The sequence below is a fragment of the Nicotiana tabacum genome, chromosome 17 (genome assembly GCF_000715075.1).
Source record: "Nicotiana tabacum cultivar K326 chromosome 17, ASM71507v2, whole genome shotgun sequence".
NCBI classification, from domain to species: domain Eukaryota; kingdom Viridiplantae; phylum Streptophyta; class Magnoliopsida; order Solanales; family Solanaceae; genus Nicotiana; species Nicotiana tabacum.
In genome coordinates, this window is record NC_134096.1 from 10,507,021 (window position 1) to 10,579,109 (window position 72,089).

General features: G+C 39.5%; 1 long non-coding RNA gene across 1 annotated transcript; it reads left to right on the forward strand.

Annotated features, from left to right (window-relative positions):
- The first annotated feature begins 41,087 nt into the window (after window positions 1-41,087).
- Window positions 41,088-53,422, forward strand: LOC142171515 (uncharacterized). The gene is made up of 4 exons (XR_012701054.1): window positions 41,088-41,374; window positions 42,013-42,073; window positions 52,215-52,282; window positions 53,241-53,422. It is a non-coding gene; the product is annotated as an uncharacterized LOC142171515 (long non-coding RNA).
- Window positions 53,423-72,089: the final 18,667 nt, after the last annotated feature.

Genomic DNA, 72,089 nt, shown 5'->3' on the forward strand with positions numbered 1-72,089 from the left:
GGATATCTATTTTTTAGTTTTGTAATAGTTTATACTGAAAATGCATAACTTAGTTTATCTTTTTCTTTAATGCTTAGTCATGTAATTAATACGTAGTACTTATTAGCTATACTAATTTTAACACGACTTATATAGTACTTTAGATTATGTTCATTTTTATTATGGCTTATTAATTAGCAATATTTATTTTATGCGATTTTATTATTTTTGTTATTGAATATTTTAGTATAGTGCTATGACTCATCTCATATTATTGTGTTATTTTCGTGAAAAATATATTATTTAATTATATCCTACTAGGATTGAATAAATATTGGGAGCACAAGTTACATATTTTGTGCTATGAATATTTTATCGAAAAAATCCAAAAATCCGAAAATTAAAAAATTCAATCAATCCGAATTATGTACACTCCTAATTATAATTATGAATTTGAATCTAATACGCGATAAGATTTTAATAGATTTTTATATATAAGTTGTTCAAAAGTTATCTTTTCAATTGAACGGCGAACCCGTATCGAAAGGCTACATCCGCCCCTGCACGGTCGGAGAAGATCTGCGCCCAATTATTTCTCTGAAAGTTAACCTATTGTTTACCCCAAATGTTTGGGTAAATTGGAAAATGGTAAATCAAAGAATATAGTAAGATGGGTGTTTTTTCGTGCGCGCATTTATTAATCAACTAAACAAAATATTTTGTTTAAATTTTATATTTTCGACTGATGCAGTCAATTTTTTGGTCTAATATTTTTTTTGACTTTTCACTTTCCGACTGAATCGGTCACAAATGTAAAAGCGAAAAATTTCGACATTGTTTTTCTATTGCTTTAGTCAGAATAGCAATCGATATTATTTTAGAAAAATAAGTAATAAAATTACAATCATTTTCCGACTACTTCAATCGCAAGTTTAGTCACATTAGTGACTGCGTAATATTGAGTCGAAAATTTTGGGTCAGAAATTAACATTTTTCTTGTTGGTAAAATACAAGTATATTAAGACAACACATGGAGATATATATATATGTTCAGGTCAATTTCTTGTGGAATATATGTAGGCTCAAATATAGGCATCAAGTGCTATCCTTTTCAACAGAAGATCTTTGGATTAGATTGTGATTCTATCTCTCTCCATATGCTTGTATAGCAGAAAATGATGGGTTGAATAGACGGTTTTCCAATTTTTTAATTCTATGGACTAAATAAAAGGTATAGCTATTTGAGCTTAATTTTCATACTATTAAAGCAGTTTAAAGTGTGATAGTAGGTTGGTTACAATTTTTATCATGTTATCAATTTATGCTTATTATATATGATAGAAATTTATTTGTAATTATCTTATAATTGACTCATTTGTAAATATTGTTTTATATTGTCAGTACATTAAATTTAAACTATTTATAATTAACTATATGGTAAAATTACTACTACTGCAAAACAGTAATCAGAAGTATTCCTAGTACTTATATTGCTAACTATTTTTAGTACTATAGTACCTATTTATGGAAAAGGAGAGTAACTTTTTGCAGAATGACATCGCTGGGAAGTTGTTGAAGTTTGTTGCTGTGTTGGGTAATTCTTGAAGCTACTAGGAAAATGTCTGCAGGAGAATCTGAGACCCAGACATGGTAAAACATAGGAAAATGACTGACGGTGTAAATAATTTAACTAACATTACTACGATTTTTTTTACATTAATAATGTATTTTAAAATTTAGAGCAGATAACTTCCGTTGTTTCCAGATTATTAATCTCAGTTTTGTAGATCATTATCTGTTGTTATTTTTTGAATTATTTGAAATCACAAATAGTTCTTCTATACTATCAGTGCATGTAATAGAAGTTAAACGGATAAAATAATCACAAATATATCTGTACGATAAACATTAATTCTTAATAGACTTAAGTTATTACACTAACAGTATAAAAAAGTTTTACACTAGTATTAAAATATAATCAGCTATATCAGGTTATTACTTTATTGTTCAAGTTAGCTTATTAAACTTGTTATAGAAAGTTATCTATTGTTATATGTCAACTTAACTGGACGACGTAAAATATCTATACACGGTTAGTTCACATAAATTAAAATCATATGTTATATGATAAAGATCATAATTAACTTGCTATCACTGATTAAAAATTTCAAGTTTTATGTATGACGAGCGCAAAACACAACACGAAATTGATGCTCGCTAGCCAAATATAGTATGGTATAATTATCATCTCCACAGGGATATGATTTAAATAATGTTCGAGTAATTTCTAGTTTAATACTATTCAGGATGATCAACATTTGATTTGAGTGATTTTGAACTAAAATTAACTACTAAAATTAAAGGAAATAACAATTGATCAAGGAAAGACAAGGTTTGAGCAACACTGAAATAACTAATGGGAGAAATAAGGGTCGTAACAGGATAGGTAATAGCTATTCGGGATCTAACTCTAGTTCAGTTCACTCTAATATTCTAATGATTCTCACGAATTCACTTGATGATTAGTTCAAACATGTAGCCAAGACTCCTCTCTCGATTAATAGAAGGGTTGTACTAAAGTGCAACGATAATAGACTAAGTTGAAGGCATAGGAGTAATGAAAGCAATTAGGAAAAAGGAACATAAACTTCACCTAACTAGCATGGTAAAAGGCCTAGATGTAGATATAACAAATAATTATAAAAAGGGAAAGCATGATCTTTATAACCTAACAAGTAGAGGCATGAATGACTAACATGGTCGAAGGCTTGTACTAAATTGCAACAAAATAGAAACGACATGGATGTAGATATAACAACAGGAGGGGAGGCATGGTATTTGCAAGTTAATCAAATAGAAAGTATGGATAACACAACAACAATCAAGATAGAGGACAAAGACAGAACAACAACGACAAGTCACGTAGATAACATAGGTTCAACAGTAATAACTCCAGGTAAAGGCATGGATGTACACACAAGGAAAATGTGAGGACAGAGCCGGTCGTCTTGAGAGTTATAGCCCCGATCCCCTATTAACTATTTTTTCCCGTATCCTTTTCTGCTATTGTGACTTGTCGGGAGGTTTCGTTTTAGTTTTTGGAGTGTTTTGGGATACTTAGTCCCTAAATGGAGGCTTAAGTCTTAGAATTTGGATTGTAGTCGGAACCGTGTGAAAACGACTCCGGATTGGAGTTCCGTTAGCTCCGTTAGGTGACTTTGGACTTAGGGGCGTGTCCGGATAGTATTTTGGAGGTTTGTAGCTCATTTAGGCTTGAAATGGCGAAAGTCAAAGTTTTGCAGATTTGGACCGGTAGTGGAATTTTGATACCGGGGTCAGATTCCGATTCCGAAAGTTAGAATTGATCCGTAGGGTTGAATATGACCCGTGTGCAAAATTTGGGGTCAATCGGACGTGGTTTGTTTAGTTTCGGCATCGGTTGTCGAATTTGGAAGTTTCAAGTTCTTTAAGTTTGAATTGGAGGGCAATTCGTGATTTTAGCATTGTTTGATGTGGTTTTAGGGCTCGACTAAGTTCGTATGGTATTTTAGGATTGGTTGGTATATTTGGTTGAGATCCCGGGGGCCTTGGATTGATTTCGGATGATTAAAGGATCATTTTGCACTTGTGGAAGATAGCAAATTTTTCTGGTGTTTTGTTGTAAACTTTTTCTTCATCGCGTTCGCGAAAGAGGTCTCGCGATCGCATAAGGCATTTGAGAGTCCAGCTGAAGTTGTTCATCGCGTTCACGAATATGGTGACGTGATCGCGTAGGTTGGTCAGGTTGTGCATCGCGAAAGAGTGGGCTAGGCCGCGTTCGCGAAGAGGAAGTAAAGCAGCAGTGGAATTCAAGTGTTGTGCTTCGCGAACACGTGGGGTTGTTCGCGATCGCGTATGTATGAGAGCTAGTGAATCGCATTCGCGTTGAGTATTCCGCGTTCACGTAGGGTTAATTCTGGGACAGCGAAGTTGTGCTTCACGATCGCGAGGCTATTTCCGCGATCGCGATTAAAGAATCACTGGGCAGTATTAAACATTTCAAAAACGAGGGTTTGGCCATTTTTATCAAAACTTGAGTTTGAGAGCTCAGATTGGGACGAGATTTTGGAGGATATTCAGAGACATCGATTGGGTAATGATTCTACACTCTATTTTGGTTATATCCCACTAATCTATCATTAATTTCATCTTTAATTTCGGATTTTGGTGTTGAAATTTGGGGAAAATTGGGAGAAATTCTTCAACTAAGATTTCGAGTTTTGAAAAGGGATTCGTGATCGGATTAGAGTAATTTTTATATGGTTGGACTCGTGAGTAAATGGGTGTTCATATTTTGTGACTTTTACTCGATTCTGAGACGTGGGCCCGGGGAGGCTTTTTGGGGCGATTTCCTAATTTCTCGCTTTAGCTTAGATTTCATTGACTAGATTAGTTTCTTATAGCTATATTTATAGTATGTAATTGATTTTGGCTAGATTTGGGCCATTCAGAGCCGGATATTCGTGGGAAGAGCATTGCTACCGACTGATTTAGCTTGGTTCGAGATAAGTGGCTTGCCTAACCTTGTGTGGGAGAAATCCCCTTAGGATTTGGTACTTATTTTACTATGTGAGCGCCGTGTACGCGAGGTGACGAGTGCGTACACAGGCTATTTGTTGAAAAACTTGATTTTTATGGAGAAATTCCTTGTTTCTACCTTAATTGATTATACTAGCATGCATAATTACCCTATTAGCTTAGAATAACATGTCTACGTGCCTTATTTGCTTAAATGAACTCTTTGTAGCATGCTTATTAAATTTCTGCTTCTTTTCCGACTTGTACTTAGTCTAGAATGTAGATTCTCTTGTTATACTTGTCGTTTGTAATTGATTGCGCTCTGTATTTACTTTGAGACTACAGGACGGTATCCCAGGAGATCCCCCTGCATATTTACTTTTGGGATTACGGGACGGTATCCCGGGAGATCCCCCTGCACATTTACTTTGAGACTATGAAGCGGTACCTCGGGAGTTCTCCCTCCATCTTTACTTTTGGGACTACGAGACGGTATCTCGGGAGATCCCCTGTCGCTTAATTCCGTGCACTATTATGTTATTTCACTATGCTTTCCTTTGTTGAACTTTAGTCTCTTATTATACTGCTTATTTCCCTGTTTTTATTATTATATATCAGCGGGCCTGACCTGACCCCATCACTACTCGATTGAGGTTAGGCTCGACACTTACTGGGTACCGATGTGGTGTACTCACGCCCTTTCCTGCACATATTTTTTGTGTGCAGATCCAGGTTCGTTTTACCAGCCTCGTCTTTAGCTGCAGTCGTTGCTATTTCGGAGATTACTCGGAGTCCCCCTCTATCCCCCTATGTTGATTCTTCTCTTATTTCTATAGACACCGATGTATAGGAACAGTTAGAACTTCGTAGAAACTTAGGACTTACGGTGTTCCGGGTCTTGGAGTGTCATGTATATTTCGAGAGTTGATTATTGTATATGCCGAGCGACATTTCAATTGCTTATTAAAATATATGTTACTGTTAGTTGTTAATTTTCATGTTTTTCATCTCATTTACACAAGTGTAAGGCTTACCTAGTCGTAGAGACTAGGTGTCGTCACGACGATTCAGAAAGGGAGAATTTGGGTCGTGACAAGTTGGTATAAGAGCTCTAGGTTCATAGGTGTCGTGAGTCACATGTCGGTTTATTTGACTCTCGCGGATCGGTACGGAGACATGTGTACTTATATTCGAGAGGCTACGGAACTATTAGGAACAATCATACTATTTTTTTGGATTCCTTGTCGTGCGAGTTATTGGCATCAAATTCTAAAAATTCTCTATTCTATTCTTTCTCACAGATGGTGAGGACCCGTACCGGAGAATCTGATGACCAGGCACTCACGCCCCCTGCTAGAGCCGCTAGAGGCCGGGACCAGGGTAGAGTACGGCCACGCGGTGCAGCCTGAGCACCCGCGCGAGCTGCGACAGAGGAGCCCCCAGCAGTTCCAGCTGGAGGGCAGGCACCGGAGATTCATATTGCTACACCAGCCCTCCAGGAGACTCTAGCCTAGTTCATGAGCATGTTCAGCACCTTAGTTCAGGCTGGATTGATTTCGTTAGCTCTCGCCACATCTTAGGCCAGGGGAGGGGCACAGACTCCCGTAGCCCGTACTCCTGAGCAGAGGGTCCAGGTTGATCAGGGACCAGAGTTCATTCCTATGTCGCCGGTAGCTCCAGTTCAGCACGAGACTAGGACACCCGCTTTTGAGGCGGAGCAGCTCAGACTTGAGAGGTACAAGAAGTACCACCCACCTACCTTCAGCGGATTGGCTACAGATAATACTCAGGGTTTTCTGGAGAAGTGTCATCATATTCTCCGTACTATGGGAATAGCAGAGACGAGTTGGGTTTCTTTTACCACTTTCCAACTTAGAGGAGCAGCCTATCAGTGGTAGGGTGCTTATGAGTTGAGTAGTCCGGATGAGGCAGCTTCACTTACATGGACTCAGTTCTCGGACATGTTTTTGAGAGAGTATGTCCCTCAGAGCCTTAGGGACTCATGGCGCGCGAAGTTTGAGCAGCTGCGCCAGGGTGCTATGACTGTGTCAGAGTATGCAGTCCGCTTCAGTGATTTGGCCCGACATGCACCGGCCTTGGTTTCCACAGTTTGAGAGAGGGTTCGACAGTTTATTGAGGGACTCCACCCCAGTATCCGGAGTAGTATGGCCAGGGAGTTGAGATGGATATCCCTTATCAGCAGGTTTTGAGTATTTCCAGGAGATTGGAGGGAATGCTTGCTCGGGATCGAGAGGAGAGAGAGGCCAAGAGGTCTCGAGAGACTAGTTCTTATTCTGGAGATCGTGCCCCAGCAGCTCGCCATGGTAGAGGTTATGTGAGTCGCCCCATTCATTCAGCTCTTCCAGCTGCCAGTGGTGTTCCAGCCCCTTCTAGGCCCCAGGAGCCTTATTATGCACCGCTAGTCTCTAGTATGCCTCCTGCTCGGGGTGCTTTTAGCGGCCAGTCCAGCATACCTGGCATGAGTCAGTCGCATCATCCACGCCCTCCGAGGGTTTGCTTTGAGTGTGACGACACCCGCCATATGGTGAGGAATTGCCCCAGACTTAGGAGGGTTGCACCTCCACAGACTTCTCAGCCACCGTGTGCTCCACCGGGTCCTCAGGCTATGATTCCAATACCAGCTACCACCCCACCTGCTCAGCCAACTCGAGATGGAGGTCGGGGAGGTCCAGGTCGCCCTAAAGAGGGAGGCCAGACCAAGTATTATGCTTTTCTGACCCACATAGAGGCAGTTGCTTCCGAGTCTTTCATTACAGGTATTGTTCCCGTCTTTCATAGAGATGTGTCGGTATTATTTGACCCAGGCTCTATGTATTCCTACGTGTTCTCTTATTTTGCCCCACATTTGGGTGTATCTCGGGATTCTATGAGTTCCCATGTTTATGTGTCTACTCCTGTGAAAGATTCTCTTGTTGTGGACCGCGTGTATCAGTCGTGTTTGATTGATCTTAGTGGTTTTGACACCAGAGCCGACTTATTATTGCTCAGCATGGTAGATTTTGATGTTATCTTGCGCATGGACTGGTTGTTGCCCCATTATTCTATTCTTGATTGTCACTCTAAGACCGTGACGCTGGCTATGCCAGGCTTACCATGATTAGAGTGGAAAGGTACCTTAGAGTATACTCCACGCATAGTTATTTCATTTCTTAAGGCTCAATGAATGGTTGAGAAGGGATGCGACGCGTATTTAGCTTATGTGAGAGATGTCAGTATTGATACCCCTATAGTTGAGTCAGTTCCAATAGTGAGGGATTTCCCAGATGTGTTTCCAGCTGATCTTCCGGGCATGTCGCCCGACAAAGATATTTATTTCAGCATTGATTTGTTGCCGGGCACTCAGCCCATCTCTATTCCTCCACGTATGGCTCCCCCTGAGTTGAAGGAGTTGAAGGATCAGTTGCAGGAGTTTCTTGATAAGGGTTTCATTCGGCCCAGTGTGTCACCTTGGGATACTCTAGTCTTGTTTGTAAAGAAGAAGGGTGGTTCTATGCGTATGTGTATTTATTATCGCCAGCTGAACAAAGTTACAGTGAAGAATAGGTATCCATTGCCTTATATTGATGACTTATTTGATTAGTTACATGGTGTTAGAGTGTTCTCCAAGATTGACATACATTCAGGCTATCATCAGTTAAATATTCGGGAGCTAGATATCCCGAAGACTGCTTTCACGACCCGATATGGTCACTATGAGTTTCTTGTTATGTCTTTTGGGCTAACCAATGCCCCAGCAACCTTTATGCATTTGATACACAGTGTATTCCGGCCTTATCTTGACTCATTCGTCATTGTGTTTATTGACGACATTCTAGTGTACTCTCAGACTCGGGAGGATCACTAGCAGCACCTGAGGACTGTGCTTCAGACTTTGAGAGAAAAGAAGTTATATGCAAAATTTTCTAAGAGTGAGTTTTGGCTAGACTAAGTGGCATTCTTGGGCCATGTAGTATCGAGTGATGGGATCAAGGTGGATTCGAAGAAGGTGGAAGTAGTGCAGAGTTGGCCTAGACCGTCATCGGCTACGGGGATCCATAGTTTTATTGGTTTGGCAGGTTATTATCGTCGCTTTGTAGAGGGATTCTCATCTATTGCAGCGCCTATGACCCGGCTGACCCAGAAAGGTGCTCCGTTCAGGTGGACAGAGGAGTGTGAGGAGAGCTTTTAGAAGCTCAAGACAGCTTTGACTACAGCCCCAATTTTAGTATTGCCTACAGGTTCGGGGTCCTACACTGTATATTGTGATACGTTGCGGATTGGTCTTGGCGCGGTGTTAATGCAGGGCGGTAGGGTGATTGCCTATGCGTCTAGACAGCTGAAGGTGCATGAGAAGAATTATCTTGTCCATGACCTTTAGTTAGCAACTATTGTTCATGCCATGAAGATTTGGCGCCACTATTTGTACAGTGTTCCTTGTAAGATTTACACTGATCATCGGAGTTTGCAGCATCTGTTCAAGCAAAAGAATCTTAATTTGCATCAACGGAGGTGGTTGGAGATACTTAAGGATTATGATATCACCATTTTGTATCACCCGGGGAAGGCTAATGTGGTGGCCGATGCTTTGAGTCATCGGGCGTAGAGTTTGGGGAGTTTAGCATATCTTCCAGCAGCAGGCAGACCCTTAGCATTGGATGTTCAGGCCTTATCCAGCCAGTTTGTAAGATTGGATATTTATGAGCCGAGTCGAGTGTTGGCTTGTGTAGTCTCTCGGTCTTATCTTTATGATCGTATCAGGGATCGTCAGTATGATGACCCCCACCTGCTTGTCCTTAAGGACATAGTTCAGCATAGTGATGCTAAAGAGTTCACTATTGGGGATGATGGCGCATTGAGGATGCAGGGCAGGCTATGTGTGCCTAATGTAGATGGTTTGCGTGAGTTGATTCTTTAGGAGGCTCATAGCTCGCGGTACTCCATTCATCCGGGTGCCGTGAAGATGTATCAGGACTTGAGGCAGCATTACTGGTGGAGGAGAATGAAGAAGGACAGAGTGGAGTATGTGGCTCGGTGCCTAAATTTCCAGCAGGTGAAGTATGAGCATCAGCGACCGGGTAGATTGCTTCAGAAGCTAGAGATTCCGTAGTGGAAATGGGAGTGGATCACTATGGATTTTGTTGTTGGGCTCCCACGGACTCACAAGAGGTTTGATGCGGTTTGAGTGATTATGGATAGGCTGACCAAGTCAGCTCATTTCATTCCTATGATGACTACATATTCTTCCGAGCAGCTGGCTCAAATCTACATCCGTGAGATCATCAGGATTCATGGCGTACCGGTATCTATCATCTCTGACCAGGGTACGCAGTTTACATCACGATTCTAGAGGACCGTACCACATGAGTTGGGTACTCGAGTGGAGCTGAGCACAACATTTCACCCTCAGACGGACAGACAGTTCGAGCGCACTATTCAGATATTAGAGGATATGCTATGTGCTTGTGTAATGGGGTTTGGAGGGTCGTGGGATCAGTTCTTACCACTTGCGGAGTTTGCCTACAACAACAATTATCAGTCAAGCATCCAGATGGCACTGTATGAGGCTCTGTATGGTAGGCGGTATCGGTCCTCAGTGAGTTGGTTCGAGCCGGGTAAGGCCAGATTATTGGGTACAGACTTGGTTCAGGATGCCCTGGATAAGGTAAAGGTGATTCAGGATCGACTTCGCACAGCCCAGTCCAGACAGAAGAGTTATGCGGACCGGAGGGTTCGCGATGTAGCATTCATGGTTGGAGAGCGGGACTTGCTTCGGGTATCGCCTATGAAGGGCATTATGAGGTTCGGAAAGAAGGGCAAGCTGAGCCCAAGGTACATTGGTCCTTTTGAGGTGTTGAGGCGTGCTGGGGATATTGCTTATGAGATTGCCTTACCTACCAGCCTAGCAGGAGTCCATCCGGTATTTCACGTTTCTATGCTCTGGAAGTATCACGGTGATCTGGCTCATGTATTAGATTTCATCTCAGTCTAGTTGGACAAGGATCTATCTTATGTTGAGGAGCCAGTGGCTATTTTGGATAGGAAGGTCAGAAAGCTAAGGTCAAAGAACATTGCTTCAGTGAAGGTGCAGTGGAGGGGTCAGTCGGTCGAGGAGGCGACTTGGGAGACCGAGCAGGATATGCGCAGCCGTTATCCTCATATTTTCAGAGCTTCAAGTATGTATCTATACTCGTTCGAGGACGAACGATTGTTTTAAGAGGGGGAGGATGTGACGACCTGGCCGGTCATCTTAAGAGTTATAGCCCCGATCCCCTATTAATTGTTTTCCCTATATCCTTTTCTGCTATTGTGACTTGCTGAGAGGTTTTGTTTTGGTTTTTGGAGTGTTTTGGGATATTTAGTCCCTAAATGGAGGCTTAAGTCTTAAGATTTGGACCGTAGTCAGAATTGTGTGAAAACGACTCCAGAATGGAGTTCTGTCGGTTGCGTTAGCTCCGTTAGGTGATTTTGGACTTAGGGGCTTGTCTGGATAGTGTTTTGGAGGTTTGTAACTCATTTAGGCTTGAAATGGCGAAAGTCGAAGTTTTGAAGATTTGGACCGGTAGTGGAATTTTGATACCGGGGTCGGATTCCGATTCCGGAAGTTGGAATTGGTCCGTAAGGTTGAATATGACCCGTGTGCAAAATTTGGGGCCAATCGGACGTGGTTTCGTTAGTTTCGGTATCGGTTGTCGAATTTGGAAGTTTCAAGTTCTTTAAGTTTGAATTGGAGGGCAATTCGTGATTTTAGCGTTGTTTGATGTGGTTTTAGGACTCGACTAAGTTTGTATGATATTTTAGGATTGGTTGGTATGTTTGGTTGAGGTGCCGGGGGCCTCGGGTTGATTTCGGATGATTAACGGATCATTTTGGACTTGTGGAAGATAACAGATTTTTCTGGTGTTTTGTTGCAGACTTTTTCTTCATCGCGATCGCGTAAGGCATTTGAGAGGCCATCTGAAGTTGTTCTTCGCATTCCGAATATGGGTATGAAATCGCGTAGGTTGTTCAGGCTATGCATCGCAAACGCATAGGCTAGGCCGCGTTCGCGAAGAGGAAGTAAAGAAGCAGTGGAATTCAAGTGTTGTGCTTCGCGAACGCGTGGGGTTGTTCGCGATTGCGTAAGCATGAGAGCCAATGAATCGCGTTCGCGTTGAGTTTTCCGCGTTCGCGTAGGGTTAAATTCTGGGGCAGCGAAGTTGTGCTTCGCTATCGCAAGGCTATTTCCGCGATCGCGATTAAGGAATCACTGCGCAGTATTAAACTTTTCAAAAACGAGGGTTTGGCCATTTTTATCAAAACTTGAGTTTGGGAGCTCGGATTTGGACGAGCTATTGGAGGATTTTCAGAGACATCGATTGGATAATCATTCTACACTCTATTTTGGTTATATCCCACTAATCTATCATTAATTTCATCTTTAATTTCGGATTTTTGGGTTGAAATTCGGGAAAAATTGGGAGAAGTTCTTTAACTTCGATTTCGAGTTTTGAAAGGGGATTCGTGGTCAGATTAGAGTAATTTTTATATGGTTGGACTCGTGAGTGAATGGATGTTCATATTTTGTGACTTTTACCCGATTCTGAGACTTAGGCCGGGGGAGGCTTTTTGGGCCGATTTCCTAATTTCTCATTTTAGAGTTAGATTTCATTGACTAGCTTAGTTTCTTATAGCTATATTTATCGTATGTAATTGATTTTGGCTAGATTTGGGCCATTCAGAGCCGAATATTCGTGGGAAGAGCATTGCTACCAACTGATTTAGCTTGGTTCAAGGTAAGTGGCATGCCTAACCTTGTGTGGGGGAAATCCCCTTAGGATTTGGTACTGATTTTACTATGTGAGCGCCGTGTACGCGAGGTGACGAGTGCGTACACGGGCTATTTGTTGAAAATATGATTTTTACTAAGAAATTCCTTGTTTCTACCTTAATTGAATATATTAGCATGCATAGTTACCATGTTAGCTTAGAGTAACATGTCTACATGCCTTATGTGCTTAATTGAACTCTTTCCAGCATGCCTATTGAATTTCTGCTTCTTTCCCGACTTGTACTTAGTCTAGAATGTAGATTCTCTTGTTGTACTTTTCGTTTGTAATTAATTGCGCTCTGTATTTACTTTGGAACTATGGGACGGTATCCCGGAAAATCCCCCTGCATATTTATTTTTTGGACTATGGGACGGTATCCCGGGAGATCCCCCTACACATTTACTTTAAGACTACGAGACAGTACCTCGGGAGTTCTCCCTGCATCTTTACTTTTGGGACTACGAGACGGTATCTCGGGAGATCCCCTGTCGCTTAATTCCATGCACTGTTATGTTATTTCACTGTTCTTTCCTTTGTTGAACTTTAGTCTCTTATTATACTGCTTATTCCCCTGTTTTTATTATTATATACTAGTGGGCCTAACCTGACCTCATCACTACTCGATCGAGGTTAGGCTCGACACTTATTGGGTACCGCTGTGGTGTACTTACGCCCTTTCCTGCACATATTTTTCGTGTGCAGATCCAGGTTCCTTTTACTAGCCTCGTCCTTAGTTGCAGTCGTTGCTATTTCGGAGAATTTTAAGGTATATCTGCCCGCGCCCGCAGATCCTTGGAGTCCCTTTCTATCCCCCTATGTTGATTCTTCTCTTAGTTCTATAGACATTGATGTATAGAACAGTTAGCACTTCGTAGAAGCTTGTGACTTATGGTGTTCCGGGTCTTGGGAGTGTTATGTATATTTTGAGAGTTGATTATTGTATATGCCGAGCGGCATCTTAATTTCTTATTAAAATATCTGTTACTGTTAGTTGTTAATTTTCATGTTTTTTATCTCATTTCTGCAAGTATTAGGCTTACCTAGTCTTAGAGACTAGGTGCTGTTACGACGATTCACGAAGGGAGAATTTTGGTCATGACAGAAAAGATATCACAACATAAGGCATGTCCCTCATCCTCGCCTGCACGGAAATGCCCTTCGTTCCATGAACTCATGATAATATAAAATCATGGTAATATAAATCAAATGACATGTCATCAGCCTTCGTGCTTTTACCCTCAAATGAAATGGCACAACATCACCCTTCGTACTTTATACTTCTCTTCTCATGATAAAATATATGAAATGGCATTGCATCACCCTTCGTACTTTACACTCTCCATCACATGATAATATATATGCAATAGCACTGCATCACCCTTCGTGTTTTACACTTCTCTTCACATGATGAAATATATGAAATGGTACCGCATCACCCTTCGTGCTTTACACTCTCCCTCATATGATAATTTATATGCAATCGTACAACATCACCCTTCGTGCTTTACACTCTTCCTCACCAAGTATATGTATATCAATCACAAACAAGGTAGAAAGCATAAACTACGTCAGGGAGAGTGGTTAAACGAATATTCCAAATGAATCCCAATCACAACTTTCAAGCCAACAATAGTTCAATAAACCCTCAAGAACCTTATTATTCAAGTATTTCAACAAATCTCAAGAATGATGTACAACACAAGTATAGAATCTAATATCTCAAGAATAACGTCCGTAGCAAAGTATTAGTGATTAAGTTTAATGATAACCGAATTAGACACATCAATATTTCTCAAAATTCTGTCAAATTTTAATCAAGTTATAATAAACTAAATCTTGGTTTCTAATATTTAATTCCACATTCTTAGTGATATATAAGTCAAGTAAGACATGAAGCAAGAAGGTTACGAAATTCTACAAGGCGCAATTTATAGTATAATTACCCCCGAGCATGATTAACCCTGGCACATGCATATGCTCGTCTCCTCATATATGTATCACCCTGCATATAGCAAATAATGTCAATTAGTAGGAAAACATTCCCTCAATAAAGTTAGGCAAGACACTTGCCTCAAACAAGACAAATCGATACACTAGAAGTGTCATCCTTCTCGAATCATCCTCTGAACAACTCGAAACTAGCCAAAAGCAACTCAAAATCATCAAATAATGTCATAGGAATCAAAACCAATCGATAAAGGTCGAATCTTTACACATTAACTCAAAGTCAACCAAAAAGTCATACCCAGGTCCCGCACCTCGGAACTCGACAAAACTCAAAAATTCCAATAATCCATTCAATTACGAGTCCAACCATACTAATTTCACTTAAATTCGACATCAAATCGATGTTCAAACTCAAAAATTCTCTTTAGGAAAGTTTAGACAAAAGACCCCCAATTTATCTTTTGAACCCTCGATCAAATGCAAAAAACGAAGATAGATTCATGATATAAAATCAAAAAAGAGTAGAGAACACTTATCCCAATCCACATGGTGAAGATTGCTTCAAATAACACCTCAATCCGAGCTCCATAGCTCCAAATATACAAAAATGGTCGAAAGCCCGAAATAGAGTACTTTATATTCACTGGACAGGAATAACTTACGCGATCGCGGGACATTCTTCGCAATCGCGAATGTGATGACCCGAAAGGTCATCTTTAAATTTAATATTCATTCCTGTGTTCTGATACCTTGAATAGCACCTTTTAGCATTTCTCGACTTATGTGCGCAATCCGTAAATTTTTCCGAAATGTTTTTATGTGAAAAATTGATAAAAATGTGAAATAGATCTTCAAAACTCATTTGAGTTGACTTCAGTCAACATTTTGAGCAAACGGACCCGGATCAGTATTTTGATAGTTCCTGTAGGTCCGTATCGTAATTTGGGACTTGGGCGTATGCCCATAATTTAATCTGGAGGTCCCTAGCTCAAGTTATAACCAATTATTGAAAATTAGAAGTTTGAAAGCTTAAAGATTTTATAGCTTGACCACAAATTGACCTTTATTGATATCGGACTCGGATTTTGATTCTGAAAGTTTGAATAGCTTCGTTATATCATTTGGAACTTACCTGCAAAATTTGAGGTGATTCCGAATTTATTTAATACGTTTCGGCACAAGTTTTGTGAAGTGAAAAGTTTGAAACTCATAAGTCTGAATTGAGGTGTGAATTGTAATTTCGATGTTATTTGACATGATTTGAGACCTCGAGTAAGTACGTCTAATATTATGGGACTTGTTGGCGGTAGGGATCCCGAGAGGCTCGGGTGAGTTTTGAACGAAATTCGGATCGTTTGAGCATGTTGAAAGCAGCTGGTTCTTGACAGAACCTGGTGTAATCACACCTGCGAAATGGCGACCGCAAGTGCACAGCCGCTTGTGCGAGAAGTTGGTCGCTTCTGTGACCTGGGCACTAGCTAGTTGGGTCGCTTATGTGGAGGAATGAGGCGCAAATGCGCTACCGCTTCCGCAAAGGCTGAAGAGCTTTTGTGGAAGAGACCCCTTTTGCGGTCGTTTGGTCGCTTCTGCGACGTCGCGGGTGCGACATTGATGTTCCCAGCTGTAGAATTTCGCCTGGCAGCCTCACTTTTCAAATGCTAGATTTTTCTCGCCAATGCGAGCTCGCAGATGCGAAAATGCTGGACAGAATGCTTAAAAATCGGGAGTTAGCCATTTTTGCTCATTTTTGAGTTTTGAGTCTCAGATTTGGGATATGCCAAAGGGTTTTTTCACGACTTCGACTTGGGTAAGTGTTCTATACGCGAAAGTGATTATATTTGATAAATCCATATTTATATTTATAGATTATTTCGGATTTAGATGGAAAAAATTGAAATTTTTGTAAATTTGTTTCAAAAATGAAGATTTAGGATTTGAAAGACAATCCGATGTCGGAATTCAATAATTTTAGTTTGGTTGAACTAGTATCGGAACGGGTATCCGGATTTCATAATTTTTCGTCGGATTCTGAAAAATGGACCCCACATTGATTTTTTCCGAAAATGACTTAAATTAAGTCTCTTTTGAATTGTGAATAATTTCTAAGGCTCAAATTGAATTGTTGGTAAATAATTTGCTAGGTTTGATTGGTTTGGAGGATAATTCGAAAGGAAAAGTCGTGGTTGAGTGATCACTTGAAATTTCAAAGCAAGATAAGTGTCGTGGTTAACTTTGACTTGAATGGAATAGAACCCTTAAATTATTTGTTACGTGAATTTCATGTGTAACGACGTATAGGCGAGGTGACGAGTATCTATACGTCGTCAAACTGATTGTTTGCATATTTCTCTAAAACAATCATAAATTATTTTAAATCATGAGTTAATTATTATATTAACTATTTCTCTCATATTCCTTGTCCAATATTATGTCTTGAATTCATGCGATAATTGCTACATGCTTATTTGAATTATCTGTCTTAATTGCTACTTGACATTTAGCACATTAAATATTAAATTGCTTATTTTCTCCCTGATTTCCACAATAAATTGCTACTTGTCATTACTTTTTTCTTAAATAAATCATAATCATTGTATACCTTGTTGCTTAATAATTTCTTATTGAATGTGGTATTTATTGGAGTATTTTTACATTTAAGAGTTGTTAAATTATATTGTTGGAGCGGATTGCAAGCCGCAACAGATTTATTTTAAGTTTATATTGTTGAAGCGGGTTGCACGCCGTGATGTATTTATTTAAAGTTATATTGTTGGAGCGGGTTACACGCCGCAACATAGTTTAATTGAAAGATTATATTGTTGGATCGGGTTTCACGCCGCAACGTATTTTATTCTAAGTTTATATTGTTGGAGCGGGTTGCACGCCGCAACGAAAATTAAATTGAAGTATTATGACTGATGAATTGACTTCAATTATTGATATGATTTACCGGTCTTACTTCTATTCCTGTTATTATTATTATTATTATTATTGTGTACAGGTTAATGTAAGCGACCTGCCTTAGCCTCGTCACTACTTCGTCGAGGTTAGGCTCGGCACTTACAGAGTATATGGGATCGGTTGTACTCATACTACACTCTGCATTTCTTATGCAGATACCGGAGTTGGTCCCAACGGCGTACTATAGATTTGCTCGGATTCAGCTATCAAAGGAGACTTGAGGTATAGCTGCGCAGCGTTCGCAAATCTGAAGTCCCCTTCTACTTTATCTTAGTTGTGCGCTTCCTTTCAGACAACTTTATTTTTATTCAGAACCTTACTTGTATTATTCTAGAAGCTCGTGCACTTGTGACTCCAGTTATGGGATGGTATTTAGACATCGTATTTATTTTGGCTTGTTCACCTAAATTCAGATATTATTTTAGTTGTTGATTTTATTACTATTTAATTAAGATGAATTGTTAAAAATGGTTAAAATTATTCTAACATTGGCTTGCCTAGAAAGTGAAATATTAGGCGCCATCATTGTCCCGAAGGTGGAAATTTCGGGTCGTGACAAGTTGGTATCAGAGCACTAGGTTACTTAGGTCTCACTATTCACGAGCAAGCTTAATAGAGTCTGAAGGATTGGTACGGGGATCTCAGAGGCTATGAAGTTTAGGAACAATATCACTTTTTTCTTATTATGTCGTTCAATTTTATTCTATCATCGATGATTGGACTATTCTATTCTTATTCTCTCGCAGATGGCGAGAACACGTAATACATCTACTGACGGACGGGGCCCAGATCCCCCGGTGGCAACTATGGCCAGGGTAGAGGCCGAGGTTGAGGCCGTGCCAGAGGTCGAGGTAGAGGCAGATATAGAGCTCAATCTAGAGCTCGAGCAGCAGCACCTGTTGTGGAGCCTCAGGTGGATTTCAAAATGGAGGTTCCAACTCAGACTGTACCTGTTGGACCAGTTCAGGTCCCGGAAGGGATTCACAGCTACTCCACTACTTCAGGACACTCTAGTCTGTTTGGTGAGCCTAATGTAGGGTGTGGCCCAGAATGGTACATTTCCACTGGCACCAGCCGTCTCACGGGCTGGGGGAGGAGCACAAACTCCCATTACTCCCGCTCCGGAGCAGATGGCTCCCAAGTATCAGGCTTCAGCAGTCCTGCCAGTTAGGATAGTTAAACAGTTGTTGCGGCACATGCCGGTGATAGACCCGCCATGTCTTCTGAGGCCTTATTGAGATTGGACAAGTTTACTAAGCTCTTTCCAGTTCACTTCAGTGGTACACCTTCTGAGGACCCACTGGATTATCTTGACCGCTGCCATGAGGTGGTGCGGAACATGGGAATAGTTGAAAGCAACATAGTCAATTTTGATGTGTTTCAGATGACTGGTTCCGCCAAGAGGTGGTGGAGAGATTATGTATTTACTATACCAGGTGATTCGCATGTACTTACCTGGGAGAAGTTCTCACAACTGTTTCTGAAGAAGTTCATTCATGTCACCCTGAGAGAGGAGTACCATAGGGTATTCGAGCGTCTTCAGCAGGGTAGCATGACCGTCACCCAGTATGAGACTCGATTTGTGGACTTAGCACGTCATGACATCATCTTGCTTCCTACTGAAAAGGAGAGAGTGAGGAGATTCATTGATGGACTCACTTATACTATCAGGATTCATATGGCCAAGGAGAGAGTGAGTGATATTTCCTTCCAGTCGGCCGTGAAAATTGCTAGGCGATTAGTTCGTCCTCAAGAGAGAGGGCCAGTGTCAGATAAGAGGCCCCTTCATTCTAGTAATTTTAGAGGCGTCGCATTTGTAGGCAGAGGTACTTATGGTAGGGGTCATCCTCCCAGGCCATTTTATTCAGCACTTCAGACATCTCTCGGTGCTTCAGGGAGTCATGGCCCTATTATTCCTTACTCTGGACAGCCAGCATTTAGTGCACATTCAGCTCCTATCAGTGCACTACCGCTCCAGAGTCACTACAGCGGTTTTCCAGCCCGTTCGGGTCAGCTTCAGCTTCAGCTTCAGCAGCCACAACAACATGATGGGTGTTATGAGTGTGGGAACATTGGTCACATCAGGAGGTATTGCCCTAGGTTGTTGAGCAATAGATCTCAGCAGGATTCTCATGCCATCAAAGCAACACCGGTTGCTCCACCGTCGGCCAGCTAGGGGCAGGGGTCAGACAACTAGAGGTAGATGTCAGGTTGTTAGAGGTGGAGGCCAGCCAGTTAGGGGCCTTCCCAGAGATACAACTCTGAGTGATGGGGCCCAGTCCTGATTTTATGCTTTTCCAGCTAGGCCTGAGGCCGAGTCATCCGATGCCGTGATCACAGATATTGCTCCAGTTTGCCATAGAGATGCTTCAGTTCTATTTGATCCAAGATCTACTTATTCCTATGTGTCCTCCTACCTTTCTTCATATTTGGTTGTGCCTCGTGATTCTTTGAGTGCTTCTGTGCATGTGTCCATGCTGGTGGGGGATTCTATCACTGTAGATCATGTCTATCATTCATGTGTTGTTACTATCGGGAGTCTTGAGACTAGCGTGGATCTTCTACTTCTTGATATGGTAGGTTTTGATGTTATCTTGGGAATGGATTGGTTGTCACCTTATCGTGCTATATTGGACTATCACGCCAAAACGGTGACCTTAGCCATGTTGGGGTTACCTCGAACAGAGTGGAAAGGGACTCTTAGCCATTCTACCAGCAGGGTTATCTAATACGTGAAAGCTCGGCGTATGGTCGAGAAGGCGTATCTAGCTTATTTGTCTTATATTCACGATCTCAATACGGATATTACTTCTATGGATTCAGTCCCAGTTGTCCGTGAGTTTTCAGATGTATTTCCTACAGATTTGCCAGGGATGCCACCCGACGGAGATATTGATTTCTGTATTGATTTGGCTCCGGGAACCCAGCCCATTTCTATTCCACCATTCTGTATGGCCCCGCCGGAGCAAAAGGAATTGAAGGATTAGTTACAAGACTTGCTAGATCAGGGATTCATTAGACCTAGCGTCTCGCCCTGGGGTGCACCAGTGTTATTTGTAAAGAAGAAAGATGGTTCAATATGGATGTGTATAGATTATCGGCAGTTGAACAAGGATACTATCAATAACAAGTATTCGTTACCAAGAATTGCTGACTTATTTGATCAATTTTAGGGTTCCAAGATGCTTTCAAAGATCAATTTGAGGTCTGGTTACCATCAATTGAAGATTAGGGCATCTGATGTCCCTAAGACAGCTTTCCGGATTCGGTATGGACATTACAAATTCCTAGTAATGTCATTTGGGCTGACAAATGCCCCAACAGCATTTATGAATTTGATGAATTGAGTATTCAAGCCTTATTTAGATTCTTTTGTGGTCGTATTCATTGATGATATCTTGATTTACTCCAGCAGTCGAGAGGAGCATGAGCAGCATCTTCGGATTGTACTTCAGACATTGAAGAATAATCAGTTATATGCTAAATTTTTGAAATGTGAATTTTGGTTAGACTCAGTTGCCTTTTAGGGCTTGTTGTATCGGCAGAAGGCATAAAAGTGGATTCTAAGAAGATTGAGGCAGTTTAGAATTGGCCTATACCTACCTCAACTACAGAGATCCGGAGTTTCCTGGGTTTGGCAGGTTATTATCGCCTGTTTGTGGAGGGGTTTTCATCCATAGCATCCCCACTAACCAAATTGACCCTGAAGGGTACCCCATTCAGATGGTCAGACGAGTGTGAGTTGAGCTTTCAGAAGCTCAAGACTTCTTTGACTACGGCGCCAATGTTGGTATTACCCACAGGTTCAGGATCTTATACGGTGTATTGTGATGCATCTCGCATTGGGTTTGGTATAGTATTAATTCAAGATGGCAGAGTGATTGCATATGTGTCATGGTAGTTGAAAGTTCACGAGAAGAATTACCCTGTTCATGACTTAGAATTGGCAGACATTGTTCATATGCTGATGATTTGGAGGCATTACCTTTACGGTGTCTCGTATGAGGTATTCACTGATCATCAAAGTCTACAATATCTATTCAAACAAAAATTTGAGGAAGAGAAGATGGTTGGAGCTGTTGAAAGACTATGATATCAGCATTTTGTATCACCCCAGAAAGACCAATGTGGTGGCCGATTCTTTGAGTAGAAAGGTTGTGAGTATGGGCAGCCTTGCGTTTATTCCGGTTAGTGAGAGGCCATTAGCTACAAATGTTCAGACTTTGGCCAATCAGTTTGTGAGGTTAGATGTTTCAGATTCTAGTCGGATTCCAGCTTGCACAGTCACTCGGTCTTCTTTGTATGAGCGTATCAGAGAACGACAGTATGATGATCCTCATTTGCTTGTCCTTAAGGACATGGTGCGACACGGTGGTGCCAAACAGGTTGCTATGGGAGATGATGGAGTTTTATGGATGCAGGGTCGTATATGTGTTCCTAATGTGGATGAGCTTCGTGAATTAATTCTTGAAGAGGCCCACAGTTCCCGGTATTCTATTTATCCAGGTACCGCTAAAATGTATCAAGATTTGCGGCAACATTATTGGTGGAGGAGAATGAAGAAGGATATAGTTGCAAATGTAGCTCGGTGTTTAAATTGTCAGCAAGTCAAGTACGAGCATCAGAGACCTGGTTGTTGCTTCAGGAGCGTATCACTATGGATTTTGTTGTTGGACACCCACAGACTCAGAGGAAGTTCGATGCATTATGGGTCATTATGGACAGGTTGACCAAGTCAGCACATTTCATTCCAGTGGAAGTTACCTATTCTTCGGAGCGGTTAGCTGAGATTTACATCCACGAGATTGTCCGCCTTCACGGTGTGCCCATGTCTATCATTCGTGATCGAGGTACGCAGTTCACCTCATACTTCTGAAGGGCTGTATAGCGTGAGTTAGGCACGCGAGTTGAGTTGAGTACAACATTTCATCCACAGACAGACGGACAGTCAGAGCGCACTATTCAGATACTGTGTTGGCCTATAATAGCAACTACCAGTCAAGCATTCAGATGGCTTCATACGAAGCATTATATGGGAGGCAATGTCGTTCTCCAGTTGGCTGGTTTGAACCGGGAGAGGCTCGGTTGTTAGGTACCGATTTGGTACAGGATGCCTTGGATAAGGTCAAGATTATTCAGGATCGACTTCGCACATCTCAGTCTAGGAAAAAGCGTTATGCCGACCGTAAAGTTTGTGACGTTGCATTCATGGCAGGAGAAAGAGTATTGCTCCATGTTTCACCTATGAAAGGTGTAATGAGATTCAGAAAGAAGGACAAGTTGAGCCCTAGGTATATCAGACCCTTTGAAATTCTTGTAAGGGTGGGTGAAGTAGCCTACAGGCTTGCATTACCACTTAGTTTATTAGCAATTCATTCGATTTTCCATGTATCCAAGCTCCGAAAATACCATGGTGATCCGTCCCATGTATTAGATTTCAGCTCAGTCCAATTGGACAAAGATTTGACTTATGAAGAGGAGCCGGTAGATATTCTAGTCTGGCAGGTCCGACAGTTGAGGTCTAAGAGTTATTCTTCAGTTCATGTGCAATGGAGAGGTTAGTTGATTGAGGCAGCTACCTGGGAGTCCGATTCGGACATGCGCAGTAGATATCCACACATTTTCACCAACTTAGGTAATTTTCTAATTTCGTTCGAGGACGAACGTTTGTATTAGAGGTGGAGAATGTGATGACCCGAAAGGTCATCTTTAAATTTAATGTTCATTTATGTGTTCTGAGACCTTGAATAGAACCTTTTAGCATTCCTCGACTTGCGTGAGCAGTCTGTAAATTTTTTTAGAATGTTTTTATGTGAAAAATTGTTAAAAATGTGAAATAGATCTTCAGAACTCATTTGAGTTAACTTTGGTCAACGATTTGAGAAAACGGACCTGGATCTGTATTTTGACGGTTTTGGAAGGTCCGTATCTTGATTTGGGACTTGGGTGTATGCCCGAAATTTAATCTGGAGGTCCTTAGCTCGAGTTATAGCCAATTATTGAAAATTAGAAGTTTGAAAGCTTAAAGATTTCAAAGTTTGACCACAAATTGACTTTTATTGATATCGCGCTCGGATTTTGATTTCGAAAGTTGGAATAGCTCTTTTATGTCATTTAGGACTTACCTGCAAAATTTGAGATGATTCCGGATTTATTTAATACGTTTCGGCACAGGTTTTGTAAAGTTATAAGTTTGAAACTCTTAAGTCTGAATGGAGGCGTTAATTGTAATTTTGATGTTATTTGACATGATTTAAGATCCCGAGTAAGTCCTTCTAATGTTACGGGACTTATTGGAATATTCGATCAAGGTGCCAAGAGGCTCGGGAGAGTTTCAGACGAAATTTGGATCGTTTAGAGCATGTTGAAAGCAGTTGGTTCTTGGCAGAACCTGGTGTAATCGCACCAGCAAAATGGCGACCGCAGGTGCGCAGCCGCTTCTGTGACCTAGGCACAGTCCAGTTGCATCACTTCTGCGGAGGAATGAGGCGCAAATGCACGACCGCTTCTGTGGTCATTTGGTCGCTTCTGCGACATCGCAGGTGTGACATTGATGTCCGCAGATGTGGAATTTCTCCTGCAGCCTCACTTCGCAAATGCGAGATTTTTCTCGCAGATGCGAAAATATGTCCGCAGGTGCAAAAATGCTGGACAAAATGCTTTAAAATCGGGACTTAGCTATTTTTGCGTTTTTTGAGTTTTGAATCTCGCATTTGGGCGATTCCAAAGGGGTTTTTCACGACTTCGACTTGGGTAATTTTTCTATACCCGAAAGTGATTATATTTCATGAATCCATGTTTATATTCATTGATTATTTCGTATTTAGATGGAAGAAATTGAATTTTTTGTAAAACTTTCCAAAAACGAAGATTTAGGATTTGAAAGAAAATCCGATGTCGGAATTCGATAATTTTAGTTTGGTTGAACTAGTATCGGAACGGGTGTCCGGATTTCGTTATTTTTCGTCTGATTCTGAAAAATGGACCCCACATTGATTTTTTCCGAAAATGACTTAAATTAAGTCTCTTTTGAATTGTGAATAATTTCTAAGGCTCAAATTGAATTGTTGGTAAATAATTTGCTAGGTTTGATTGGTTTGGAGGATAATTCGAAAGGAAAAGTCGTGGTTGAGTGATCACTTGAAATTTCAAAGCAAGATAAGTGTCGTGGTTAACTTTGACTTGAATGGAATAGAACCCTTAAATTATTTGTTACGTGAATTTCATGTGTAACGACGTATAGGCGAGGTGACGAGTATCTATACGTCGTCAAACTGATTGTTTGCATATTTCTCTAAAACAATCATAAATTATTTTAAATCATGAGTTAATTATTATATTAACTATTTCTCTCATATTCCTTGTCCAATATTATGTCTTGAATTCATGCGATAATTGCTACATGCTTATTTGAATTATCTATCTTAATTGCTACTTGACATTTAGCACATTAAATATTAAATTGCTTATTTTCTCCCTGATTTTCATAATAAATTGCTACTTGTCATTACTTGTTTCCTAAATAAATCATAATCATTGTATGCCTTGTTGCTTAATAATTTCTTATTGAATGTGGTATTTATTGGAGTATTTTTACATTTAAGAGTTGTTAAATTATATTGTTGGAGCGGGTTGCATGCCACAACAGATTTATTTAAGTTTATATTATTGGAGCGGGTTGCACGTCGCAACGTATTTATTTAAAGTTATATTGTTGAAGCGGGTTGGACGCCGCAATGGAGTTTAATTGAAAGATTATATTGTTGGATCGGGTTGTATGCCGCAACGTATTTTATTCTAAGTTTATATTATTGGAGCTGGTTGCACGCCGCAACGAAAATTAAATTGAGGGATTATGACGACTGAATTGACTTCAATTATTGATATGATTTACCGATCTTACTTTTATTCTTGTTATTATTATTATTATTATTATTATTGCGTACAGATTAATGTAAGTGGTCTGCCTTAGCCTTGTCATGTGATGACCCGATAGGTCATTTTTAATTTTAACCTTCATTTATGTATTTCGAGACCTAGAATAGCTCCATTCAGCCTTCCTCGATTTGCATGCCCAATCCGTATCTTTTTCTGGAAAAGTTTTATGTGAAAAAACAAAGAAAATGTAAAATATTGCCTTTAAAACTCGTTTGAGTTGACTTCGGTCAATGTTTTGAGCAAACGGACCCAAATCAGTATTTTGACGGTTTCGGTTGGTCCGTATTGTGATTTGCGACTTGCGCGTATATCCGGAATCAAATTTAGAAGTCCCTAGCTTGAATTATCACCATTTGACGGAAACTAGAAATTTAAAGGTTTAAAGAATTCTTAAATTTGGCCATAATTGGATTTTTATTAATACCGGGTCCCAATTTGGATTCCGAGAGTTCTATCAGTTCCATAACAATATTTATGACTTTTGTATAAAATTTGAAGTTATTCCGAGGTGCATAGGCACGTTTTCCGTTAGTTTTTGAAAAAAAAAAAAGATTTGATTTTATAAAGCTTGAATTTCTAAAGTTTGATCGGAGATTTGACTTTTGAGAAAACGACTTTGAAATGAAATTATGATGATTCCAATAGCTTTTTATGGTAATTTCGGACTTAGGCGTATGTCCATATTTGAATTTGGAAGTCCGTAGGACAATTTGACGTATTTTGGCGAAACTTGGAAAATGAAAAAATTTAAGAAACGTTGATCAGGAGTTGACTTTATTGATATCGGGGTTAAAATTCAATTTTGGAAATTGGAACAACTCCATTATGTCATTTAGGACTCGTGTGCAAAATTTGGGGTCATTCCGAATTGATTTGATAGGTTTCGGCATCAAATGTAGAATTTGGAATTCGTTTGTTTTCATTAAGCTTGGATTGGGGTGTGATTCGTGTTTTAGTGTTATTTGATGTGATTTGAGTCCTCGACTAAGTCAGTAATATATTTTGAGACTTGTTGGTATGTTCGGACGGGGTCCCAAGGGGCTCGAGTGAGTTTCGGAGTGGTTTCTGACCATTTCTAGGCCATTGTTAACTGTTGGTTTTTGGCTACAGCAGTGTGCATCGCAAAAATTTCTCATAATCGGTAAGGAATTCGGAGATGATCTGAAAATGACAGTTGTAGCCCTTTGAGTCTAGTTTTCATAAATATAAACCATTTACCATTTGGATATTTATACAGAAAGTTATGATTGACTAACCAAAGCTTGGTACTATAGTTGTTTTGCCTGGCAGTGTGCATCGCAGAAATATCTGTTGCACATGACTGACTTTAGAAGCTTATATATCGCCATCTATAAGGAAGTTAGAGATGATCCAAAAATAAAAGTTGCAGCCCTTTGTGTCTAGGTTTCAGAAATACAAACCGTTTAGTATTTGGAGTTGTGTACAAGAAGTTATGGTCGATACACTACAAGCTATCTGGGAAGAGTTTTGAAATCGCGAAGAAGAAATTTCTGTTGCATTGGGCTAACTTTGGGAGATTATATCTCGACATCTATAAGGAATTAGGAGATGAGGAAAACATGAAAGTTGTAGCCCTTGGTGTCTAGCTTCCACAAAGTTAACCCATTCATCATTTGGACATTTGTACTGAAAGTTATGATCGATTTGCTGGAGACTAGTACTGGAGTTTTCACTGCAGTTTCTGATTGGAAATAATTTGAAATAGGTCGCATTTTAAAGATGTGACCTACCTGGGCAGAAGCTATATTTTTGGGTTTCGGCTATTTTAACATATTTGGAGCTATGAAGATTGGATTGAAGCGATTTTTGAGGTGATTTTTACTATATGGATTGGGGTAAGTGTTCTATATCCAAAAGTGATTATACTTTATGATTCCATTGTTATTTTTATCATTTATTAGTGAATCAAATGGAAGAAAATGGAGAAATTTGTAAAACTTTTCAAAAAATAAAAATTTAAGATTTGGAGGTCGATTCATTATCGAAATTTGATAAAATTGGTATGGTTGAACTCGTATCGGAATGGGTATTCAAATTTCGTCAATTTTTGTCGGGTTCCGAGATGCGGGCCCCGAGGCTGACTTTTAGAATAAAAATTAGAAATCGACGTAGTATTATTCGGATTTATTTTTTAGGAATTGTAATTGTTTTATAAAAATATTTTGACTAGACTGGAGCCATCCGAAGGTCGTTTCGCGCAAGAAGACTATTTTGGAATGTCAGCCTAGCTTCGTTAAGGTAAGTGTCTTGTGTAACTTTATTTGGGATAAACCACCCCTTAGGATTTGAGATGATTGTGTCATTCGTGTTATGTGAAGGTCGTGTATGCGAGGTGACGAGTGGGTACACGACCTATATGTGGTATTTGACTGGTTTGGACCGTTAGGTTCCTTTTATACAATTGATTGTAAATATCGTTTCATGATTATATCTTTTGTTGTTAGAATTATTTGTACGTGCTTTGCTTGAAATTGTTAACACAAGTTCCATTCTTGTTGTCAAGTTCACCCTTATATGCTAATTGTTGGCTGCAATCACTCGTTGAATTCATGCTTAACTAGCTACATGCCTTAATTGTCAATTGATGCTCATAAATTATGCCTTGGCTTATGGATTGTCACTTCCTTGCTATTTGATTTTGTGTAGCCTTTTTCATTAGTTGTGACTTCTTTGTGTAGCCTCGTTATCCCTTTTGATTTTGTGGTATATCGTAGTTGGTTGTAAATTGGTTGCTTAATTGGTGTTGCTTGAGGATCGGGTTGCACGCCGCAATCGATATGATTTATATTATTGGATCGGGTTGCACGCCACAACAAAATTTATTTGAAAGATTATATTGTTGGATCAGGTTGCACGCCGCAACGAAAATTATTTAAAAGATTATATTGTGGGATCGGGTTGCATGCCGCAACGGATTTTATCTTAAGTTTATATTGATGGATCGGGTTTCACGCGGCAACGAAATTTAATTGAAGGATTATATTGTGGGAACGGTTTGCACGCCACAACAAATGAATAAATATGAAATTATTGTGATATTAAGGTTAATTCCGATTATGATTGTAACAACCCGGCCGGTCATTTTGAGTATATTAGCCCTGATCCCCTATTTACTATTTTCTCCGTATCTATTTTTGCTTAAGTGACTTGTCGGGAGGTCTTATTTTTGGTTTCAAAGTGTTTCGGGATACTTAGTCTCTAAAATGGAAGATTAAGTCTCAGGATTTTGACCGTAGTCGGAAGTGTATGAAGACAACTCTGGAATGGAGTTTCGTAGGTTCCGTTATCTCCGTTGGGTGATTTTAGACTTGGGAGCATGTCTGGACTATGAATTTGAGGTCTGTAGCTAATTTAGGCTTGAAATGGCGAAAGTCGAATTTTGGAAAGTTTGACCGGGGGGTTGACTTTTTGATATCGGGGTCGGATTCCAATTCTGGAAGTTGGAATAGGTCCGAAATATTGAATATGACTTGTGTGCAAAATTTGAGGTCAATCGGACGTGGTTTGGTAGGTTTCGACGTCGAAAGTTTAGAAGTTTGTAAGGCTTGAATCCGGGTGTAATTGGTGTTTTGATGTTATTTTAAGTGATTCGAAGGCTCGACTAAGTTTGTATGGTATTTTAGGATTGGTTGATATATTTGGTTGAGGTCCCGGGGACCTCGGGTGAGTTTCAGATGCTTAACGGATCACTTTTGGACTTTGGAAGATAGCAGATTTTGGACCTCGGGTGTTTTCGAAGAGACATTTTCTTCATCGCTTTCGCGAGGGAGTTATCGCGTTCGTGTAAGGCATCTAGGAAGGCCAGCTGAGTTACTCTTCGCGTTCGCGATGTGGTTCTCGTGTTCGCGAAGATGTGGAACCCCGAAGCTACACGTTCGCGAAGAGGGTCTCGCGTTCGCGTAGGGTCCGCCAGTGAAAGGTACGCGTTCGCGAGAGGTTTTGATCGCGTCCGCGAGAGGTTTTGATCTCGTTCGCGAAGAAGGAATTGACTGGGCAGATATAAAGATTTAAAAATGAGGTTTGGCCATTTTTATCAAAACTTGAGTTTGGGAGTTCGGATTTGGACGGGATTTCGAGAGATATTCAGATACATCGATTGGGTAATGATTCTACACTTGATTTTGGTTATATCCCACTAGTCTATCATTAATTTCATCATTAAATTTCAGATTTGGGTTAAAAATTGGGGGGAAATGGGAAACAATTCTTCAACTAAGATTTTGGATTTTGATTGGGATTTTGACATCAGATTTGGATAAATTTGGTATGGTTGGACTCGTGAGTGCATGGGCTTTTGGTTTTTGTGACTTTTGTCAGATTTCGAGACGTGGTCTCGGGGCCGGCTTTTGACCAATTTTGGATTTTGGCTTGTAATTTCGTATTTTTTTTCTTGATTGATTCCTTTAGCCGATAATAATTATCTCGTACTGCTTGTGGCTAGATTCGGGGCATTTGGAGACTGATTCGAGGGGCAAATGCATTGCGGAGTAGAATTTTCCACAGTTTGAGGTAAGTGACAGTCTTAAATCTGGTTTTGAGGGTATGAAACCCCGAGAATTGGTATGATGTGAGTGTTTGGAGGTGACGCACATGCTAGGTAACGGGCATGTGAGCGTGCACCGCGAGGGATTGTGACTTGGTCCGTCCCGTGAGACTGTAAATTTGAATAGCCATTGTTATTACTTGTGTTTCCTTGTCTTTGAGAAATTGACTGCTTTTCATGTTAGAAACCATGCTTAGGCCATATGATATCTCTATTGGGACCCGCAAAGGTCGTATACTTGTTGAATTGACTGCTAATTGTTGTCTTGTACTCAGTCACAGTCTTACTTTTGTGTTATATCTCTATTCCCTCTCATTTCTTGTTGATACTTGCTGTATTCTCTGTTTGGGATGATTATTATGATATTTTGTGAGCCCGAGGGGCTGGAGAGGTCAGTGGTTGAGGTAGGGCCTGAGTGACGATCTGTAAGCTATGTGAGGGTATATGGATCAGGTTTCACGCTGCAACGAGCCTTATGGCTATTTATGGATTGTGGATCAGGTTGCACGCCGTAACGAGCCTTATGGCTACTTATATGATTGGGTCGGGTTGTACGCCGCAGTGATATAGCGCTTAGGCTAAAAGGAACCCCTCCGGAGTCTGCACACCCCCAGTGAGCGCAGTTACCTATTGAGTGTGAGTACTGAGAGCTGAGAGCCGAGTGATTGAGCTGTTGTGATGAGTTGAGTGTATGTTGCCCTGAGAGGCTGTACTTGTTTTTCATTTGTTGATGCACTTAGTTGCTATATGTCATTGTTATGAAATTTCTGAAAGGTTCTATATCCGGATTACCTGCACTGTAACTATATAAACTGATTTAACTTGAACTGCCGGATTTGAAAGCATGTCTACTCTTTGCTAGAAATATTGAAAATGAATTGTATTTGTATAACTCGTCACTACCTTCTTAGTTCCTTATTTATTTCTGTTACTTGCTGAGTTGATTGTACTCATGCTACACCATGCACTTCATGTGCAGATCCAAGTATCTTTAATCACGGAGGTCGTTGAGTTCGTGCGCGATCGAGTATCGGAGACTACGAGGTAGCTGTCAGCGTCCACACACCTTGTCTCTCCTTCTATGTTTTTTCTCTTTTCTATATTGATACTAAGACACTGTTTGTATTAGACTGGATATCTAGATGCTCATGACTCAGTGACATCCTGATGTCGGGCTATTTTTTCCGCACTTATGTTTTGGGTTTTGGCCCGTTTTTATGAAAAACTCCGGTTATTTTAAATGTCTTAATTCATTTTTGTTAAATATTGAAAGTGTTTTTTGGAAATGTCTACTTGCCTAGTATCACAATAGGCACCATCACGACGGGTTAGATTTTGGGTCGTGACAAGTTGGTATTAAAGCCTAGGTTACATAGGTCTCACGACTCATGAGCAGGTTTAGTAGAGTCTTGCGGATCGGAAAAAGTGTAATTATAAAAAGTTTAGGATTAAAACAAAGTTGGGGGGTTAAATGGATATTTTATAAATAGCCAACGACTATTTTTGACAGCCCAACGGCTATATTTGTTTTTTTTTTAAAAGCCGTTAGGACCGTTTGGCCCGCTAAGGGACCGATCCGGTTTCGGGCCGATCCCAGTCCCTGGCGGGCTAAATGCTCCCGGGCCTGGCGGGCCCAAATCATAGGACCGGCCCAGGCCAAACCCGGCCAAACGGTCTGGCCTGTTTGGTCTGCGGTCCCGGGCCGATCCCGGGCCTGGACCAGCCCACTTGCCACCCTTAGCTCCATTTGTAGATGAGCCGGTGGGACCAGCTCAGGCACCACCTGTGCCTATTGTGATTCCAGGCCTTCAGGAGGCCTTAGCTCAGATTCTGACCGCGTGTACCAGTCTGGCTCAGACGGTCTCTGTTCCGGCCGCAGCAGCCACTTCTCAGGCCGGGGGAGGTGCTCAGACTCCCGCCGCCCACACACCAGAGCAGGTGGTAAAGGGATTCCAGACACCGGGGGCACCACCAGCCCAGCCAGTTGCAACTGCTCAGGATTATGTGGTTTATGTTATGCGTGATGATGAGCAGCGTCGATTGGAGAGGTTTGGGAGACTCCAGCCTCCATATTTCAGTGGTACCGAGGGAGAGGATGCACAGGGCTTCTTGGATAGGTGTCAGAGGATACTCTGTACAGCAGGTATTTTAGAGGCCAGTGGGGTCTCGTTCACTAATTTTCAGTTCTCTCGGGCTGCCTTCAGTTGGTGGGAGGCTTATGAGAGGCGTAGGCCGGTCGGCGTAGTACCCCTTACATGGCAGATGTTCTCCGGTCTATTCCTGGAGAAGTTTGTGCCATAGTCCCGCAGAGAGGAGCTGCGCAGGCAATTTGAGCAGCTTCGTCAGGGTGATATGTCCGCGACGCAGTATGAGATGAGATTTTCAGAGTTGGCCCGTCATACTATATGGTTGGTTCCCACAGACAAGGAGAGGATCAAGAGGTTTATAGATGGCCTCACTTTTCAACCGCGATTGCTTATGACGAGAGAGAGAGAGAGAGAATTTGGTGCTACTTTTGATGAGGTTGTCGACATTGCTCGTTAGATTGAGATGGTTCGCAGCTAGGAGCGGGTTGAGAGAGAGAGGCCAAGAGGCCTCGTGGACAGGAGTAATTTCATACTTGAAAGCTTAGCGGATGGTTGATAAATGTTGTCTATCTTATCTGGCCTTTGTGAGGGATGTTAGTGCAGAGGCCCCTGCTATTGATTCTGTTCTGGTGGTGCGAGATCGTACCGTAGGCACCAGCGGAGTTGAAGAAGTTGAAGGAGCAGCTTGATTAACTCCTTGAAAAGGTGTTTATTCGGCCTAGCTTCTCACCTTGGGGTGCACCAGTTCTATTTGTGAAGAATATGGATGGTACTATGAGAATGTGCATTGATTACAGACAGTTGAACAAGGTCACAATCAAGAACAAGTATCCTTTGCCGCGTATTGATGATTTGTTTGACCAGCTTCAGGGAGCGATGGTGTTCTCCAAGATTGATTTGAGGTCAGGGTATCACCAGCTGAAGATTCGGGACTCGGATATTCTTAAGACAGCTTTCAGGACCCGATATGGCCATTATGAGTTCCTTGTGATGTCTTTTGGTCTGACCAACGCCCCAACAGTGTTCATGCATCTGATGAACAATGTTTCAGCCTTATCTTAACTCGTTCGTTATTGTTCATTGATGATATCCTGGTGTACTCTCATAGCCAAGAGGAGCATGCCCAGCATCTGAGGATTATGTTGCAGCGCTTGAGGGTCCCGCATTCACGAAGAGGGTCCCGCATTCACGTAGGATCTGTCAGTGAAAGGTACGCGTTCGCCAGAGGTCACTCACGTTCGCGAAAGAGGAATTCTGGTCAACATTATTTTTGTTCAACGCGAACGCGAGGCTTTGACCACGTTCGCGAAGAAGGAATTAACTCGGCAGATATAAAGATCCAAAAATGAGGGTTTGGCCATTTTTATCAAAACTTGAGTTTGGGAGCTCGGATTTGGACGAGATTTTGAGGGATTTTCAGAGACATCGATTAGGTAATGATTCTACACTTGATTTTGGTTATATCCCACTAATATATCATTAATTTCATCATTAAATTTTGGATTTGGGTTAAAAATTGGGGAAAATGGGAAGAAGTTTTTCAACTAAGATTTTGGGTTTTGATTGGGATTTTGACCTCGGATTTGGATAAATTTGGTATGGTTGGACTCGTGAGTGAATGGGATTTCGGGTTTTATGACTTTTGTTGGATTTCGAGATGTGGGCCCAGGGCTGACTTTTGGTCATTTTCGGATTTTGGCTTGTAATTTCGTATTTTTCTTGTGGAATTGATTCCTTTAGCCTATATTAATTATCTTGTACTGCTTGTGGCTATATTCGGGGCATTTGGAGACTGATTCGAGAGGTAAAGGAATTGCGGAGTAGAATTTTGCGCGGTTTGAGGTAAGTAACAGTCTTAAATCTGGTTTTGAGGGTATAAAACCCCGAGAATTGGTATGATGTGAGTGTTTGGAGGTGACACACATGCTAGGTGACGAGCGTGTGACCGTGCACGGTGAAGGATTGTGACTTGGTCCGTCCCGTGAGACTGTACAGTCGAAAAGCCATTGTTATTACTTGTTTTTCCTTGTCTTTGAGAAATTGATTGCCTTTCATGTTAGAAACCATGCTTAGGTCATATGATATCACTGTTGGGACCCGCAACGGTCGTATACTTGTTGAATTGACTGCTAATTGTTTTCTTGTACTTAGTCACAATCTTACTTGTGTGTTATATCTATGTTCCCTCTCATTTCTTGTTGATACTTGTTGTATTCTCTGTTTGGGCTGATAATTATGATATTCCTTGAGCCCGAGGAGCTGGAGAAGTCAATGACTGATGTAAGGCCTGAGTGCCGAACTGTGAGCTATGTTAGGGTATATTTATTGGGTTACACGCCGCAACGAGCCTTATGGCTATTTATGGATTGTGGATCGGGTTGCACGCCGCAATGAGCCTTATGGCTACTTATATGATTGGGTCGGGCTGTACGCCGCAGCGATATAGCGCTTGGGCTGAAAGGAAACCCTCCGAAATTTGCACACCCCTTGTGATCGCAGGTACCTATTGAGTGTGAGTATTGAGGGCTGAGAGCCGAGTGAATGAGCTGTTGTGATAAGTTGAGTGTTTGTTGCCTTGAGAGGATGTACTTGTTTTTCATTTGTTGATGCACTTAGTTGCTATCTGTCATTGTTGTGAAATTTCTGAAAGATTCTATATCCGGATTACCTGCACTATAACTGTATAAACGGATTTGACTTGAACTACGGGATTTTAAAGCATGTCTACTCTTTGCTGGAATTATTGAAAATAAACTGTATTTGTATTGCTCGTTACTACCTTCTCAGTTCCTTATTTATTTCTATTACTTGCTAAGTTGCTGAAAATTTAGTAGATATAAACGAAAGAATTTTCAAGTTGTTCCACTTGTATGTCTTTCAAAAATAAAACTCATTTCTTATTCGAAGATCTACTAATTTAAATGGTGATTATATTTTTAGTCTAATTGATACCTCGACTTCCTCATTATCTTATTGTCGTGTAATTTATGTGAAAAATTGTTATTACGTTTTACTTTAATAAATCTCATATTTATCGCGTTAAATATTTGATTGAATGTCTTAAATTGTATAAATACAATATTATATTGGATCTCATATATTTCTAAACTAAACTCAATTGATATTCTATTTGCACAACCTCTCCACTATTTTACCTTATTTAAATCCTAAATTGGCTTAATAACTCATTTGACGCTTTACTATATTCAAGTTGGAATTGTCTTGAATCGTGTTTAAATTATTCATCATTTTATGGTAAGGACGAGAGTAAAATCACGAAGGGTGATGCCGTGCCATTTTTATATTATTTGTACTCTAACTGTATGGTTGCTCAATTGCTTGATTGTTTGCTCGATGTCATCCGTGTTCTCATTATTTTCATTGTTGATTTGTATGGGAAATTCTTCTATTATTGGCCTTACATTGATACTCTTTCCTTGTCAGCTTCATGTAACATATTGTACATCTTTATATGTTTGGTAGGTGTCTTGACATGGCCTCGTCACTACTCTACTGAGGTTAGGGTTGATACGTACTGGGTACCACTGTGGTGTACTCATACTATGCTTCTGCACATCTTTTTGTGCAAATCTAGGTACCCCAGAGTTATTGATATTCTTGTTAGTTGATCAAGCATTGTTATGGAGACTCAAGGTATACCTGTTGTCGCGTTCGCAGGCTTCAGAGTCACTTTTTGAAATTTTCTTTGCACTGTTTAATTCTATTCTGGAACAGTTGTAATTAGAGATTTTCTAGTAAATTCTGTAGAGCTTCTGACTTGTACTACCGGTTTTGGGATTGTAGAAAATTTCTATTTAAGATTATTCCAGATAATTGGTTTCTTTATTACCATTTAAACTGAATTGTTAAAAATGAATAAAATTATTCTAACGTTGGCTTGCCTAGCAAGTGAAATGTTATGCGTCATCATAGTCCCGAAGGAGGGAATTTTGGGTCGTGACATGTCACTACTTCGTCGAGGTTAGGCTCGGCACTTACAGAGTACATGAGGTCGGTTGTACTCATACTACACTCTGCACTTCTTGTGCAGATACCGGAGTTGGTCCCAGCGGCGTACTGTAGATTTACTCAGATTCAGCTATCAAAGGAGACTTGAGCTATAGCTGCACAACGTTCGCAGCTTTGAAGTCTCCTTCTACTTTATCTTAGTTGTGTGCTTCCTTTCAGACATCTATATTTTTATTCAGACTCTTGCTTGTATTAGTTTAGAAGCTCGTGCACTTGTGACTCCAGTTCTGGGATGGTATTTAGACATCGTATTTATTTCGGCTTGTTCACCTAAAATCATATGTTATTCCAGTTGTTGATTTCATTGCTATTTAATTAAGTTGAATTTTTAAAAATGGTTAAAATTATTCTAACGTTAGCTTGCCTAAAAAGTAAAATTTAGGCGCCATCACGGTCCCGAAGGTGGGAATTTCGGGTCGTGACAACGAAGAACAAACTTAGCAACCTCACAAAATACTTTATGCGATCGCGCAATAGCCCATGCAAACGAGATGGTTACCTTCATCTGAGTTACGCGATCGCAACAAATACAATGCGAACGCGAAGAAGAAGCAGCCACTGCCCAGTGCAGTCTAAACAATTACGCCAACGCGGGAGTTCTTGCGTGAACGCGATGCACAAACAGTAGAAGTCTACGCGAATGCATCTGAGGACTCGCGAACGCGAAGAAGAAGAAGAAGTACTCTACTCAATTTTTCCCTTACGCAATCGCACCTCTAAGTCCGCGATCGCGAAGAACCTTTAGTGCACCAGACTTCAGCAGAAACCAACAATGCGATATGAAGGAGAAATGGTCCGAAATCGATCCAAAACATGCCTGAGCCCCTCGGGACCACATCCGAACATTCCAACAAGTCTCCTATCATAACACAGACCTACTCGAGGACTCAAATCACACATAACAACATCGAAACGATGAATCGCACCTCAAATCAAAATCAATGAACTTTCAACTTCTAAGAAACATATCAAATCAATCCGGAATGAACTCAAATTTTGCACACAAGTCCCAAATGACATATCGAACCTATTCCAATCCCGAAACCACAATCTGAATCCGATATCCTCAAAGTCAACTTTCGGTCAAACTTATGAACTTTCCAAACCTTCATATTTCTAACTTTCGCCAATTAGTGCAGAATCCTTCTAGAAATATCTAAATGCAAATTCGGACATACGCCCGAGTCCAAAATCACCATCCGAGCCTAACGGAACCATCAAAACTCCAATCCGAGGTCAAATGTTAAAAAGTCAAACTTGGTCAACTCTTCCAACTTAAAGCTTCAATCATGAGGTTCATTCTTCCAAATCGATTCCCAATACGTGAAAAAATCAAAACCGACGATTCACACAAGTCATAATACATCATGCGGAGACACTCATGCCCTCAAATTACCGAGTGAAGTGCAAATGTTCAAAACGACCGGTTGGATCGTTACATCAAAAGTCCCTCAAAAACGTATTTTTGGTGTATTTATACCATGTATAAACGGGTCCAGACGGAACTACCCTTTCCAAACTGAAACGGGAAAACACTCTAAGAAAATTATACATGCGCCCCCTCCCCCCATGTGTCACCCCATGCGCCGCGCCAATGAGAAAGTTTAGAGAGCATGTTCTTCAAACTTGCTTCTTCACTCAAAATCACATCTCACACAGCATAACACACGTAATAAGTACAAAATACTAGCAATTAAGCTCAATTACAATCAAAGTATAGCAGTTAAAGTGCGAAATATAGTAAAAAACATAAGTTCCTAGCTTATCATAAATCTATTGATAGTGTAAAAAAATCTGATTAACTTTAAAATAATTACAAAATACCTTTATGATAAATATTAATAGTAATTGATAACCCAACAAATATAGTAACAAACCTGTTATTACATGTCAAACTGGGTATAAAAGGACTTTAATTATACAACAACAATAATAATAACTCAGTATAATTTCACTAATGGGTCTGGGGAGGGTAGTGTGTACGCAGACTTTATCCCTACCATAAGGTAGAGAGGCTATTTCCAATAAAAACTCGGCATCCTTACCTCCAAAAACTACCCACCTTGCTCTTGGGGTGACTCGAACTCACGATCTCTTGATTGGAAGTGGAGGTTGCTTCTTGTCAATATGAATTATATATACTGATAATTATATATACTGATAATATGAATTCTACATTATCCATGTTTATAAGATTGTAAATTCTTTCTTTCTACCTTCTTTCTTCATTTTCCCACTATTTCTTCTACTTCCTTAATTCTTTGCTCTCCTCAGTCATCCTCAAACTTTTCTGCTCAAAACTCACAGTATACCAACTGCGCCATTATGCATTTATCAGATCTTGGTTTCATCTTGTGATAATTTGTCTTAATTTCACTATATAATATATCTTTGTGTATTACTTGATCTCCAATGGAGTACTACTGTAGTGTCAGATGGAGGATTATTATACAGAAAAAGCTCCTCCTCTTTTTCGCAATCTCTTTCTTCTTCTCAGTTCTTGCAGGCTACAATACCCTCAAATCTACAAGTCTCTTTGGTAAGTTTCTGCTTAATTTCATAGTTAAACATACACTTATGAGGTAGCCTGCAAAGGGGATTAATTTCAGCCCAAGTAGTATATATACCTACATTGTTTTTTTGACTTATTTACACATTTAATTTCCTGTGAAAAAGTGTCGGTTGACTCCCTTTGAACAAGGGTAGCTCTACCCATATAATAAATATAGAATTTAAGTATTTTTGTATGATCAGTGTAACTTTCTTTCAGTCTCTTGATTATTCTCGGGCTAAGTTTTATAGGAAAATGAGGTTATATAATCGCTCTCAAATTATTAGTCAAAAAAAAAAAGAATTGTAAATTATATATATGTATATAATATAAAATATTATAAAAATTTTATGCACTTTTGATATGATCAGATATAAATAATTTTGATCGCGGGTTAAAAGTGATTTTTGTCCGAGTTTTATTGACAATAAGATATTTTTGTTATTAATGCTACATTGTTATTAATGCTAACAATATTGGTGCAATTTAACTTTTTGCGGGAGGTTACTTTCTTTGTTTTATCAGGTTGCTTAATTATATTGATTATGAGTAGTTATCTTTGATTAGTTTAAGATGACATGATAGTTTATAATTTTTTCTTACACTGATAATGTTTATAGAATCAGTTATGGCTAAGTGTAAATTTTCCTTTTGACCTTCATGCTCTTTCCCATTTTCATCTTTTGCAGAAATCAATTTTGCGTTCGCTGCTAAAGCTGATTTTTCCTTTCAGGTCTGTTCGCTTAACTGACTATATTTAATTTTCTAACTATGGTCAGAGTAGAATTTTGGTAATATGCACAAATTTAATTGCAATTTCTTTTATTTATGTTAGTATATTTACTTTAGGTTCGATATGTATTTGAAGCCGCTTTAGTCTTTTTAGAGTTCATGCACCCCATTAAAAATGTAAAAATGATAATAGTAGTAATTGTTGTATATAGAGAGATTTTAGTGTGTTAATTAGTACTATCAAGTTATTTATCTTAATAATTCACATTTTACTACAGACAATTTTGTGTACACATTTTGCATAAACAATAATCTCTTTAGGTTTAGTTACCTAATTGGGAATATCTTAGTATTATCTATCTCAAATACTCCCTCCATTCCTTTTTACTTATCCATTATATAAAAAATATAGTATTTTTACTTTTACTGATCCATTTTAACAATTTAAGAGAAAGTCAATATCTTTTTTTATTTTACTCTTATTATTAACTATACATTCTTCAATCATTTCTCAAGACTTTTTGAAATGCTATCATTATTATAGATAAATTTATAAATTATAACTTTTATTTTTTTTAAAGGGAGTACAAAGTTAAAAGTTAAAAGAGGACAACTAAAAATAAATGGAGAGAGTAAAAGGTAGATTTTCTAATTATAAAATTATAATTTTGATTTATTCCCTTGTTTTTTCCAATGATCAAGTCCATCCAACAATAGGAAAAGTCAAGGCGTGCACGCTAACATCTAGATGAGAAATACAGTCTTAATTTGTCCTCATCTTAATCGCTCTTCCTGTCTTCTCAACTTCAACTGGCGCATTGAACGGAACCATGTTCCTATGTTTCTTCGTAATTGTTTAAAAATATAATTTCGTGTATAAAGTATTTTGTATTTATGTAGGGTCTAAGAAAATATCGTATTTTAAAGGGTATGACATAGACAATCTACCGTAATACAAATATTAATGACTGCTTTCACGACTTGATCTCGTGACTTATAGGTTACAAATAGACAATTTTATTGTTGCTCTATCTCCAAGACTCCCCTTCTTTTCCATAATTGTTTATATCGGATAAATTTATTTGTATCTTATATTTATATTAAACTAATAAATATACATTATATATTTACGCATATATTTCTAGCACTTAATCTTGATTATAAATTAATGTGCATTCTTACCTCACTATAACTAGTGACATTTTGAGTTACTGATCACCTAAAGATACTAAAGAAAATAAAATGTTCTTGTACTAGTACTTTAAGATTTAATTTATATAAACTGATATTTTAAACACTATGAGTCTAATTAATTAGTTGGCATTTGGAGAATATTTGATCAAAGTTGAAAAACAGAGTATTTTAGTTAAAAATCGAAAGAAAAAAAACAGTTATCGTGTTTGTATATGAACTTCACCTAGAAAAATATTGTGAAAGTTGAAAATTCATGACCGAAACAATTATTTACTTGAAGTACTCGTAAAATATCATTTTTATATTTCACTAGTATTTTAAATATTTGATATTCAAAAACTAATAACCAAACCACCATTTACTAATTGAATTTTAATAATATTTGATGCCCAAATGTGAATAATTTTCTTCTTTTTATTTGGTCAGTAAAATGTTAAACTCTCTCTATCATGTTAGAAATTCTTTCTCTTTTTTTTTTATGTTAATATTTTCTAAAAACAATACCTTGATGTTTATTGAGGCAGAAATTCAAGAAGCAGGTTATATTAAACACGGGAAGTAATACAAGGAGGATTTTAGGCGGACTTGGGTCATCGCCGCCACGGTGCATGTCAAAATGCGGTAGATGCACGCCATGCCGGCCGGTCCATGTGGCGGTTCCGCCGGGGACTCCGGTGACTACGGAGTACTACCCAGAAGCTTGGAGGTGCAAATGTGGAAACAAGTTGTACATGCCCTAGTTTTTCATGCATATGTAGCAAAAGCATATGTCAAGGTCTCACTTGTTACATTTATTGGCTAGCTAGGAATAGCAACAGAACTAATACACTTTCTCACTCTATTTTATGAGGAAATGATAGTGATAGTATGATTTACGGTATTATCTGTTTTATGTGTACATAAATTGTCAGTCAATACTAATGTAGAGCTACTTCCTCAATGTTAATTTTTCTTTTTCTTTTTTTGGAGTTACTTGGGCTGATTGCATGGCTCGGGCATTGGAGAGAGACAAGGCCGCGGAGCAACGGTAAATATATTTTTGTGTGGCTTATAAATTATGGGTTCGAGTCATAAAATTAGCTATTGATACTTGTATCAGGGTAAACTGTCTACATCACACCCCTTTGAGTATGACCTTTTCCCGAATCCTGTATGAACGCGGGATACTTCGATCAATGGACTGCCCTTTTAGTCACTAGAAAAAAAAATTCGAATTTAACATTTACAAACTGACAGTTTACCTTTTTAATAATATAATTATATTTTAGCCTGTTGTGAAGGATTGCTTTGTTTCATTTTCCATGTTATTGAATCCAAATTTTTATAAAAAAATTACTTGTAGTTATTTTTTAAGTAACCTGATATTATAAAAATTCGGTTACATTGTGATGTTACATTTTCTTTTTCTAGAGTGATTGAACGGTTTGGTAGATGGGAACTCTTGGGTATTTTTTTGTAATTTCCCCTAATGAAATTCTGAAGAGGCACGATGTTCAAAGCAAGAGCGCAGAATTTTGTTTGGCTTGTATGAGCAGTTGATTGGTGCCTCCCGCCCTCCCATATGCGTGTCATGGCTGCAGTTCAGATTTGGGGCCTTTTTGATAGAAATAACATGCAAATGCCCAATGCACCTTATAACCCTGTCCCTATCCACTGTTTGTGTAGGACATGCGCAAGAAATACAACAACAAATCCAAGATAATTTCATAAGTGGAGTTCAAGAAGGGTAATGTGATGATCCGATAAATTATTTTGAGTACTAGTCCTTATTTTCGTTCCAAGATCTTCATTAGTTTCGTTTGATGATTCTTGATTTGCGTGTGTGGTCTTTGTCTTTTCCGAAAAATGTTTTTTTGATAATTTGAAGAAAACATAATTTTTGACTTTAAAAATAATTTGAGTTGACTATGGTCAATATTTCGTGTAAATGATCCCGGATCGGTGTTTTAACGATCCTGGTGGGTCTGTATCGTGATTTTGGACTTGGGCATATGCCCACAATGGAATTCGGAAGTCCCTAACTTGATTTGACTCATTTTGTCGAAAGCTAGTAATTTAAAATTTTGATTTTTTTTAGGTTTGACCGTAGGTTGACTTTGTGGTTAACGAGTTCAGATTTTGATGTTGGGACTTGGTATTGGCCTCTTTTACTATTTGAAATTTGTCTGCAAAATTTGATGCAATTCAGAGTTGATTTGATAAGATTCGGATGCTTAGATGTGATTTTAGAAGTTCTTGAGTTTTTTTTGAAAATTTCATGCATTTTAATGTCCGGTTCGTAGTTCTAGATATTATCTTGTTATTTTGATCACTCGAGCAAGTTCGTATGATGTTATTACACTTGTGTGCATGTTTGATTTGGAGCCCGAGGGTTCAGGTTAATTTCGAACGCGTTACGAATTAGTTTGCGTGGTTTGAGATTGCTGGTTCGGGTGTTCAGTGCAAATCTCGCAATTGCAAGGTCTAGTTCGCAATTGCGAGCCTCGCTTTTGCGAACAATAGCTCGTATTTGCGAGCATGGGCTTTGCTGGATGAATCTCGCAATTTCAAGGAAAATAATCGCATTTGCGAACTATTAGGGGTCACATTTGTGAGTCTAGAATCACATTTGCGACTCAGTGTACTTTGCAAAGGTGGGTCAGTTCGCAATTGTGAATATTTTTTCACAATTGCGACTTCTGGGCTTCTGATGCAGGGTTCGCATTTGCGATGACCATCCTAAGCCCATGCTCGTTCATTAGCTGTACAAGTTCGTTCTCTCCCTATTGACACCAACTAAAGGTGCGACAATACATCCCAAATCCGAAGTCATGTTGCATCCCACTTCATATCAAGCAACTCATTTTCTATCATATCTAACCTTCCTCAGTATAATAGCCAATATTCCAATTTAAGTTCGTAGACCTAGTCACTGTCCATCATGAATCCCAAATTACGCTAAACTTTCCTCAAGGCGTGTAGCTATCCTACCACATAACCCATGTGCTACACTGCCACTCTTCCACTTTGGTCAAACCCTCTCCTTTAAGCAACTACTTGGCTTCTGCTTCTCATACGTGGCCTTCTAGAAATTTAACCACCGCAAGACACCTCCCACATGCCCTTCCTCATCAATGCCCAATTGTTGCATTAAACAAAAATCCATTTCTGTAGCACTTGATCCAATAGATCACCACCAACTCTAAACCTCTCTGAAGATCATCTTACTCGAGTCGTCAACATTAGGGACACCAATTCGATTCTAAACCACTGCACACCGCGATCTCCGACAACCGCTTCTCCGGTACCATGTCACAATACCCTGCCCCTAAGGCGAATTGAAGAAGACCATAACACCGGTGAACTTAACACATTTAACAAGGACAACGACGCCACATCACAGATGAAAATTCCACCATGCTCGAAAATACCAAGTCTCATTACTCCATCAATCTAACCCTGAACACTCATAGTCCGATTGCCTTTTCTCCACTGGAAATAAAATGCTGAACCTCTGAATCATGCACTGAGAAAAATCTCCTTTCAAATCATTCATTGCCCCGACACATAGACAAGCATCTTACCATTACTTCAATATTGTACGATAACAACTCATGAATCATCATAACAACCAGTGCTCAACTTCAAAACCATAGGAATTACTGATACTGAGCTGAAACGACAGAACAACCTTCCGTAAGGCGACGACAATAGCCCAAGCAATTATGCAGGGAGAAACATCCCGCACCACATCTGTAGTACCATTAAAATTCCTCGATTCCCAATTGATAACCAGCGCTTCACGTCGCATAAGATTGAATAGGAAAGAAATAAAGGCACAAGCATCAAAGGAATCAAATCGCACGATGAGGAATCAAGAAGGGAAGTGCTCCTAATAGCCCGACAGCCTCTCGAAGATAACTACAGACATCTCCGTACCGATTCGCAAGACTCTATTAGACTCGCTCATGACTCGTGAGACCTAAGTGAACCTAGTGCTCTGATACCATGTTGTCACGACCCAAAATTCATTAAAGGTCGTGATGGCACCTAACACCACTGTCAAGCAAGCCAACGATAATTAAGTTTAACTTATTACTCATTTTTAGTATTTTGAAATCGTAAATTTCCTTCAATTAAATGGTAAGAGATAAAATTTTACAGAGTAAATGATAATATATTCACAACAACAATACAAAACAACCTATAATCATCCCCAAAATCTGGTGTCACAAGTGCATGAGCATTTACTAGGAAATAAAATAAAATACAGCATCTGTCAGGAATACAAATTGGACAGGAGAATATAAATAACTCTGAAGGAGACTCTGCTGATTGCAGATCGTAACATGAAATGCATCTCACGGTAAGTCCCTGCATCATCTGCGCCTCCGCACCCAAAGGACCACAACACATAAAAGTACCTACACAAAAATGTGCAGCAAGTGTAGTATGAGTACGTAAATCCACGTGCACTCGATAAATATCTAGCCTAACCCCGAAGGAGTAGTGACAAGGGGTCGACATCGACACTCACTAATAGTCCAATAATATCAGGTACATTAAAGAGGTTAACAAATATGAGGCAGAGTAAATAAATAAAATAAATGAGTATAAATACGTGGATCAATTCTCCACTTTACAATAGGCTCAAGCTCTCAATTAGCAAATTTCCTCCTCAACCAGAGCATATATATAAATATATAGTGAATCTCACCAAAATAGGTCGTTATACTTCAAATCAGGAAGAACTCACAGATACACTGGCTTCTTGCCAAATGTTACGCACGATTTCATGAGGATATTTTATAGAAATTCCAAGGCGTACAACCCGATCCAACATAAATACTAAATTGTGCACTGCCGAGGATCGAAGACACGAACCATAGATGCATCTATTAACCTGCCGAGACGAACGACCCGCTCCCATGAGAGTGTGGTACATAAATCCTGCCGAGGTGAACGACCCGATCCCATTAAAATAAGAAGCTTTAACGGGTCCTTGAAAAAACTAACAAATAAACGTGTGAGTTATAATTTCTTTAACAAAATTGTTTCAATGAAACATGCATATATATATATATATCGCGGACACAATTTCATAAGAGGAGTACAATTGTTTCGTGATTAATTATGAAACTCGTGAAGTCTCTACAATAACGACTTTATCACTCTATGCATGTCTAGTATCAAGTCATAATGCGAAATAAAAGAATTGAACGAGCAAAGATAATCTTTATAGTGCAAGTATAGCATGGTGCGAACCTAAGTCTACCCTGACAATAACATGAATCTAGCTACGTACAGACTCTCGTCACCTGGTACGTACGTAGCCCCCGCATCAAGTTACACCTATTAAATATATCACCTAGAGGTAGTTTCCCCCTCAAAGAGTTAGACAGGAGACTTATCTCGCCTCAAAGCTTACTTTCCGGTCCACAATGGTGCTTTAAACTCTCAGCTCGGTGCCAAACGACCCGAAACTAGTCAATGTTATTTAAAATAGTCAATACATGTTTAAGAGTTCATATCCTAACTATAAAAGTGATTTTCCAACCCAAATTGAAAAATTTCTAAAATTCACCCTGGGCCCACGTGCCCGGATTCCGGAAATATTACAGAGAAAATTGTTATCCATAACCTCATGAACTCAAATATATGATTTTTATCAAATTCCATAACCATTTTCGTGGTCAAAATCCCATTTTATCAAAACCCTAGGATTTTTTCAAAAATCCCATAAATCCCACAATTTTCCATATTAACTCTACTTATGATTCGTGTATTTAGCTAAAGAATCGATAGGGATCACTTACCTCTTGGTGTTGATGGAGCCCCTCTCAAAAATGCTCTCAAAATCGTCCAAGACCATATGGGCAATGGGAAAAATAAAGCTAAGTCCCACATTAAAAGTTGCTGCACAGGTCGCAGGTGTCGCATTTGCGACACCTCGTTCGCAAATGCGACAAAACGAATGCAAATGCGAAGGCTGGCCATCTTTGCCATGGTCGCAAATGCGACCAAAAACTTCGCAAATGCGAAGAGGGCCAGTCCGCAAAAGCGGTGGGTTCTTCGCAAATGCGAAACCCTCAGAGCCTTCCCAACTTCGACAATATGAATGGCACTTCGCAAATGCGAGCTCGCAAATACGATAAAAGCTTCGCATTTGCGAGACCTGCAACTCCAGCCCAGAAACCCCAGAAAATTGGAGCTTTTCCTCATCCTTCCGAACGTCCGAAACTCACCCGATCCCTTGGGTCTCCATACCAAACATCCTCACAAGTCTAAAAAATATTACACGAACTCGCTCGCGCGATCGAAACACTGAAATAACATCATAAATCATGAATCGGACGCCAAAACGCATGGATTAACTCATGAACTCAAAAACTTCTAAAAACACTTTCGCGCATCCGATTCCTATCAAATCAACTCAGAATGACGCAAAATTTTACGTGCAAGTCTTAAATAATTTTATGGAGCTACTCCAACTTACGGAATTAGAATCTGAACCCGATATCATAAAGTCCACCCTCGATCCAACTTTCCAAACTTCAAGTTTCCAACCATCGCCAAATGACCTCGAAACGACATTCAGACCTCCAAATCCACTTCCGGACGCGCTCCTAAGTCCAGAGTCACCATACGGATCTATTCACAGGATCGAATTCCCAAACGGGCATCTGTAATGTAAAAAAATCTACTCCAACCCAAACTTATGAAATTCACTCAACATGCCAACTTCTACTATTATGCGCCGAAACGCTCGCGGGTCATTCAAAACCCGATCCGGACATACGCCCAAGACCTAAATTATCATACAAACCTGTTGGAACCTTCAAATCCCGATTCCGAGGTCGTTTACTCAAAAATCAAACCTTAGTAAATTCTTACAATTTAAAGCTTCTGAAATGAGAATTTTCTTTCTAAATCAACTCCGAACTTCCCGAAATTCAATTCCGACCACACGTGCCGGTCATAATACCTGAAGTGAAGCTACCCATGGCCTCAAACTGCCGAACGACACGCTAGAGCTCAAAACGATTGGTTGGGTCATTACAATATCAATCCACCCTTATTTCACTTATTGCGGCGTGCAACCCGATCCCACCATATCAATATAAATTCACCCTTATTTCACCATATCAATCTACCCTTATTTCACCTATTGCGGTGCGCAACCCAATCCCACTTTATCAATATAAATCCACCCTTATTCCACCTGTTGCGGTATACAACCTAATCCATAGATAAATTAATAACATCAACAATCCGGCACTCAATTTACAAGAATTTCTATAATCATAGGGTATGAGTACACGACATGAAGGAATAACGTAAACAAATCAAGGAACGCAACAAATATTACAAAAAGCAATAGGACAAGTGAAGCACGTGACAACTAAGATGTACAATTATGACAATTAATGCAAGTAGCAGATAAGCACGGAGTCATGGAAGGAACTCAACAATTAAAAAGGTAACAAGATAATAAGGGGAAACTAAAGCATGTAAGGGAAAAATAACAAGTACAGAGTACAATAAGTGCTAACAACGTCAAATAAAGCATGTAAGGGTAGATAAACAATGAGAGACATAACACGTCATGACAATTGAATTAAAGGCATTGAAAGAGTTTAGATAACCTTAAACCGGTCAAATACCACATATAGCCCGTGTACCCACTCGTCACCTTGCGTACCCGACTTTCACATAACACAAATAACAGAATTTAACTCGAATCCTAAGGGGTAGTTTCCCCCACACAAAGTTAGACAAGATACTTACCTCGGAGAAGCTAAACCGATACTCTAAAATGACCCTCTCGTGTGAAACAACCTCCGAACGGCTTAAATCTAACCAAAATAACTTCAAATCATAAATAACATTCCTAAGAAACAATTCCGTGTAATAAAGCTTCGATTTTTAATAAAAACTAAAAGGTTAACCCAAGAGTCAACCCACGGGCCCGCACCTTGAAACCCGACAAAATTCACAAAATACGAACACCCATTCGATAACAAGTTCAACCATACAAGAATTACCAAAATCCGATATCGAATCGCCCTTCAAATCCTCATTTTACATTTTGAAATTTTGTATAAATTTTCCCCATATTTCCAACTTAATTCACTAATTAAATGATGAAAATAATAATGGATTCATGAAATATAATAAGATTCGGGTAAACAACACTTACCCTAATGAATTGCTTGAAAACCCCACGAAGAATCTCCCAAAGCCGAGTTCTACAACTCCAAAAATGATAAAAATCGCTAACCCTCGAAATAGAGTTCTTATATTCTAACCAGTGATTTACTCATCGCGATCGCAGAACATCACTCGCAATCGCAGAGATAAAAATGTTGACAGCTGACCAAACTTCCCTTGCGAACACGTAGATAAAGTCGCGAACGCGACACACAACTTCCAGCTCACTACGCAAAAACGGTTGTATTCACGCGATCGCGGACAACAACGGCATGACGCCTTCCAGCTTCCCTTATACGCGATCGCGTAACTAAAAACGCGACAACATAAATCCTTCAACCTTCACGAATGTGGTCGCCTATTCGCGACTGCGAAGAACAAAGTATCTGAGGCCACCATAACACTACGTGAACGCGATGAAGAACACCAGGTGACAGAAACCAGCAGCCCAAAATAGAAGGAAATGACCTGTAGCCCACCCGGAATACATCCGAGGCCCCCAGGGCCTCGTCGAAACATGCCAACAAATTCCAAAACATAATGCGGACCTGCTCGACGCCTTAAATTATATCAAACAATGTCGATGCTACGAATCGCACCCCAAATCAAACTTAATGAACTTATGAACTTTCAACTTCTAAAACTCGTGCCGAAACATATCATTTCAACCCGGAATGACGTCAAATTTTGCATGCAAGTTCCAAATGACACAACAGAGCTATACCAACTCCCGGAATCGAATTTTGAACCCGATATCCACAAGGTCAACTCCCAGTCAAACCTCTAAACCTTCCAAACCTCTAACTTTCTAATTTTCGCCAAACTTGGCCGAAACCTTCTAGAAATATCCAAATGCGAATCCGGGCATACGCCCTAGTCCAAAATCACCATACGGACCTAACAGAACCATATAAACTTCGATTCGGGGGTCAAACACATAAAAGTCAAACTTGGTCAACTCTTCCAACTTAAAACTTCGTAGTTGAGAATCATTCTTCAAAATCAATTCTGAATAACCTGAAAACCAAAACCGACGATTCACGCAAGTCATAATACATCATACGATGCTGCTCAAGACTCCAAATAGCTGAACGGAATGCAATTTCTCAAAACAACCCGCTGGGTCATTACATTCTCCCCCACTTAAACATATGTTCATCCTCGAACGTGCCAAGAGTCATTCTAAAGCGATCGAATCACTATGTAACCTTACTATGCACGTACCCGAGGGTGATCCCATGTCACCCAAACCATGAAAACCTGACCACACAACATAACTGAAAAATATTATGATTACCTTAGTCCATAAATCTTGGAACTCAATTCTCAACACCCAAAATTCCTTACAAGACTCGAATCTCGTATCTACATACTGTATAAGTCCGAACACACTATATCAAGCCATAACCATAACCCAAGACGTAATCACATGACATACCACACAACTCGCAAACTCGTAGCAAGAATTCTCGATCGCAGTTGATGCTCCAAACAAACTCAATACCGTTAATGAACCTCATCAAATAAAACCTTGTTCAAAACCTCTGTACACTGCCGACAATGAAAGCAATGCGCAGAAACTCGTAACCACTCATCAGATCAACAAGTACCATTACATCGCAATGCTATGAATCCATCACACATAGTAGGACCAAGACATATGAATCTAACGCAAATCATCACAGCCATGCTGCAATGTGTGACCTATCCAACCACCGGTCCATACGAGATACCTCAAGCCACAATGCTCAAAACCAACAACTACACGTAATTCGACATCAAGTATACGAAGTGAATCACCATGACCATGGAGAAGTAAATAGAACCATATATCACAACCCGGAAAGGCCATAACTGAGGTGAAATCAACCATTCAGCATCCCAATAACCATCTCGCTCGAATTCCGCTACAAGGCCCAAACAGAACCGCATCGGGTGCGCATATAACTGATAAATCACAACCCTTCATAGTGTAGAAGAGTTACACATAAAACATATCAGGATACAAACAAGATCGACTCCAATGGAATGACACACCCCTCAACAATAACAGTGCTGAGTTAACAAATTCGACCCGATGTGGAATACACATCCCCCTTGAGCCTACCAACGACCCCCAAATCGACTCTGGTCATCCCCAAATGGATAAATAGCCAGTTGTAGCCCCATTCACCTATTTACTGCTCCATTTGTTCTTTATAGTTATTATATGACATATCGGGTTAGTTGTTTTGGGTCCGGAGAGATTTCGGAATAAATTGAGATACTTAGTCTCATAATGGAAAGCTTAAGTTGGAAACGTTAACCGGATATTGACTTATATGTAAACGACTATTTTCATGGTTCTGTTAGCTCCGTTAGGTGATTTTGGACTTAGGGGCGCGTCCATATTGTGACTTGGAGGTCCGTAGTAGAATTAGGCTTGAAATGACGAAAGTTGAGATTTTGAAAAGTTTGACCGGGAGTGGACTTTTTTATATCGGGGCCGGATTCCGATTCTAGAAGTTGGAGTAGGTTCATGGTGTCATTTGTGACCCTTGTGCAAAATTTGAGCTCAATCGGACGTGATTTGATAGGTTTTGACGTCGTTTGTAGAATTTGGAAATTTCAAAGTTCATTAGGCTTGAATCCATGTGCAATTCGTGTTTTTGATGTTGTTTGAGGTGATTTGAGGATTCGACTAAGTTTGTATCGTGTTTTGGGACTTGATGGTATGTTTGGTTGAGGTCCCTGGGGCTTCGGGTGAGTTTTGGATGGTCGGAAGATCATTTTTGGATTTGGTTTGATGGCTGAAGAGTGCTGGTGTAATTGTTCTTGTTTCCTCTTACGCGTCCACGAGAGTGGTCTCGCACTCGCGAAGGGCATCTGGTAGCTGAGGAAGATTTGTCTTTCGCATTTGCGAAGAAGAGGACGCGTTCGCAAAGGTTTGGACTGAGAGTGCATCGCGAATGCGAGATGGGGGACGCGTTCGCAAAGAAGAAAAGAGGCAAATGGGGACCCCGTGCTATTGGTCTACGCGTTCGCGAGGGTGAGGCCGTGTTCGCGATAAGAGGGGTCAGTGCCGTTTTGCATTCGTGGGTGGTTGATCGCGTTCGCGTAGAAGGGATTTGTGGTCAAAGGCAACTTGTGCTTCGCGAACGCGAGGGTGCTTCCGCAGGGTTTCGAGGGATTTTTGGTCATAGGCAACCTGGGCAGAATAAAAGATTCAAAATCGAGGGTTTCAAGTTCATTTCACAAAATTGATTTGGGAGCTCGGCATAAGGCAATATTTGGAGGGATTTTCACGTGGGTGTTTGGGGTAAGTGATTTCTATCTAGTTTTAATTTATTTCCATGATTATGCCTTTAATTCTACCATTAAATTTGTGATTTGGGGTGGAAAATTGGGTAAAATAAGGAAGAGTTCTTGGGCTAGATTTTTGGGGTTTTAAATGGGATTTTCTGATCGGATTTGAGTAAGTTTGGTATGGTTAGACTCGCAGTTTAATGGGCAAGTTTGGTATGGTTAAACTCGTGGTTTAATGGGCTTTCGAATTTTATGACTTTTGTCAGATTTCGAGACGTGGGCCCGGAGGCCGGTTTGGAGCCAATTTCGGATTTTTGAGTTATAACTTCGTAATTTCTTGTAAAATTGATTCCTTTAGCCTGTATTGATTGTATTGTACTGCTTGTGGCCAGATTCAGGTCATTTGGAGGCCGACTTGCGAGGCAAAGGCGTATTGAAGTAGGGATTTTCTCGAATTGAGGTAAGTAACACTTCTAAACTTGGTTCTGAGGGTTCGAAACCCCGAACTTATGTGTTATGTGATTGGTATTGAGGTGACGCACATGCCGAGTGACGGGCGTGCGGGAGTGCACCGTGAGAATTGTGACATGGTCGATACCATGGCACTGTATAGTGGTTCTATCTTGTTGATATCTGTGTTTTCATCATGTGATAAAGTAATTGAGCTGTTACTCATGCTAGATATCATGTTTAGGCTTTATGCCGGTACTGTTGGAGCCCATAGTGGTCGTTTCTTGCTATTGTCTTACTGATTTCATTGATATTTCGTACTCAGTCATATTCATTCACTTCATATCATATCTCAGTTTCTATTGTTATTTATTGATACATCATATCATTGTTTGCGGGCTAGTATCATGACATTGTGAGCCCACGAGAGAGAGACTGGAGATATTGATGACTGAGTGAGGCTGAGGGCCTGATTATTAGTGACATTTATGGGATCGGGTTACACGCCGCAGTGGTTATACAGATTTATGATAGCACTTGGGCTGAAGGAGCCCCTTCGAAGTCTGCACATACCCCTAATGAGTGCGGTTGATTACATTGAGGGATGGATCTTCCCTGGACATGGATCTTATCTGAAGCATTATATACCTGGAGATGGATCTTCTCCGCGGGCTGGATTGGCCCTACTCAGTACTAGGTGACTAATGGTCAGTGATGTATATATTCCGAGATGGATCTTCCCTGGGCCATATACAGTACTGGTGATTGAGCATTTGAGTGTGCGAGCTATCGATCCATTGTACTGTTTTGAGAGATCTATCGAACTTGAAAGCATGTCTACATTTTCGCACTGTTACTTCTATATTGAACTGTGCCGGTTGAGTTTGTCACTACTTTCAGTCCAAAGTTTGGATTTGTTACTTATTGAGTTGGTTTTACTCACGCTACACCCTGAACCTCGTGTGTAGATCCAGGTGCTTACGGTCACGGCAGCTGCTGAGTGAGGAGTCGAGATCTTGGAGACTATCGAAGTAACTGCATGGCGTTTGCATGCCTTGACTCTCCTTCATTATTTTTATTTGTATTTCAGTTTTTATTCCTCAGACATTGTAATAGGTTGTATCCTGATATAAATGCTCATGTACTCGGTGATACCCCCGATTTTGGGAGAGATTTATATTGCATTATGATTTTAAATCGGTTTTTAAAAGGGGTTTCTTAAATATTAACTACTTCCATTTAATTTTCTAAGCTTTTATTTGGTAGAACTGGTTGAGTAGTTGGCTTGCTTAGTTCCACGATAGGCGCCATTATGACGGTTGATTTTGGGTCGTGACAAGTTGTTTTTAAAGCCAAAAATCAAGTTTGCTTCAAATTCTCACATAAAATCTTTTCGGAAATAGACACGGACCACGCTCATAATCAAGAATCATCAAACAGAGCTAATGGAGGTCTCGAAATACAAAAATAAGGACTAGTATTCAAAATGACCTATCGGGTCATCACATTCTCCACATCTAAAAGAAATGTTCGTCCTCGAACGAACATAGAAAAGTACCCGGACTGGTAAAAAGATGTGGGTATCTATTCTGCATATCGGACTCGGACTCCCACGTAGCTGCCTCAAACGACTGACCTCTCCATTGTACTCTAACTGAAGGATAAATTTTAGACCTCAACTCCCGGACCTGCCGGGATAGAATAGCCACCAGCTCCTCATCATAAGTCAAATCCTTGTCCAATTGGACTGAGCTGAAATCTAGTAAATGATTCGGATCACTGTGATACTTCTGGAGTATGGAAAAATAGAACACCGGTGAACTACTGATAATTTGGGTGGCAATGCAAGTATGTAGGCCGCCACACCAACTCTTTCAAGGATCTCAAAAAGACCAATATATGCAACATCACGGGCCTTCCAATCAGTGTAACTTTTTTGTCTAGATTGTGTTATACGAAGTCGATCCTGAATCAACTTGACTTTCTCCAAGGCATCCCGAACTATGTCGGTACCTAATAACCGAGCCTCTCCCGGCTCAAACCAACCAACTGGAGAACGACATCTCCTCTCATACAAGGCTTCGTAAGGAGCTATCTGAATACTCGATTGGAAGCTGTTGTTGTAGGCGAACTCTGCAAGCGACAAGAATTGATCCCAAGAACCCCCGAAATCCATAACACAAGCGCGTAGCATATCCTCCAAGATCTGAATGGTGCGCTCGGACTGCCCGTCCGTCTGAGGGTGAAATTTTGTATTCAACTCAACTCGCGTGCCTAGCTCGCACTGTACGGCTCTCTAGAAATGCAATGTAAAATGTGCGCCTTGATCGGAGATAATAGACACAGGCACGTCGTGAAGAAGAACAATCTCACGGATATAGATCTGAGCTAGTTGTTCCGAATAATAGGTAGCTTCCACTTGGTCAACCTATCCACGGTGACCCATACTGCGTCAAATTTCTTCAAAGTTCGTGGGAGCCCAAATACGAAATCCATGGTAATACGCTCCCACTTTCACTCAGGAATCTCAAGTCCTTGAAGCAAACCGGTCGACTTCTGATGCTCATACTTCACCTGCTGATAGTTCAAACACCGAGCCACATACTCTACTATATCTTTCTTCATCCTTATCCACTAATAGTGTTGCCTCAATTCTTGATACATCTTGGTGGCACCCAGATGAATGGAATATCGCAAACTGTGGGCCTACTCAAGAATCGACTCACGAAACCGATCCACATTGGGTACACAAATCCGACCCTGCATCCGCAACACCAACTTGTCATGACCTGGAATCCCACCCTCAGGACCGTGATGGCGCCTAATATTTCACTTGCTAGGCAAGACAACGTTAGCTAGATCATTTAACCAACTTAATAATTAAACAGTTCAAAACAAAATAATAACAATTATTAACAATGATTAAAGCTGAAATACATGAAGTAAATCCATAATATACCACGGTCTAACTCAATCCCAGAAATCTGGTGTCACTAGTACATGAGAAACTAGAAGTCTACAAGTATAGTTTGAAATAAATACAATTGTTCAAATGAGATAAACAGTAAAGATAGGAAATGGAAAGGGAGTTCAAGGTCTGCGAACGCCAGAAGCTCTACAAGTCGTCTCCAAAGAGAATATGATCCGAGCAGACGCACCTCTAAACACCGCTGGGACCAATACTAGTATCTGCACAAGAAGTGCAGAAGTATAGCATAGTACATCTAACCCAATATACTCTGTAAGTGTCGAGCCTAACCTCGACGAGGTAGTGACGAGGCTATGACAAAAGACACCTACATAAAATTATGTACAGATATATATACATAAAGCAATAAAATAACTAGTAAAAAAATAAAATACTAACTGGGAGGGACATGCAAAAGGAAAAATACCACAAGAACGGCAAGTACGAAATCACCAAATAATATTTTCTGAAATAAGGAACAATGTAACCAAGTAAATCACCAATCCGAAAATCAATTAAGGCAATGAAATGAAGATGGCATGGCATCACTTTTTGTGCTTTTATTCTCGTCCGCACCATGTAATATCATGAATAAAATGGCACGGCATCACCCTTCGTGCTTTTACTCTCCGGCACAACATCTCCCTTCATGCTTTTACTCTCCGGCACGGCATCACTCTTCGTGCTTTACTTCTCACAACCTCTCAATATATGATATTGAATGTGAATAAGGCACAACAACATCCTTCGTGCTTTTATCTCCTCCTCACCAAGCAACAACATAAATTCAAGACTGCACAATCAAGGTAGGAAGTAATTTTCTCTTCAATTATAGTTCCATGATAACAAAACTCAACTTTCAAAATATCTAACATCTTTGAAGTAAACAATAAATACGAAATGAATAATTAAAGAAGTAATAATCTACTCTAGGCATGGAAAACATAGTTAATGAAACAATCTAACACCAAGAAACAATGACAACGCATATATACTCGTCACCTTACATATACGTTGCCCCCACACGTATTACACGTAGAAAATAAACCAACAAGTGCTAATCCTTCAAGTCAATATTAACTACGACACTTATCTCGTTCTGCAACCAGAGGCACAACCGCGGCTTTTTCTTCAGAATTAGCCTCCAAACCAATCAAATATAGCTAAATATAGTTCAAATAATTCAAAATAGACTTTAGAAGCTACCCATGAGTGAAAAAATTTAATTTTGATCATTTTTTAAAAAGTCAACAAAATTCAACCCTTGACCCGGTTGGTCAAAACTCTAGGTTCTGACCAAAACCCGATTACCCATTCACCTCCGACCCCGATTATGTGATTTGTTTCGAAATACGACCTCAATTTGAAGTCTAAATCTCAATTTTATAAAATCTTTAAATTCTACCCAAATCCCTAATTTCTACCATGGAAATCCTAGATTTGATGTTGAAATCTCATCAAAAGTAACGGAGAATTGAAAGAAAGTGGATTAGAGTTGCTTACCAATGATTTTGGGAAGAAAAGTCTCTTAAAAATTGACTCTAGAGTATTTAGGGTTGAGAAATAGTATAAAATGAGCTAAGTTTCGAGTTTTTCATCTTTTACACAGCTGCAGATGTCGCAATTGGTTTCGTGGTAATTGTACCTAGAGAAGCGTCGTTGGAAGATGTCGGTATGGAAATTTCCACAGGTGGGTTATCTCTTGTGAGCAGGTTAGCGGTTGCGCGGTGTTGATGAAGCTTCGACGAGGAATTCGAATATGTGAATGTGGCTAGTGATTTAGAGTGTTCATAAAATGTGTAACATAAAGATTTCGAGAAGTTTGGCGGGTCGGTTGCGCGAGGTCATGTCAGTGAGGAAGAAGGAATCTTGGTAGGTTCTAGGATTATGTAATGGTAGCTTCAAGGTAAGTGGGAGAGCCCCCACCGTGTACGATTGGATTGCATGGTTGTCCACTTGTTAGGTTTCTGGTTATCGGCATATTGGCGGGTTATTACGACTAAAGCAAGAAAACATCAGTGGTAATTTGAGCAAAGGATTTGGGGGAATGTGTGCTATATTTGGCCTTGTCGATTCATGTTCAGGCTTTAGGAAGATTCAAAGTTTATGCTTCGTGTAGATATGATATACAAGGAAAGTGATTCAATTGGGTGCTTCCTTGAAATGGTGTTCATGTGCTAGCAGAGCCTTGGAGTCGATTATATTCAGGACCAAGTTGGAGTGGGTGACTCTCAACAACGGTCCTAGTGGGTTCAAAAAAAAAATTAAGTGCGGCGCCTAAGGATTTCGAGTCTGTGGTATGGTTAAGTATCGAGCTTTTGTAGTGGATTATGAAAGGGGCTTGGAGTGTTCTATGTTATCATTGGTCTGCGGTGCAGCATTGGGAGGAATGGGAGGAAATAACTTCGGATTCATAGAGAAATTATCAGAATGGGTATACCAGTTGAAGATGTGAATATGCGCACAAGGAGGGTATGAGATGGTTCGTGGGTTTTGAGATAACGTGGTCTCATGAAATGAGGTCGCTCTGGATGAGTGCGGATTTGGGTTCGTTATATTTGAAATGGAGCTACTATTATTTCTAAGGAAAGTCCAGAGTAAATTGGGAGAAGTCGGATCAGTTAGCAATGATTGAATTGGCATAGTGGTGGCAATGATCAGTTCATTCAACGTGTTAAGTTATGCACGTGATTTGTGGCGGTACGTGCGATGCTTGACGGCCTCCGTAATTGATTTTATTTGGAGGCATTCGAGTATTATAGCATGTTATGTGTAGATGGATCCCGGAAGAGTTATGGCAGTTTAGACCACTACTAGAGGATTGTAATTTATGCGGTTATGTGAATTTGGTCGCGTGTTGCTATGGTTCTCCTGAAATGAGTTAAGTGAAAGGTTCCTATATGATGAAGTGTGTATCTTACTAGTGGTTCAGGAGTTATGATGAAATTCTTATACTCTCACGTATTGGCATGTTAGGTGCAGTGAGCGGCGTGAGAATTTGAAGTTGAGGATCAAGGTTGCAGTTTTGGTATCGTCAAGAATGTCACGAGCTCGGATGAGCGGGGGAGAATTCAGACTTTTAGAGTAATCTAGTATTGACTTTAGCGTCACATGAGATCGGTGTCCTATGTAATAGGCTTGGTGTACTGATTTGCAAATTCCCGATTCGCCTTACAGCATTAGTATGGCCGGTAGTACGGATGTGCAGACTTGTTACATGGTGCGGAATGTCGTGGGAGCGTATCCCATGGGGAGATTGTATAAGTGTGACATGTAGTCACTTGATTGATTGGAGATTGAAACCAAGTATGGAGATTATGGTACTATCTCTAATATGAGAATTTATGCTTGAAGAGCGCTTTGTTCATCTGGTTGTGAACTGTGGAAATTTATCCCGAATTTGACGGTTATTCTTGGTTGTCATGTGGTACGATCAAAATCGTCTTGAGGCCCGTGGGTGGATCTAAATGTGAGTGTGTTCTCTATATCAAGGTGGATGTGTTCATTTCAGCATAACGTTGGTTACCGAGGAGTCTTCGGGCCTTGGATGCTATTCTGTCGTCAGCTATTCCATGTAATCTATATTATGCGAGGTGGGTTGTGAGGCGGCTTGATTATTCGCACATGTGTTATGGTCCCGTGTAGTTTGTGGTGTTATATGAGAAAGATGGCTCTCGAGATGCGGGTCATTTATTGCACCCTAGTTGTGCTTGGGTTTTTTAACGTAAGGCGTTATCCGCCTCCCCAGGGTTATATTTTTGCACTTGGTGTGTTCGTGTTCGACATTCGGGAATTTTGTAGGTATGAGCATTCTTGATCGGTAAGTATTTCCTTATAGATTATTATGAGTGGATCGGGTGGCACGCCGCCACGGGTATGTTGTTTGGATCGGGTGGCACGCCGCCACGGGTATGTTGTTTGGATCGGGTGGCATGCCGCCACGGGTATGTTGTTTGGATCGGGTGGCATGCCGCCGCGAGTATCATGGTTGGATCGGGTTGCACGCCGCAACAACGTGATGTTAAGTACAGTTCCCCATATCTATTCTTGTGTGTTTTGCTTCTCACTTTCTGGGGAAGGTTCATAACACCTTTTCGGTTGTTTAATTCGTTAAGTGGGTTGGGTAGTTTGTTCCAGAGTTCGTTTTCCTTATGTATCCCATTTGAGTTGTAGCTTTTTGGCACATTGTGGCATCATATGAGACTTTTGGCAGTGCCTGAGGTGGCTTATTTCCTGAGCAGCTTGTGCTGGGGGAGACGAGATTATTGAACCTAGGATCAGTGCGATCAGATTTATATAAGGCACATCAAAGAGTAAATACCGTCATTCAGTCCAGAATGAGGTAGTGGTTCTTGTCGGGAGGAGAGACTCCATAAATTGTGATTCAGCAGGTGGTTATGAGTTTCTACACATCTCTTCTGTCGTGGCAGTATTGCGAGAGTTGAAACAGGACTTATATGTTTCATGAGGTATACTACGGGCTTCCGGTCAGTGCAAATTTTAGCTGTTGTGCTTGGGAATGATTGCCTTGGCAAATGAGTTACACAGTGCATGGTATGAATCCAATAAGGGTATGTAATCGTGTTTGGTGCAGTGTGTAGTGATTGATACGATGTTTGTATGATAGAAACATGCATAGTGGAGAATTCCGGATATTGGAATTTCACTCTAAGGCTTACTTGACTAAATAAAAAGGAGGATCTTCAGATTGGATCGATCTAATATGCTCAACTGAATTGTGGTAGGACGGGTAGGTGCACGAGGTATTAAACAACGATTTCAGACAACTCTAGAGCTGTTCTTAGCATGTTCGAGGACGAACATATGTTTAAGTAATAGAGGATGTAACGACACGACCGGTCGTTTTGAGCTCTAGCGCGTCGTTCGGCAGTTTGAGGCCATGAGTAGGTTCACTTCAGGTATTATGACTTGCACGTGTGGTCGGAATTGAATTTCGGGAAGTTCGGAGTTGATTTAGAAAGAAAATTCTCATTTCGGAAGCTTTAAGTTGGAAGAATTTACTAAGGTTTGATTTTTGAGTAGACCTCAGAATAGAGATTTGAAGGTTCCAATAGGTTTTTATGATGATTTCGGACTTGGGCGTATATCCGGATCGGGTTTTGGATGACCCGGGAGCATTTCGGCGCCTAATAGTGGAAGTTGGCATGTTGAGTGAATTTCATAAGTTTGGGTTGAAGTAGATTTTTTTACATTATAGATGTCCGTTTGGGATTTCGAACCTGGGAATAGCTCTGTATAGTGATTCTGAACTTAGGAGCGCGTCCGGAAGTGGATTTGGAGGTCCGGAGGTTGTTTCTGGGTCATTTGGCGAAGGTTGGAAACTTGAAGTTTGGAAAGTTGGACCGAGGGTGGACTTTATGTAATCGGGTTCCGATTCCAATTTCGGAAGTTGGAGTAGGTATGTAATGTCATTTAAGACTTTCACATAAAATTTGGCGTCATTCCGAGATGATTTGATAGGAATCAGACGTGCGGAAATGTTTTTAGAAGTTTTTGAGTTCATGAGTTAATCAATGCGTTTTGGCGTCCGATTCGTGATTTTTTATGTTATTTCAGTGTTTCGATCGCGCGAGCGAGTTCGTGTGATGGTTTTAGACTTGTGAGGAAGTTTGGTGTGGAGCCCCGAGATCTCGGGTGAGTTTCAGACGTTCGGAAGGATGAGGAAAAGCTCCAATTTTCTGGTGTTTCTGGACTGGAGTTGCAGGTCTCGCAAATGCGAAGCTTTGATCGCATTTGCGAGATCGCATTTGTAAAGAGACATTCGCATTTGCGAAGTTGGGAAGTCTTTGAGGGTTTCTCATTTGCAAAGAACCCGCCGCTTTTGCGAACTGGCCCTCTTTGCATTTGCGAAGTTTTTGGTCGCATTTGCGATCATTTTGTCGCATTTGCGAACGAGGTGTCGCAAATGCGACACCTGCGACCTGTGCAGTAGTTTTTAATGTGGGACTTAGCTTTATTTTCCCCATTTCCCATATGGTCTTGGACGATTTTGAGAGCATTTTTGAGAGGGGTTCCATCAACACCAAGAGGTAAGTGATCCTTATCGATTCTTTAGCTAAATACACGAATCATAAGTAGAGTTAACATGGAAAATGGTGGGATTTATGGGATTTTTGAGGAAAACCTAGGGTTTTGATAAAATGGGATTTGACCACGAAAATAGTTATGGAATTTGATAAAAATCATATATTTGAGTTCATGAGGTTATGGGTAACAATTTTCTCCGAAAATATTCGGAATCCGGGCACGTGGGCCGGGGGTGAATTTTTGGAATTCTTCAATTTGGGTTGGAAAATCACATTAATATTTAGGATATGAACTCTTAAACATGTATTGACTATTTTAAATAACATTGACTAGTTTCGGGTCGTTTGGCACCGAGCTGAGGGTTTAAAGCACCATTGTGGACCGGAAAGTAAGCTTTGAGACGAGGTAAGTCTCCTTTCTAACTCTGTGAGGGGGAAACTACCCCTAGGTGATATATTTAATATGTGTAACTTGATGCGGGGGCTACGTACGTACGAGGTGACGAGAGTCCGTACGTAGCTAGATTCATGTTATTGTCCGAGTAGACTTTGGTTCGCACCATGCTATACTTGCACTATAAAGATTATCTTTGCTCGTTCAATTCTTTTATTTCGCATTATGACTTGATACTAGACATGCATAGAGTGATAAAGTCGTTATTGTAGAGACTTCACGAGTTTCATAATTAATCACGAAACAATTGTACTCCTCTTATGAAATTGTGTCCGCGATATATATATATATATGCATGTTTCATTGAAACAATTTTGTTAAAGAAATTATAACTCACACGTTTATTTGTTAGTTTTTTCAAGGACCCGTTAAAGCTTCATATTCTAATGGGATCGGGACGTTCGCCTCGGCAGGATTTATGTACCACACTCTCATGGGAGCGGGTCGTTCGTCTCGGCAGGTTAATAGATGCATCTATGGTTCGTGTCTTCGATCCTCGGCAGTGCACAATTTAATATTTATGTTGGATCGGGTTGTACGCCTTGGAATTTCTATAAAATATCCTCATGAAATCGTGCGTAAAATTTGGCAAGAAGCCAGTGTATCTGTGAGTTCTTCCTGATTTGAAGTATAACGACCTATTTTGGTGAGATTCACTATATATTTATATATATGCTCCGATTGAGGAGGAAATTTACTAATTGAGAGCTTGAGCATATTGTAAAGAGGAGAATTGATCCACGTATTTATACTCATTTATTTTATTTATTTACTCTGCCTCATATTTGTTCACCTTTTTACTGTACCTGATATTATTGGACCACTAGTGAGTATCGAGAACGACCCCTCGTCACTACTCCTCCGGGGTTAGGCTAGATACTTATTGGGTACACGTGGATTTACACTCATACTATACTTGCTGCACATTTTTGTGCAGGTACTTTTATGTCTGGTGGTCCTTTGGGCGCGGAGGCGCGGATGATGCGGGGACTTACCGTGAGTTGCATTTCATGTTACGATCCGCAGCCAGCAGAGTCTCCTTCAGAGTTATTTATATTCTCCTGTCCAATTTGTATTCCGGACAGATGGTGTATTTTTTTTACTTCCTAGTAAATGCTCATGCACTTATGACACCAGAGTTTGTGGATAATTATGGGTTATTCCGTATTGTTGTTGTGAAGATATTATCATTTACTCTGTAAAATTTTATCTCTTACAATTTAATTGAAGGAAATTACGATTTCAAAAATACTAAAAATGAGTAATTAAGTTAAACTTTTAGTGTTGGCTTGCTTGACAGTGGTGTTAGGCGCCATCACGACCTTTAAAGGATTTTGGATCGTGACAGATATGGTGATATAAGGGAGGATTATGATATTGACTCTGATTATATGGTGGGATCGGGTTGCACGTCACAACATATATATATATATATATATATATATATATATATATATATATATATATATATATTGATATTGATATTTATATGATGGAATAAGGGAGGATAGTGTTTTATGGAGGGATCGGGTTGCGTGCCGCAACAGTTTATGTGTTTGTATTCCTTGTTGTATTGTATTGGCTTCGGTTCTTTCGTACGAGACTTTGAGGATTGGTATTTCTAGGTTTTGTTTTACTGATATTTCGAGGATTGAGTTGTTTTCATTTATTACTTCTTTGCCGTCATTTCCTGTTTTCCTTTCCTATTATTATTATTTTGGTGAATTAATTTTCAAGATGAATTTACTACACTGAGTCATTATCTCATACCCTGTCTAGTTGTTAGTAACATAATGGTTTTAACTAAAAGAATTAATAACTTGCTTACCTTATGTGACTCTTAAGTTAAAACTCGGCATTTCATTCGGTACCTTACTATTCTAATAGTCGTCATATTTCGCTTTAATCAATTTCTCAACTTAATCTCCTTACCCTATCTGATGTTTCTACTTTGCTTAAAAAGGAATTGCTATTATGTTTTAATTTAATAAATTCTATATTCAAATCAGTAGTTTATCCAATGCCTTATTCTATTTGAAAATGTTATTCTCTTCACCCAAATATTTTCCAAATTAACTCATTTTCTCATTGATTTCATGTTTGGTTCAGAAACTTTAATTTTACTTTGTTATATATGAATAGATCCCTCGAATATTATTTATTAGCATTTGATACGAATACTATGTACCTGGTAGCACATGAATTTTATCGTGCGAAAGTGATATGGAAAATATGGGCACAAGGTGCCATGTGTGTAACGTTCGGAAGTTGTGATTTATGATCTGAGATTACGAGAAGTGGGATTGTTGAAATTCGTGTGTTAAGAATGATTTGATTGATTGAGTTGTCATCGTTTTCCCTACTTGGACACATTCATACTTCATCCGTATTCTGACTGTGTTGTTGCTTAATTACTTGGTTATTTCTCGTTTCCATTCGTGTCCCCTTTACCTTCACTGTTGATTGTAATTTGAATTCCTTCTGTTATTGGCCTTACATTGATATTCTTTCCTTGTTAGCTTTATGTCATATCCTGCACATGTTTACATATCCGGTAGGTGTCTTGTCCTGGCCTCGTCACTACTCTACCGAGGTTAGGCTTGATACTTATTGGGTAACGTTGTGGAGTACTAATACTACACTTCTGAACATTTTTGTGTAGATCCAGGTACTTATGATCGCGTTGGTTTAATAATTATGTCTACGCGGCTGGAGACTTCAAGATATACCTGCTTGACGTTCGCAGGCTCCGTAGTCACCATCTGTTATCTTCTATTTCCATTGTTTCCTATTATTCCAGGACAATAACGTATTGTGTTGATATTTCTAGTGACTCGTAGAAAAGTTTATAACTTGTACTACTGGTTTTGGGATATTGTATCATGTTAAAATTATTAGCTTATTTAGAAATTTCCGGTTCATGTTTAATAGTTGTTTAGTAGAACCTGTTAACATTTCGGTACGTATTAGGCTTACCTAGTTTTAGAGATTAGGTGTCATCACGACTCCTTCAGAGGGATTTTGGATCGTGACATTCCGGTAGACCCTCGGCTAAAGAAGATGGAAGAAGCGCTGATAACAATTCATAACAAGACAATATATTAGGAAAATAAATTGAAGATAGTAATAAAGAATATGAAAGAAGTACCTATAGTAAGTAATAGTAAGAAAATTTATTTAGAGAAACTAAACCTGAGGCCTGTTAGCAAATAGAGAATATAAAAGGAGCACTGATAGCAAACTAAGGAAGTATTGGTGACATGCATTAACAGAACAAGATATGCGAAAATAGCAAACTCAAGATGAAAGGGTACCATACTAACACTAACACTAACGAAATACTGAAGACAAAGGGAAACGCATGACTACCTACTAATCTTCTACCATAATCTTCAACCGCCACACCCTCCTATCCAGGGTCATGTCCTCGATTAGCTCAAGTTGCGCTATGTCCCGCCTGATCACCTCTTCCCAAGACTTCTTTGGCCTACCTCTACCCTTCCTTTTACCCCCAAGGCCAACCTCTCACACCTCCTGACTGAGGCATATGTTCTTCTCCTCTTAAGTTAGCTACACATTTTTTTATGCTGAAAATTAAAATACGTATAGATAGAAACCAATTTCAGTTCAAGTATTAGATGAAAATTATTTAGAAGAAGACAATGATATTAGGTTTTGACATCGTCGGATTACTGTGGTCTTTTGAATTTGTTATTGACGGATAATAAATATGGGATCTCGTGAATTTGTTATTCATGAATAATAATAAATAATCAATCAAATAAGAAAAATAATTAACACTAACAAAGTTGCCCAAAGTCAATAACTTGGTAGAAGCTATTGAAGCCAATAGCCACAAAATTGAAGGAAAAACATAACTATAATGCATTTGTAAAACGCAGTTGTCTGTGAAATTTTCGGATTGGGCTATGATACTCTCAAGAGAAAGGGAAATTTGAGTGGGCCCATATCTCCCGAGAATTACGGTTAAAATGAAAAGTTCTTTCTTTACTATATCCATTTTTAACTTAATATTGTGAATGTGCATTTGCAATCAATCTCTTTAGGGTAACTGTATCAAATGGTGGCGGCATTACTGCTCGGATTCTACTTCGATTATATTTGTAACAAAATTATGTTTAATACTAATTCAACGAATATGTGATATATGTCTCAACATACAATATTATTATCAAAATATAATTAAATAATATATATTTTTACTTTAGTTTATCTTTTAACTATAGTAAATTTAGCACGATTTAAGTAAATACCTAGAACATGTAAAGTTTTACCAATTAAATATCTCTTTTCTTTGCTTCCGTATCATGCAAAGTTGATATGCCACTAAAAGGTGACAAAAGGGTACATCCAACTTATTCATAAACTTGTGATGTAATTAGATAAAGAAACCTAACAAAGTTTCATAATACTTGTATGATTATTCAGTCAATTTAACCTAAATATATGCCAATAATAGTTTATCTAGAATTTGGCCTTTATATAGTTCGTAAAGCTTTGCGTCTAAAATTATGATGTAACATTAGAAAATTCAAGTTAGAATGTGAGATTTTGAAATTAGCGACTAAGGCTTGCAAAATTTTAATTTTACATTTGCAGTTTGCATTACCTGTATTAATGGAGCGTCCAAGTGTTTTCCTTTGTATTCCTTTATCTTTCATTTTTTTAGTTTTGTTTCTAAAATTTCTTCTTTATTTATTTTCATTTTCTTTGCTTTTGGGAATTTTACTTTTTTGTAAGCTAGATAATAGTAGTCATACGGAGAAGCCAATATCTTTTTAAGACTACAAAAGCCACGTGGCTATATAACTAGCTTAGTTGATGACAGTCGAAGAACCTAACTGTTGCTTCTATTATAGTATAAGTGAAAATAATTGACTCAATCGAACTTGCTTTCAAAATTCTAGGTCCGCCCTTGACTTAATAAGAAGTATCATGAATGCATTCACTGCCTTTGGCTTAACCTATAATAATAATAGTAGATTTGTTTTTTCTAAATCAAATATTTATGCTAGATAGTTCAAATCTATTATAGTATCACAAAAGAGTAATTGGTGTATGTATTCTTTACATCAAAATTTAAATTTGGTAGATTCGATTTTTACTTTCTTAGCGCTTAACTCATTGATTTTTAAAAACTTATATTAAAATTTTAATGGATTGCCATAAATATATTTATGCTCCACATCAAAAGAACTATTTCTAGTGAACCCATTATTTTATACGAATTTAAAATTCGGAATCTTACAGATATGTCCCAAATAAGTTCTAACTTACCAACATCTAGTTATTAATCATACACTTATCAAAACTAGTTAAGCACATATAAAACTTGAAAATCCAAATAAATAAGGATTCTTTCTCTCGAAGAATCACACGCAAAAATCTCCTTCCATATTATTAAGCGTGATCAGCAATATTAGATGCACGAGAAAAATACGTAGTAATAGAAATCTAACAATAATAGAATATCAGACTAACACTAATACTACCAGTACGAGAGATGTGCACAAAAAATAGATTCCATAATTAAACTTATAACTTTAAAATTCTTAAGTTTTTTTTATTTTGAAACTATGAGTTCAAGAATTGATATTTGTTCTATTTTTTAGGGGGTTTCACTTATATACGCGTGGTCTATGTTGAAAAATAACTGACTCAATTGAACTCATTTTCATTATTCTAGATCCGCCTTTGACTCTACGGCGAGTATCATGAATGTAGTTACTGCCTTTGGCTCAACACCTATAATAGTAGTTGATTATTTTATTAAAATCAATAATTATGCTAGCTAGGTTAAATCTATTATAGTATCACAAAAGAGTAATTGGTGTATTTATGCTCTACATATATTTAGACTTCGGTTAATATTTTGAGCAAACGGATACGGATCAGTATTTTGATAGTCTCGGTAGGTCCGTATCGTGATTTGGGACTTGGGCATATGCCTGAAATTTAATTTAGATGTCCCTCGCTCAAATTATCGCCATTTAACGAAAACTAGAAATTTAAAGGATTCCAAGGTTTGACCACGGATTTGACTTTATTGATATCGGACTCGGATTGACATTCCAAAAATTGGAATAGCTCCATTGCATCATTTATGACTTGTGTGCCAAATTTAAAGTCATTCTGGATTCGTTTAATATGTTTTGGCACGAGTTTTGCAAAGTGAAAAGTTTGAAAAATCAAAAGTCCAAATCGAGGTATGAATTGTAATTTTGATATTGTTTGACGTGATTTGAAACCCCGAGTAAGTCCACATTATGTTACGTGACTTGTTGGAATATTCGGACGAGGTCCCGAAGAGCTCGGATGAGCTTCTGACATATTTTGGACCATTTTTGTTCAAGAACACAAGTCTTGTTCTGGTGCGTCGCAACTGCGCAATTTTGGCCGCAAGTGTGAGGGCGCTTTTGCGAAATTTTGGTCTCTTCTGCGACGTGGGTCACCTCCTGACCGCTTCTGCGGTGTATTTCACGCAGGAGCGATGCCGCTTCCGCGGCTGAGAGACCGCAAATGCGGAGGTCTCGCTTTTGCGACTTCCTTCGTGCTTCTGCGCATCGCAGTCGCTTCTGCGACGTGAAGGTCCGCAGATGCGGTCCTCTGCTGGGAAGCCCTGTTCCGCATATGCGAGTCCGTAAGTGCGAAAATAAGTCCGCAAATACGAAAAATGCTGGATAGAGTGCTTAAAAACGGGAGTTAACCATTTTTACTTATTTTTGTGTTTTGAGTCTCGGATTTAGGCGATTATAAAAGGATTTTTCACGATTTCTACTTGGATAAGTATTCTATATCCGAAAGAGATTACATTTCATAAATCCATATCAATATTCATCGTTTATTTTGGATTTAGATAGAAGAAATTGAGATTTTTATAAAATCTTCCAAAAAATATAAAAAGAAGATTTGAAAGCCAATCCGATATCGGAATTCGATAATTTTTATATGGTTGAACTCGTATCGGAACGGGTGTTCGGTTTTCATAATTTTTTCAAGATTCTAGATGTGGGTCCCATTGTCGATTTTTAAAATGAATTTCGAATTTTAATCCAAAAATTAGTAATTTCATATGGAATCAATTTCTACGATTTTATTAAATATATTGAATTATTTATGACTAGATTTGAGGATTTCAGACATGAATTCGCGAGGAAAAGGTTTATTGGAATCTTGAATTTGGTTTCAAATCGAGATAAGTGTCGTGGTTAACTTTGACTTGAGGGAGTAGGACTTATTTGTCTATTTGCTACGTGATTAAATGTGCGGGTACAACGTATATGTGAGGTGACGAGTACTTATATGTTGTGGTTGAGTAAAAGCATGCGGGTAGAATTTGTTTATTGTAAATAATTGCCTATTTAATTAAGATATTCCTGCTTAAGTTATTACTGTTTAATTGATCATTTTCATGAGATTATTGCTAGTTTAATTATTGTTGAATATTTTAGAAGGTGAAATCGGTATTCTAGTATTGAATTGATTGATAAGTGTCACACCTCCTTTTTCCCGAGGGATAAGGAGTTTTTCCAATTGAAGTGACATTATTTGAAATGAGATTATTTATTTAATTTTAGAGTCGCCACTTGGAATAATTTATTATGGTGTCCCAAGTTACCGGTTTATTTTAAAATCCCAAATCGAGGAAATATGACTCTGTTTTAAAGTCCGCGAACACAAAAGACCGGGTAAGGAATTCTGTTAATCCGGAAAAAAGTGTGAGGCACTCCCGAGTTCCGTGGTTTTAGCACGTTCGCTCAACTATTAATAGTTGGCCTAATTATCTGATTTATTACCTGTTTTAAATTCTATTGTGCATTTTTACTTCCTGACCACTTTTAATATTTATGGAACTTTATTTGAACAAGTCGCGATATCGCACACTCGTTTGTTTTTGTACATATTGCTAATCATGTCACGTGAAATGCACCCGCAATTTACAACATGTTTATTTTCATTATTATTTCAAGTTGTGGTTGAGTCGCGCGAAACGCGTACTCGAATTGGGGTTATGTATCATGACTATGCCACGGGAACCGTACCCATAGTCACGATAATTTATTTAAATGCGCCTAAAACAATCTACGAATGTTTGTAAGTTATTTTCCTCAACTAGTTTGAGATTATTTGTGAAGCTATTGAATTATGGAGGTTATTGTGAATGTCGTAGGTATTATGGATGTAACAACCCAACCGGTCGTTTTGAGCTCTAGCACGTCATTCGGCGGTTTGAGACCCTGAGTAGCTTCACTTCAGGTATTCTGACTTGTACGCGTGGTCGGAATTTAATTTCGGAAAGTTTGTAGTCGATTTGGAAAGAAAATTCTAATTTTGGAAGCCTTAAGTTGGAGGAATTGACTAAAGTATGATTTTTTAGTAAACGGCCTCGGAATCGGGATTTGAAGGTACCAACAGGTTCGTATGATGATTTTGGACTTGGGCATGTAACCGGAGGGGTTTTTGGGTGACCTGGTAGCGTTTCGGCGCCTATTATGGAAGTTGGCATTTTGGAAGAATTTCATAAATTTGGGTTGAAATATATTTCAATGTTATCGATGTCTGTTTGGGATTCCGAGTCTGGGAATAGCTCTGTATGGTTATTCTGGTATTAGGAGCGCGTCCGGATGTGGATTTGGAGGTTCGTAGGTCATTTTGGGGTCATTTGGGCGAAAGTTGGAAATTTGGATAATTTTGAGAAGTTTGACGGGGAGTGGACTTTTTGATATCGGGGTTGAATTCTGATTCCTGAAGTTGGAGTAGGTCCGTAATGTCAATTATGACTTGTGTGCAAAATATGAGGTCAATCGGACGTGATTTGATAGGTTTCGGCATCGATTGTAGAAGTTTGGAATTTCAAAGTTCATTAAGTTTGAATTGGAGGGCGATTCGTAGTTTCGATGTTATTGGGCGTGATATGAGGCCTCGACTAAGTTCGTAATGTGTTTTGGAACGTGTTGGTATATTTGGTTGAGGTCCCGAGGGCCTCGGGTGGATTCCGGACGGTAAACGGATCGAGTTTGGACTTAGGAAGAACAGCTCAAGTTTCCAGCTTCTAGTGTAACCGCACCTGTGCAGAGGTAGCCGCAGGTGCAAAGGAGAGGAGGTTGGCCACTAACTACAGGTACGAAACATTTGGGCGCACCTGCAAAGGTGCATGTGCGAAGTGGGAAAAGCAGGAGCGGGCAATGAGCGCAGGTGCGACGCGTGGACCGCAGAAGCGGACGCGCAGATGCGCTACATGGGGCGCATATACGGGGACTGTTGGGCCAAGCTAGAGCCGCACCTGCGATGGAATTTTCGCAGGTGCGGAGACGCAGAAGCGGCTATTTGACCGCATGTGCGAAGGTCGGGCTGGGCAGTGTGTTTCTTTAAAACGAGGGTTTGGCTCAATTTCACTTCATTTCCTCCATTTGAGCCGGTCTTGGAGCAATTTTGGAGCTCCATCTTCATCATCTATGTCAAGGTAAGTGATTCCCACCTATTGCAAGTTAAATACTTGGATTATATATGGATTTAGACATGAAAATTTGTAGAAATTTGGGATTTGTGAAGAAAAATCTAGAAATTGGTATTTTTAAATTTTGACCACGAATTTGGACATGAAATTGAGAATAAATTATATAATTGAGTTTCTAATGCTATGGGTAGTGTTTATCTTCGAAAATTTTCTGAATCCGGGCATGTGGGCCCGAGGGTGATTTTTATCGACTTTTCGAGCGGAGTTAGAAATTGTTGTAAATTAAATTATGATGAGTATTAGAGTATATATTTATGGATTTGCACCTTTATTGACTAGTTTTGGAGTGATGGGCATTGGTTTGAGTTGTTGGAAAGGTTTTGGAGCCGGTTATGAAATTTCGGAGCGAGGTAAGTCTCCTTTCTAATCTTGTTAGAGGGAATTAACCCCATAGGTTAATCAAATTATTATGTGCTTCTATTTGTGGGGGCTACGTACGTACGAGATGACGAGAGTCCGTACATAGCTACTATTATGATTATGTCCGGGTAGTCTAGGACCCATATCATGTTGTACTTGCGATGTTCGCGCCCTACTTGTTAATTTATTTATTTAAAACATTTAGAAATTTGATAAAGGAATTGTAAAAAAGGTTAAACTTCATTTACTTGACCGTTAAATGAGAATTTGAAATTTCTTGGAATATTTGCCCCCTTAATAAATCTTGAATTGGTTGTTTAATGTGTTTTCTCTTTTGTGGAGCGGGCCGAATGCCTTGGTAGCAGATAGATGCATATATGGTTCGTGTCGTTCGACCCTCGGCAGTGCACGGTATAAATATTATGTTGGATCGGGCCGTACGAACTCGGC